The sequence below is a fragment of the Pipistrellus hanaki genome (assembly GCF_964339955.1).
Source record: "Pipistrellus hanaki genome assembly, chromosome: 3".
In the NCBI taxonomy this organism is placed as follows: Eukaryota; Metazoa; Chordata; class Mammalia; order Chiroptera; family Vespertilionidae; genus Pipistrellus; species Pipistrellus hanaki.
The window spans coordinates 161989923-162062011 of NC_140505.1; the positions used below are offsets into that span (position 1 = coordinate 161989923).

At 38.4% G+C, this 72089-nt stretch overlaps 1 protein-coding gene across 2 annotated transcripts; it reads right to left on the bottom strand.

Annotated features, from left to right (window-relative positions):
• Nucleotides 1-9817: 9817 nt before the first annotated feature.
• Nucleotides 9818-59924, bottom strand: AEBP2 (AE binding protein 2). 2 transcript variants are annotated; one of them, XM_084879177.1, is made up of 10 exons: nt 59086-59924; nt 39261-39468; nt 31692-31799; nt 26207-26393; nt 25211-25312; nt 23037-23161; nt 18605-18672; nt 15596-15709; nt 11892-11918; nt 9818-11368 (listed from the first exon to the last, which is right to left on the bottom strand). In XM_084879177.1, exons 1-10 carry the CDS (start codon nt 59808-59810, stop codon nt 11323-11325), a joined length of 1710 nt encoding a protein of 569 aa, XP_084735303.1. In that variant the 5' UTR covers nt 59811-59924; the 3' UTR covers nt 9818-11322. The 2 variants fall into 2 exon arrangements, with proteins under 2 accessions (XP_084735303.1, XP_084735304.1); XM_084879178.1 differs by lacking the exon at nt 25211-25312 and having other exon boundaries at nt 59086-59922.
• Nucleotides 59925-72089: the final 12165 nt, after the last annotated feature.

Sequence of the window (72089 nt, forward strand, 5' to 3'; positions counted from 1 at the left end):
TTTAAAAAGTGAAATTCTTATCTTTTAGAGACACAATCCCAAGTATCAACAGCTTAAATGACCCTCAGATGTCGGAAATTTACTTCAAAATATCACGAGGGGGCAGATATAGATGAAACAAGATTGGCCATGAATTGTTAAAGCAGGTTCTCTAAGCTCCTCTCTGTATTCTTAAATAAGCTTGAAATTTTACATAATTGTTTCATTTTGTTTTTCGCAAATAAAACCACCTAATAACCCGAAGAAAATAACTTACTTGGACATTGAATAGGAAAAGGAATTTCTCCACATTAATCAAGAAAAGATTCATAATGAGCCGGGACCGGTTTGGCTCAATGGATAGAGCGTCGGCTTGGGGACTGAAGGGTCCCGGGTTCGATTCCGGTCAAGGGCATGTACCTTGGTTGCGGGCATATCCCCAGTAGGGGGTGTGCAAGAGGCAGCTGATCGATGACTCTCTCTCATCGATGTTTCTAACTCTCTATCTCTCTCCCTTCCTCTCTGTATAAAATCAATAAAATATATATTTAAAAAAAAAAAAAAAAAAAGATTCATAATGAAAAAGATTGCGAGAGTTAATTTAAAAATGTATATTAAGAATAACAAAAGTTGGACATTGTTTGCAACATGTAAAACGATTAATATTTTTACACTAGAGGCCCGGTGCATGGATTCATGCACCAGTGGGGTCCCTCAACCTGGACTGCACCCTCTCACAATCCAGGACCCCTTGGGGGATGTCGGATTGCCAGTTTCAGCTTGATCCCCGGGGACGAGGCTGAAACTGGCAGTCTGATATCCCCCGTGGGGGGAATATAGTAGTGCACGAGGCAGCAGGGGGCCTGGGAGGAGCCTGAGCCCCTGCTGGACACCACGCTACTCCCGCTCATCCCCAAGGCACCTGCCTCCGCCACTGCTCAGTAGCACTGACGCAGAAGTGGGAGAGGCTCACACCACCACAGCTCTGGCGCCCCTCCATCAGCTAGGCGGTGCTCCCACTGGGGGAGCGCACTGACCACCAGGAGCCAGCTCCTGCATTGAGTGTCTTGCCCCTTGCAGGTCAGTGTGCGTCACAGTGACCAAGTCAAATCATCGACTAACTATAAGCATAAGAATACATCCAGGCTTTATTGTCACAAATATAAATTAAAACAGTAAGCTGTCCTTTATACTTTTTAATTTTCATGATAGTATTCAGGAATGGAAGGGCACAAGGCCACATACCATTTGTAGAATACAAATAACAAAACACGCTCCAAGTATTCAGTTCGAGCATTATTTACACTGGTGAGGCAGTGGAAACTAAAATACTCAACAATAAGGGACCAGCTAACAAAATTATGTATGACACACACATACAATGGGATGTTACATTGTACTAGGAGTCCAGCGATGTAGAGATGCTCAGCATATACATGACACATTATTAACCAATCTGGAAAGGAATCTTTTCTGTGTGGATAGAAGAAAAAATCCTCATACATTGACACCTAATATATTAATAGTGATATTTAAAATATGATTGGATTTTAGTTTAAGTATTTTTATATGAACTTTCTAAATCTTTATATTAAATATATATCACATATTTGGAAAATTTTCAAGGAAATTATTTGATACTTTTAGAAAATATACTATATTGACCAAGAATTACTCATAGTACTATTTTTCTTTTACCAAAGGGTTCAAGAGCAATACAAAATGCTGATGCTAAAAATGAAGTCACCATTTTTCCTTGTATGTTAGCCATCTATTAAATAACAATTTAACTATTAGAGAGTACTACAGTTTCTTCTGAAATTTGTATGTCTTCTAAAAAAAAAAATGGGGTGGGGTTGCTATACAAATTAAATTCAGATTTTATAAATTAGGTACTCCTATAGACCAGAAGGAACACTTCCTTCAGACATTCGATATAGACTCCTCTAGGATTGACCAGTCTGGCTGGGTCTCGTGACTGAAACAATTGCTTTAGGACTGAAATAATCTTCTATCAATACTCTGTGCAGGTAAGACTGGGAACAACTTAAGAGGTTTCTTCACCAACTTTCTAAATATTGTTCTAAGTTTTCTCCTTACTTCTATCTGGCCAGACCTGGGGAAAGACAAAAGCTATCCCCAAATTGCTCCTCCTAATCACGGCCAAAGGAACATTTCTCAGCCAGCTGTATGGCACCTAGTAAATATTGATTCAGCAATTTCTCAGGAGACAGAGTGAAAATGTATGACCATAAAACCAAAGCAGTTTGCACAGACGATGGCTGTGTGTAAAAACTGTTGTTTAAAGCAAGTAGGCAAATCAGATTTGTCAGAAACTTTAGCCTACTCCACTTGTTTCCACAGGTAATTATCTCCTTTCTTGATCACGAACGCTCATAATGGTTTTAGGATATTTGTAAATTTTAAAAGAATTCTCCAGAGACAAAGTCTAACATTACAAGCCTGATAACAGCATCACCTTTCATTCACTTAAATACTTCTTCAGCCCAGCCAGCGTGGCTGAGTTATTGGGCGTCCACCTATGAACCAGGTCGGGGTTCCTTCCATTCTCAGTCAGGGCAGATGCCAGGGTTGCTGGCTCCAGCCCCGTGTGGGGTATGCAGGAGGCAGCCGATCGATGATTCATTCTCATCATCGGTGTTTCTATCTCTCCCTCTCCTTCCTTTCAGAAATAAATAAAAATATTTTTTAATTTAAAAAAAATTGGAACACTCAGACACAGAGCAGACTGGTAATAGCCAGAGGGGTTGGGGGACTGGGTGAAAGAGGTACCTACAAATTGGTATTTATAAAGTAGTCACAGGCTGTAAAGTACAGCATAGGGAACAGTCAATAATATTGTGAAAGTATGTATGGTGCCAGGTGGGTACTGGGAATATCAGGGGAAGCACTTTCTGAAAACGTATGATTGTCTAGCTACTGTGCTGCATACCTGAGACCAAAACAAAGCAATGTTGAAAGTGAGCTATAATTGAAAACTAAAAAAATATTTCAACTATTTATTATTTTTACAGAACAAAGTGTGCCAGTCTGTTCTTGATGTGCCTCTAACCAAACCCCCTCTCCCCCTGTACCCCATGTTCCAGCCACACTGGTGGCTTTCTATTCATACAGAAAGCCAAACCTACCCTCAGACCCTCTTATCACATCTGCCCCAAACATACTCCTCACACACACACACACACACACACACACCTGCCAGGTCTCTGCTCAACCATTACCTCAGAGAACTTCCAACTGTGCTGACTGAACAGCACCCTACCTTCTTTCTCTAGTTCCTCTGCTTTTCTTCATGGCCTTTTTCACTGACTTCATCTTTTAGTTCATTGTCTTATCCCTCCCCCTCCCACTAGAATGAAGTTCCATGAGAACAGGGCCTTTTGCTTTATCCATTCCTGTGTCCCCCTGAAAACACTGAACATAATATAGAATTAAGTACTGAATTAATAAATTTCCTTGATCCTTTCTTTATTACTCCTTTGATTCCTTTTTTTTTTTTTTTTTTTGAGTTCCTGTTTTGAATCGAGTGAAGTTGAGGAAAAACAGAAATATTGTACTTTAATTTTTTTTTTCGTCCTTTAATTTTGCCTGAAAATGCTTTATGTAAAATATAAATTACACTGCAGGCTCTAGCTGATCCGTTTAGGATTAGAGCAGTAGCCCACTGAAGGGCTTCAGTTTCAATCCCAAAGGTACGTACATCAGTTGCAAGCTTGATCCCAGCCTTGGTTCAGCACATGCGGGAGGCAACCAATTGAGGTTTCTTTTACATTGATGTTTCTCTCTCTCCTCCTCCTCCTCATCCCTTCCACAGTAAAAAAAAAAAAAAAAAAAAAACTTAATGGAAAAAATATTCTCAGGTGAGGATTAACAAAAAAAAATAAAAATAAATTACAATGCAATCTGAAGACACATCCCTGATCCTTGTATAGTCTTAACCCTCACTTACAGTAATGGAGCCAGGAAATTGAGTGATTCAATAGATTACTGTTCATAATGGTTTGAAAGACTGGTTTCTAATCTGGTATGTAAGGCGCTCGTAAATTATTTGCCCTAACAGGTAGAAGTTGAATTGTCTATCAACAACTCTTCTTAGATCCATCAGAATACAGAGGTCACAAGGCAAATCACTGCCCCCAAATCAGAGACCGAGACAGGAGGAGACGGAGAACCACCACCTACCAGAGCAGATCCTCCATGGGAACCAGTAGAGGGGTAGGAAAACCTAAACTGTAGTTGGCGATTGCTGAAAGCTCGGTGTAGGTATGGTCAAGTTAAAAACTCCAAAGGGACCCAGTCATACACACACACACACACACACACACACACACACACACACCCGGCCCCACACACAATTTGTGTTTTACCCCCAGGAGTCCTACCATTCTCACAGCAAAGACAAGGAAAAGTCCCCTCCTGCTTTTAGCCGGAGGAGGGGAAAGTAGCCATTTTCAAAAAGACTCAAAACACTCAGCAGTTTTTGTTTAATTGATTTCAGAGAGAGGAAGGGGAGGATAGAAACATCAATGATGAGAATCATTGACTGGCTGCTTCCTGCATGCCCCCTACTGGGGACCAGGTCCACACCCCAGGCATGTGCCCTGAATCCAACCATGACCGCCTGGTTCAAGGGTCTTGCTCAACCTCTGAGACATGCCTGTGGGACATTATGCATTTCTTAAAGAGGCCTGTCCTCTAGGGAAACTATATATTTCACCAGAACCTAACCCTACTGAAGTTATGTTGGGGCCTAACTGACCTGGGAGAAGTCTTCCAGGTGGGAGAAGGGCAAATACCCAACTACAGCCGCCTCCAGCCCTGCTCCACCTAAGGAAGAAAAAACTGAGAGGCCTGGCCACCCTTTTTGGGACTCCTCAGCAGAGAGCTTTGTTACTTTCACCTTAATAAACCTCCCCTTTGGTTAAAAACAACCACAAAAACCTGAGAGGCCCTTGTGAAGGTCATGGCCCAGGGCCAAAGGCTCACCCCCCTCACACACCCCCCACACACACACCTCCCCACATCACTAAAAGCCTATTGTCAGTGGTTCTTTACCAGGCATATCATGTCTGTCTTTCAACAAACAATTACTACACATGGATGCCAATATGCAAAAAACACATTTCAAAGACAAAAAGCAAGTTCAGAAACCACAGGCAGGTAGGAATTATCAGGCAAGGAATTTAAAATAGATAAATATGCTAAGATAACACATATTAACATACTAATGGAAAAGTAGACAACTTTCAGGAACCAATGGCCAATGTAAGCAGAAAGAGAAATTAATACTCAAGAAGAAATCCTAGAAATAAAAACAATAGAAATAATGAAAAAATGACTTTGATGGGCTCATTAGACTGGATACAGTTAAGGAAAGTGTCTGTGAGCCTAGAAATATATCAAAATAAATTTCCAAAACAGAAAAGCAAAAAATTTTCTTAAAAACTAAGAAAAAGGGAAACAGAATAGACACAAACTCGGGACAACTACAAAGGTTTAGCATATGTGTGAGGAGAATACCAGAAGAGAGAAAGGAACAGAGGCAATATTGGAAGCAGTAATGACAGAATTTCCACAAATTAACATCAGACAACTAAACACAGAATAAGGATAAATGTCCCTCGCCCCCAAGAAATAACTAGGCCTATGATATTCAAATTGCAGAAAAATAAAAGAAAAAAATCTTGAAAGAAGGTGGCAAAAACACCGTACCTACAGAGGAGCAAAGATAGAATAGCATCAGGCATTTCCTCATAAATCATGCAATTAAAGAAAGTGAAATATGTGTTTGAAGCAAAAACAAAAACACCTATTAATTCTTTATTCTGTGAAACCATCCTTCAAAAGTGGAGAACAGGGACCGGTTTGGCTCAGTGGATAGAGCATCAGCCTGCAGACTGAAAGGTCCCGGGTTCGATTCCAGTCAAGGGCATGTACCTTGGTTGCCGGCATATCCCCAGTAGGGGGTGTGGAAGAGGCAGCTGATCGGTGATTCTCTCTCATCGATGTTTCTAACTCTATCCCTCTCTCTTCCTCTCTGTAAAAAATCAATAAAATATATATTTTTTTAAAGTGAAGGAGAAAGAGACTTTTTCAGACAAATAAAAACTGGTAGAATTTGTTGCCAGATCTGCCTTGCAAAAATATAATTTCAGAAAGAAGGAAAAGATACATAGGTCAGTGTTGATGTAAGAAACATCCAAATCCGTAGAGCTTTGATTTCATTTCAATCAAGATAACAATTGCTGGAAAGCAAAATTTCAACCGATTGAGAAAATGCTCCAAAGAATAGAAGTTTTACAACTTTATACTTCAGAATCAAAAGAGGAGACGTCAGGGGGTTACATGAAATCTATTGTGGGTAGATTAGGGAAGCAGAAGAAAATAAAACAGCAAAATCTCTGGAATTAGATATAAAGTAAAACAGACACTTCTTTTAGATTTGTGAGTGTAGGATAATTAACATTTATAGAACTCAGAGATGGTACATGGGGAACAAGCTAACAATGAGGGGTTCTATGGTCTCCTGTCCTGGTGGGGGGAGTGGTCCCGAAAAAGGGGTTTACTCTGACATTGCAAAGGGATGTTATTTTATTTATTTATTTATTTATTTTTTTATTTTTTTATAAAATATATTTTATTGATTTTGTACAGAGAGGAAGGGAGAGAGATAGAAACATCGATGAGAGTCATCGATCAGCTGCCTCTTGCACACCCCCCACTGGGGATACGCCCGCAACCAAGGTACATGCCCCTGACCGGAATCGAATCAGGGTCCCTTCAGTCCCCAAGCCAACGCTCTATCCATTGAGCCAAACCGGTTTTGGCAGCAAAGGGATGTTATTTTAGATGATAAAGGACAATAGACAGGATCCCTTAAGGTAAATGACCTTTTTGTCAAGGAAACTAGAGCCCTGGGATGACTCCGGATGACTCGTTTTCATTAGGAAGTTTTGCGTTCAGACTATCCTATGTGGCTATTTTTGGTTTCTGAGTATGTAGGACCTAAGCTTGTTAAGTTTAGGATGTGGCCCCTTTCTCATTACAGAGCATTAGAGAAGAAATAAATGAGTATAAGACACTTCAAATGGTTTTGTATATTTACCTTGTTGTTCGTCATAAATTAGAAGGCTATAAAAATTGTATTAAGTGGAAATTGTTTGGAATCAAACAAGGAAAAAGATGAGCAAAATGTGGTTAAGATTTCCTTGGCCCTAATTAAGATTCTTTCAGCCCAACCAGTGTGACTCAGTAGTTTAGCACTGAACCAGGAGGTCTCGGTTAGATTCCCTCGCCGCCCAGGTGATCTATGAGCTTCTCTTCATTATGGATGTTTCTACCTCTCTCTCCTTCTTCCTTCCTCTCTGAAGTCAATAAAAAAAATAACAATTTATAAACAAGGATTCAAAAATGTTACATAATTTTTTTTACAAAAATTGGTCCTTTTAAGAAATTATTTTCTGCACATTTAGAAAATAAAAATATTTTTCATTGAAATCCCTCAAAATGTTCTTGTCTTCAAAACCCTAGGCTTTGTTATAAGCATATCAGTTTCACAATATACTAAGAATTTGTTTGCCTTTTAGAGAACTGTTTAGACTTTTGACCGTATTTTCCCATTTTTATATTTTATTCAAGTATCTAGCTTTTGTTAACTATATTAAAATTTCAAATAGCAAACAATAAAAGATGACTTAATTGTTGCAAATTATATCCTTTTAAAAGTATTTAAAGTATTCAAGTGTAAATGAAAAAAATAATACACATTTAGAGTTCATTACTCCCCATCTTAATTTCCTTTCATTTGAAACTCAGAAGCAATGTGTGTCCACTTTAGGTAAGATTTATATATGAAAAGTTTATTTTAAAAAAATAAACAATTTTAAATTTTACAATATTTTCCACTTCCAAGATTCTTTCAGATAGAGCAGTATGTGCCTTGTGGTTTAAACAAGACCTAAAATTTCCTTTAGTCCTACTTAGTAAAACAAAACACACAAAAACAAAGGTGAAATATTAATAACTATTAAGAAATCCAATGTGAAAGTATAAACAAAATACCAAAAAAAGCAAAATATACCATTTGTTGCAATTACCTAAAATGGCCACTTTTAAAGTATACTAAGCAGCTTTCACTGAAATGTAATGTACTGGTTCGTTTTACCAAGATTAAAACTATTATATTAAAATATAGGCTCTGTGGACTAGGTTTTTTTTCCAAAAATTTTATCATCTGAACCAGGAACTGGCAGTTTTTCCTTAAAAGGTCAGAGAGTAAATATTTTAGGTCTGCAGGCCAGATGGTCTCATTGCTTAACTCTGCCACTACAGGAGGAAAGCAAGTGGCAGACACCTCATTAATGAATGGGTGTGCCTGTGACTGCAGTTTGACCACTCTGGGCTAAACAATGAATTTTGAATAAGACTAATTATATTTCAGGTACCAAATTATAAATACTAAATGCCGGTGCACAAAATTCGTGCGGGGGGGTGGGGGGGGTGTTGTCCCTCAGCCCAGCATGCACCCTCTCCAATCTGGGACCCCTCAAAGGATGTCTGACTGCCCGTTTAGGCTCGATCCAACGGGCAATTGGACATCACTCTCCAGGACTGCTCGCCTGCCTGCCCTTCTGATTGTCCCTAACCACGTCTGCCTGCCAGCCTGATCACCCCCTAGCCACTCCCTGCCAGCCTGATTGATGCCTAACTGCTCCCTGCCAGCTTGTTTGCCCCTAAATGCCTTCCCCTGCAGGCTTGTTCATCCCTAACTGCTGCCCCTCTACAGGCTTGGTCATCCCCAACTGCCACACCCCTGCAGGTCTGGTCACCCCTAACTGCCCTCCCCTGCAGGCCTAGGTCCCCCCACAACTGTCCTTCCCTGCAGGCCCAATCGCCCCCAATTTCCCTTCTCTGCCTGCCTGGTCACCCCTAACTGCCTTCCCTTGCAGGCTTGATCGCCCCCAACTGCCCTAATTTGCAGGCCTGTCCCTCTCAACTGCCCTCCCCTGCTGGCCATCTTGTGGCAGCCATCTTCTGTCCACATCTTGTGGCAGTCATCTTGTGTTGGAGTGATGGTCAATTTGCATATTACTCTTTTATTAGATAGTATCATATATGGAAGTTAAGAAGAACAATATAGATAGATGTCATTAACAAAAATTAAAATGTTCAGAAGTAGGCCCTAGTCAAGTGGCTCAGTTGGTTGGAGTGTCATCCCTTGCACCAAAAAGGTTGTGGGCTTGATTCATGGATGTTTCTCTCTCCCTCGCTCCCTTCCCCCTTCCTCACTCTCTAAACATCAATAAAAGCATATCCTCAAGGGCAAAGATCAACCAAAGGACTTGTATAAGCCTAACCAGTGGTCATGGACAACAGGAGAGTGGGGGCATACATGGGGAAGGGTTTTCGATGGGAATAGGGTGATGAGGACAATTATGTGATAGCATAACTAATAAATTTTAAAAAATAAAAAAATGAAAAATAAATAAAAGCATATCCTCGGGTGAGGATTAAAAAAAAAACGTTCACATTTACTTGCCAATCACAATTGATGGTAATAATGTTTACATACAAATTAAATACACTTTAATTCATTTTCATTCCATATTTTTTGGTGTGTTAATAGAATCAGACCAAACTTAGATAAACAACAAAGTACCATGAGTGAGTACTTGGAGGCTAATCAATAACCATGAAATATGGTTTTGAATTTCCATAAAATGAAAAACTTTGATTTACTGGATCCCTAAAGAAAATATTAGATGTATATTGTAGATGTTTTAAAATTTAATTGAATTATTACAATTTTGAAGCTAAATGTGATTTGCTTTTGTTTTATTAGAAAAAATACTCAGCAAGGTCTACAATCATTGGTCAATTAAGAATGACTTACAAGAACATGAGGCAATAAAATAAAACATACAGGTACAAACTATATATCTGAAACACTTCTATTTGGCAATTTTTTAACAAACCAAAATTTAAAAGAACAAAGAAGATTGCAGATTTCTTCCAGATACAGAATAAAGCAATTAATGAAGTGCTTAAGCAAAGAAACAAAAAACGGTAAGAAAACACACTGCTCTTTTCTTTTTAAAAATAAAATCACATTTGCTACAGATCATATGGATAATACCCTTATTAAACAACCATTCCAGAATGTCTTATAGTACCAGTGCTTTTATTTGCACTTCATTTCATTTTATATGACTCATTTCATGTATATAGCTCTTTACCCCATTGTTTACGAATAAAGTCCCCATAACTTTTATTTTAAAATATTTTAAAGTAAAGGAGATATGACTTATGTATCATGAAACTTTCCCATTTTGGAACCAAAGGCTTAGTTCTATATTTTTGTCTATTCTTTAAAAATTTAGTGTAAAAACTGCTGGTTTTTATATCACTGTAGTAAAGTGAAAACTCCTCAATCAGAAGTATTTTCTGCAGTTTGACTGCATATAACCACATACTTTACAATATGTCCTTCCAACAGTAAGGAAATGATTGATTTCACAGTCACTGTCAGAAATGAGTGCCATAATTCTATTATGGGTATAGGTCCTCCCTCAAAGACTTTCTGGAAGGATGTTCAATGTGTTTTGTTCTTAAAGATATTAACAGTAGTACATAGTCCCTTTAAGTCTGCAAAAGACATTTATTGTTAAAGAAGGTGCTTTATTAACAATTCCTCTGGCAGCACTAGTGAATTACAATATCCTTCAATATTATTTCTACCCATAATATATACATTTAACTTTCATGCCTCTAGAAAAACATCTACAGTACATTTCATAATATAAAAATATATTACAAATCTGCTGAATTATTTACAAGCAATGTTCTATTATCTCTATGCAACATTTGTTTGATACAATACTAACAAGTTACACATATTTCCATTTCTGTAAGTTAAAAAAAAATCCATATGGCTTCTTGCCTAACAAAGCAAGAAAGTGATTTTATTCTCTTTTTCAAAACCAACTTTGGTGCATAAAGGATTCAGTTTGACAACACTTAAAAAAAATACAATTTTTCTTATGTTAAGAAAAAACTAATTAACCAGATGCTTTCCTCAGGAAAAAAAAAAAATTAGAGGTTTATGTAGGTTAAAATGAAAATAAAGGATTATTAAAATATTTGAAATAAAGGTTTTTCAAAAACCGTTAACAGATTAGTTATATAGGTAAATATTAACATACTGTACTCCATGAGAAAACCCTAGTCCTGAAAGGGGAGCCACCAGACATACGGCAACACTCTTTAACAGAAATGTGCAGCCCTAATTCGAAAGACGAATATTTAGTTGATTGCAAATGTCGTTCACTGTTTGCTTAAATACAAATTGAACACTTTTCTTATCAGAGTTCTGCAAAAGAACACAAATGGCAACCAATCACATCTATTTATAATTGATAATTTGCATTGCCTATTATGTCCTAATGTGACTTCAAATCAATAGACACTGTCAAGATAAATATCCTTACAGTGCTTTTGGTATTTGTATAAGCACACACTGGAACTGTTTTTCTTTCCAATATAAACTACTGCAATCACTAAAGGGGGGGCGGGGGGAAAGCAGCTTAAAGCAGCAAGCATGCAAAGCCTTTAAGAAGCTGTTCCACTAAGTTGCCAAAAGAGTGTTTGCTCAGTCTCCCACAGTACCATTCCATGAAAATGTGGACATACAGTAATATATTAATATATTCCACAGAAGAGCCTACTTCATTCACAGAATGTTTACACTAAGCATAAATATTATTCTAAATATTGGATTAAAAAAGAGGAAGGGGGTTGAGTCTAATGTGCAACTTTTACTAAACCCATTGTCAGTGACTAAGACTGCAGGTGTCCCCGCTTGTTTGCTTTTTATGTATTTATTTATTTTTTACCTCTTCAACCTCTTCTGCGGCATTGTTCTAGAAAGAGAAAAAAGGAATATTCTTTTATTCAACATATCAAAAACACATTAAGTAATTCAAGAGACATTAAAAATATTTATAAAATATAAGCAATGTGATGATCATCGATCATCATTAAAATTTACTTCCAAAGCATTCACACATAATGAATGCAAATTTAGTTACAAAGTCTATAGCCTTTTAATTAATCCTTTTTATGTAGCCTGCTAGTGTTATTTCTAAAAAAAAAAAAGATCTCATGTCTAACACATACATTTTAACCAACTAGTACTATGGAAACTAATGTTTAAAATCTCAAACAGGTTCCTTTTAGTCTTTAAGATATTTTTAGAAGATTTGCTATGCTTTCATTTTGAAATGTGCATAAACAAATTATTTCTCATAAATCTAGTTAGAATAACTGCTTTTTCACAAGTTTTCCATACCAAAATCCAAAACACTTAATGCTACACCGCAATAAATTTATTACTCTGAACCACTTCAGGGTAAACAATTCTAACTTTCAAAATAGCAGGAGTATGACAGTTCAGACTCAAATTAAATGTTAAGATTAAGGTAGTTTAAAAATGAAATCAGTAAGTACTATAGAATTACAACGAGAATATGCAATTCCTATGCACTTGTAACATCACTGGTTCTGAGTGTGAATGATTTTTTTAAGTCATTTTCACTATAATATCTAAATTGCTTCCTATAGTGCACAAGAATGGGGTGGGAAAAGCTGGTTCTGAGAGAAAGGAGACCCTTAGAGAGGGGGAAGTAGAAGGCGGGACAGAAACACTGAAGTTAGTCTTTATCATATAATTAAGAATGATTCATGCCCTTTTGTCAACACTCTGCCTGAGAGAGTTTACAACCAGTTGTAATAGCAGGGTGGCTCTCCAAAAATATCTCTCTTTTAGAATGCTAATTTTAATTACTCCCTTCAAAAAGTAAGCAGAAATAACTTAAATTGGGTAACAGTAAATAAACAATACTGAATTATTTCTTAAACTAGAGGCCCAGTACATGAAATTCGTGCTGGGAGTGGGGGTGGGGCAAGGGGGAATGGGAGTCCCCTCAGCCCAGCCTGCACCCTCTCCAATCTGGGACCCCTCGGAAGATGTCCGACTCCTGGTTTAGGATCGGGCCTAAACCAGCAGTCAGTCAAACATCCCTTTCACAGCCCAGGATAGCTGGCTCCTAACCACTCACCTGCTTGCCTGCCTGCCCCTAACTGCCACTCGGTGTGTGTCCCCCCCCCCCGCGGCCAACCCGGCTGATCACCTCTCTCTGCCTGCTGGGATGATTGCCCTTAAGTGCCACCCCGGCCACCTGCAAAAGCCCCTGCCTGCCCATGTTGTCACTCCCAACTCCCCGCCTCCACACCAGCATGGCTGCCCCAACTGGCCCCCCACCAACTGGCCTGGTCACCCCTAACTGCTCCCTTCTGCTGACCTGGTCTCCCCTCACTGCCCCCATCTGCCAGCCTGGTCTCCCCAAATTGTCCCCCCTGCCTAGTCGCCCCTCACTGATCTCCCTGCTGGCCTGACCCACCCCCCCTACAACTGTTCCCCTCCCTTAGTAGCCTGGTCACCCCTAACTGACCTCCCCTGCAGGCCTGATTGCCCACAACTACCTTCCCCTGCTGGCCATCTTGTGGCGGCCATCTTTGACTACATGGGGGAAGCCATCTTGTGCAAGTGTGTGAGGGTCAATTTGCATATTACCTCTTTATTATATAGGATTATTAGTATAGATAGTGACTTTTCCGTATTTTCAGTGGTGGATTTACCTCAATCTTCTTCCTTGAGATATTTCATTTTTCTTTATACCACTTAATTTCTTTACAACCCAGATTGATCCACAAAAACAAGGTTTTACTGAACTTAGCACCAAAAGATATTTTAAAATTTATGTTTGGAGTAGGAAAAACTGAGTCTCAGTGTTTCCACATGGCAAGGCCCATTATGTTGGAATTTGATTCTCAGAAGATGTCTCAAATTAAAGAAATCCTATTGCATTGACTAACATTCCAAAAAGCATTGTCATGGAATGAACCAAACCTTCAAAGTGTTAATTACTTCAAAATCTGGCACAGACTCCTTCTGATAGCTAAAAATTTGGGATCATTCCAAATTTTTATATGTCCTCTTATTTTTTTTTTTTTAAATATCTTTTTATTGATTTTGTACAGAGAGGGAGAGAGATAGTTAGAAACATCGATGAGAGAGAGTCATCGATCAGCTGCCTCTTGCACACCCCCTACTGGGGATATGCCCACAACCAAGGTACATGCCCTTGACCAGAATCGAACCCGGGACCCTTCAGTCCCCAAGCCGACGCTCTATCCGTTGAGCCAAACAGGTCTCGGCTGTCCTCTTATTCTTATCCAATATATTCCTGTTGTAAAATACTTGTTAAATTAAAATTTATTTTAAAAAATAGAAATTTTATTCATTAAAAGTGCCTTTAGCCAAGTCAGTGTGGCTCAGTGATTGAGCATCAACCTATGCCAGGACATCATGGTTCGATTCCCATACTGGAGTTACAGGCACAATCTCCAGTGTGTGTGTGTGTGTGTGTGTGTGTGTGTGTACACATTCAGGAGGCAGCTGATTAATCATTCTCTCTCATTACTGGTTTCTATCTTTCTCCTTCTACCTCTCTGAAATCAATTAAAAATATATTTTTAAAAGAGTGACTATAAAGCATTTTCATCACTTTTTTAAAAATATATTTTGATTTCTAAGAGAAAGGGAGAGGGAAGGAGAGATAGAAACATCAATGAGCCGAAACCATTTTGGCTCAATGGATAGAGCGTTGGCTTGGGGACTGAAGGGTCCCAGGTTCGATTCCGGTCAAGGGCATGTACCTTGGTTTTGGGGTGTGCAAGAGGTAGCTGATCGATGACTCTATCTCATCGATGTTTCTATCTCTCTTCCTTCCTCTCTGTAAAAAATCAATAAAATATATATTTAAAAAAGAAAAGAAAAGAAACATCAATGATGAAAATCATTGAATGGCTGTCTCCTGCATGCCCCATTGGGGATTGAGCCCACAACCTCAGCATATGCCCTTGACCGGAATCAAACCTAGGAACTTTCAGTCCACAGGCCAATGCTCTATCCACTGAGTCAAACCCGGCTAGGGCTCACCACTTTTGAAATTACCCAAGTGTATGTCATTTGGGTAGAGGCAGTTTTGAATTCAGTCACATAATATCTGTGTAACTTTGGGCAAGGTATTTAACCTCGCGCTTCAGTTTTCTAATCTGTAAAACAGAGACAGTGACACCTATTTCAAAGGGCTGCTTTGTGAATAAAGTATATGTAAAACACTTAGCAAAATGACTCAGCACATAGCCAGAAATGTTGGGTCTCTTTTCCCCACCTCTAATCTACCCCATATTTCATAAGCACAGCACACTAAAACAAAGGTCAAATTAGAAAATTATTAGAAATGTAAACACTGGGAGCTATCTCTTAAAAACAAACAGTACTATATTATCTTTCTCACTACTGTAATTTATAAATCTTTGTGATGTAACTGCCATATAGAAAACTGGGGAAAACAAGATTATGCTTGGTACTGAATTCAGTACTTAAAAAATAAATCCTAACCTTACACCCAATAATTAGGAAGATTTAAAAATTATAATTCAGAAAGTAACATTAAATCAACAATTAAATTACCTGTATATGTTTGGGTCCAAAAGCAAGGCAGTATCTTTGGGTAGCTTTGATAAATGAACTACTTTAGTTTTCAATTGATGTCGCTCACTTTCATTCACCCACACGTCAGGCAGACTATAAATTAAAAAACAAGCCATATATAAAATAACATTAATTTTAAATTTACCCCTCATTTACCTTCATATATACCCAGCCACTTCTGCTAGTTTGACAGGGCTACCTAGGTTAACAAGCTTCTCATAAGCCAAGTGAACTCAACAATCTAGGTAGTGAGATGAAGAGAAATAGCAAGGTGAAATTTTAGGCACAAATTTGGGACGCATTAGAAATTTTTGATGGCCAAGTCATATCAAACTTAGAATACACTGCTTGTCCTTTAGCTTGCTGAGTGAAATTCACATTTGAGCTTGACATGATGGAAATTTGACAGAGTTTCTTCATGAAGAAATAAGTAAAAAAAAAAAACACACCAAATTCCACTTTTTAAAAATTTCCAAAATCAAAGAAATGTAATCCTATAAGGAAATTCAAATGAAAGCATTTTGATATTTGGATTGATCAATTTCCAGAACTGAGAATACAGACATTTAAACATGTATTTTAAAAGAAACTATAGGGTTGGCAAAAGCAGGTTTATAATTGTTCATGTGAAAAATAATATAATATAAACCAACTTTTGCCCTACCTTGTATATTTATGACCTTAATATATAAAAATAGCTCTTACAAATTAGTATGAAGGAGGTGAACATTCATTAGGGATCGAGGGACAGGGTAGACAAAGCACACTAACCATCAATTTACTACAGAGATACAAACAGTTTAAAAATGTTCTTACTGCCCTAGCTGAAGGGTCCCGGGTTTGATTCCAGTCAAGAACCTCAGTTGCAGGCTGGAGCCCCAGCCCTGGTGCAGGAGGCAACCAACTGATGTGTCTCTCTCCATCGATGTTTCTCTGTCTCTCCTCCTTCCTTCCACTCTTTCTAAAAATCAGTGGGAAAATATTCTCAGGTGAGAATTAACAAACAACAAATAAAAATTATTTTGCTTATAATCAAAGAAATGCAAAATGTAGGAATGTAATAGTGTTAATAAAGAGAAAAACATTTTCTAATGTAGATGGGATTAGAAATTGCTAAAAACTCAGGAGAGCAATAGTTAGCAAAAACTAACATTTTGCATAGTTTGTATATTAGTAGACTTTAGAATATCTTTTATTTAACAGTAAAGAAAAATGGGTAACTACAATGTTCAGCAAAAAAACAGCTCATTAAATACATTTTACAGGGCCATGGATTTATTTTTTTAATAATTTTTATTTTTAATTTTTAGATAGAGATAAAGGAAGTGGGAGAGAAACAACAATCGACTGGCTGCTTCCTACATGTACACTAGTGATCAAGCCTGAGCCCCAGACATATGCCCCAACCAGGAATTGAACTGGTGACCTCTTGGTGCACAGGACACCACTCAATCCACTGAGCCACACCAGCTGGGCTTCAAGACCATTTAACAATGTCTTACACCAGTCAGAGAAAGGCAAGTATCATATGATTTCACTCATGTGGAATCTAATTAACAAAATAAATTAACAAACAAAACAGAAACAGACTCATTAGGGAGCAGACTGACAGCTGTCAGGAGGTGGGTTGCCAGACTGGGTGAAAAAGGTGAAGAGATTAAGCAAAAACTAAAACATACACACAACACTCATAGATATAGACAACAGCATGGAAATTCCTAGGGGTGAGTGGGGGAGGGTATAGAGGGGATAAATGGTGATGTAAGGGGACTTGACTTGGGGTGGTGAATACGAACTTATATGCATATATACATAACCCATATATGCATATTCCATGGACACAGACAATCGTGCAGTGAAGGCCTGGGGAAGGGGAGAACTGGATGGAGAGGGTCCGTAAGGAAAGAAAGAGGACATCTATAATAGTTTCAACAATAAAGATATATTTTTAAAATTATTACTTTTTAAATGCCCAACAGTTTAATTTCCATAAAACCTAAAAGGGAAAGAAGCTTAATAGTCACAAGATTTATATATATATATATATATATATATATATATATATATATATATATATATATATATATATATATATATATTATTGATTTTTTTACAGAGAGGAAGAGAGAGGGATAGAGAGTAGAAACATGGATGAGAGAGCAACATCGATCAGCTGCCTCCTGCACACCCCCTACTGGGGATGTGCCCACAACCAAGGTACATGCCCTTGACCGGAATCAAACCTGGGACCCTTCAGTCCACAGGCAGATGCTCTATCCACTGAGCCAAACCGATTTCGGGAAGAATTTTTTTTTTAAATAAATTATTCAAACAAAGGGCCAACTAAGGCTGCTTGCATACTTGAGAGTCACTGAAAATTCTAAAAATGACCACATCCAATTAAAAATATTTCACAGATTATCTCTTTAATCCTGACCTCAAAATATTTCATAGTTTATTGTCTATAATTCTGTTACATTTGAATTCAATATTAAGTAATTTTTGAGTATAAGATTTTTTAAAATATATTTTTATGAGTTCAAAGAGGAAGGGAGAGGGAGAGGGGGAGAGAGATAGAAACATGAATGATGAGAGAGCATCATCAATGGGCTGCCTCTTGCACGCCCACAGTGGGGATTGAGCCCACACTCTGGGCATGTATCTGGACCAGGAATCGAACCATGACCTCCTAGTTCATAGGTTAATGCTCAACCATTGAGCTACACCAACCAAGCGAGTATAAGATTTTTCCCCTTTTTTCCTCCATTGCTCCACACCACCAGGTTCCCACCTCACCCTCTGCCCTTTCCCCACCCCCCATTGTCCTCATCCATAGGTGCACAGTTTTTGTTCAGTCTCTTCCCGCACCCCCACGCTCCCTTTCCCGTAGAATCGTTAGTCCACTCCCCTTCCATACCTCTGATTCTATTATAAGATTTAATAAAAGACATTAGTCTATAAATTACACATAATATTCCAAATACTTACATATCTTCAGGCATCCAATGAAGCAAAAGTTTTATCTTTCCAGAATCCTCTTTTCTCTTAGCTATTACCTAATAATGATAAGAAATCATAAAAGTGATTTGTAACACATTTTTCTAATATCATTAAAAGGTACTTTTAATGTTGAACTAATTAATTAAGTTCTAATTAAGAACTTTTAAGTGTTGTATCCTGAACTATATATCACCACCACCACATCTTGTTCTGCCTTGTTTTTTCCCACAATTTTACCTCTGATTATGTACTTTTTCAAAAGAAAGAGAAAAAAGGATCTGAAGATAAGGTTTGTATAGCCAAATAGAAAAACCAGCCCAGCCAGTGTGGCTCAGTGGTTGAGCATCAACCTATGAACCAGGAGATTAGTTTGATTCCTGGTCAGGGCACAGGAATCTCGAGCAGGGAACAGCAGGAGGCAGCCGATCAATGATTCTCTCTCATCATTGATGCTTCTATCTCGCTCCCTCTCCCTTCCTTTCTGAAATCAATAAAAGTAGATTTAAAAAGAAAAACATACTATCTTTATTAAGAGTCTGAAAATGCTATTTACTCTCCTAAGTCTGTGGCTTAGCTAGAATGCTACCAAGGTTCTACATTGGTTAGAATATTTTTTTTAAATATATTTTATTGATTTTTTTACAGAGAGGAAGGGAGAGAGAGAGAGAGCTAGAAACGTCGATGAGAGAGAAAAATCGACCAGCTGCCTCCTGCACACCCCCCACCGGGGATGTGCCCGCAACCAAAGTACATGCCCTTGACCGGAATCGAACCTGGGACCTCTCAGTGCACAGACCGACGCTCTACTGCTGAGCCAAACCGGTTTCGGCTGGTTAGAAAATTTTTAAAGAACAAACAGTAAAGAAAAAATACTTCTAGGAAGGGAAAAGTCTATCATTTACAACAGAGATATTTTTTGTTTGCCTGGTTGGTTGGTTTTATTTTAAATGAACATCAGCCACAGTATTTAGGTTCAATCTTAAGGAATCCATATAAAAAGTGAATCAACCTGAACAAAAAGTCCTATAGAAGGGTAAGAAAAACAACATACTTGCCATTCATTACCAGATTCTGAAAATGAAGGTAATACTTAAATAAAAATGGATCAAGATGGTATTTTGTAACTTACAATTTCCATATTAACAAAACTAGCACATTAGTGTTTTAATAATCTAAATCTCAATATTTTTACCAAGTTTAAAATCTAAACAGCCAAACAAAATTATGTCATCCTCAAAACATATTAGAACTAAGTTAAGAATAGCACTCTGTGCAAAAATGAAATGCATTCTAATCTCCATTCTGAGAAACCTATAGTCAATACCCCAATTCTAGACTTGACAATGAGATTAATTAAAAAGCACAAAAGACAGAGCTGAAATATCTCAGGGAAAAAAAAAAAAAAAAAAAAAAAAAAAGATATGAAAACAATGCAAACCAAGAAAGCACAGCAAGCTGACTGTAGAAATCTGCTGACCTCTTCTGGAGAAGGCTCGAAAGAAAATGTTTCAATTAAAGAAGACAAATTAGGTAAACTGCACAGCAGAGCTTCATAGATACATTTTCCTACAAATGGTTTCATTATCAGTATGATTTTTCCTATAAAAGTTAATTTAAAACTAGGAAACTTAAAATACCTCCACAGTGTCACTTGAGGGTAGTAAGTCACTCTTATTACTATTTCTTAAATTTATAACAAACATGTTTCATGTTCTTAAAACCTCTCAGGTGTTTTCTACAGCTAGAAAACTTATTTTCAAGGTCACAGACTATTTTGACTGTCAGTGTATTTTTAAATTTCTTCCAAACTCCTTATATTATCACCACTATTTTTAGCTCCTTTATTTTTTTCTTTTTTGATCATCTCAATTTCTCCACAGTAAACGTAAGGATTTTATCGCAGGAGCTGCTCTAATGAAAGCAAGTAAAAGTTGGGAGCTTCACTTATTAAAATACAACCTTCTATACCACTCCCTATTCCCTAATATGCAGAAACACTTGCTCATTATTAGATCATTATTTCATCGGCTTTACTGTTTATTAAATGTTAAGCCCCAAACCTTGGTCCTTAAATTTCTTTCTTTTTTTTTTTTTTTAATATATTTTATTGATTTTACAGAGAGGAAGAGAGAGGGATAGAGAGTTAGAAACATCAATGAGAGAGAATCATCGATCAGCTGCCTCTTGCACACTCCCTACCAGGGATGTGCCCACAACCAAGGTACATGCCCTTGACCGGAATTGAACCGGGGACCTTTGAGTCCGCAGGCCGATGCTCTATCCACTGAGCCAAACCGGTTTCGGCTAAATTTCTTCTCTTTTCTATTTATACTTAAAGAGTTCCTAATGATCTCATCCAGTTTGATAACTTTAAATATCACTAATTATGCTGAAGACTTCCTTATTTTAATTTGTAGCCATTTCTATCCTCTAGGTTTAAATATGTGTCAATCTCCCTACGTAGTGGCACAGGCCATTACATGACTTTACAGAAAGTGCTGAAATTAGAGCTCTTAATATTCCCCTCTCTCTCCCTGATCCACTCACCACTACAGCCTCTGTTTTAAATGGCAATTCCATCCTTTGGCCAGCTGTCCAGGCAAAAAAAAAAAAAAAAAATCTGAAGTCAACCTTTCCTTTCTTTATCACATCTGGCATGTGATACAACCATAATTCTTATCAGTACTACTTCCAAAAGATATCCAGAATCTAACTAAATAGCCCATACCATCACTTTCTTTAAAGTTTTACATTTTTACTAACTTATTAGTTTATGCTGTCTCTTCCACTAGAGTATTGGCATGCATGGTTTACTGTTCTGTTTTAACCTGTTTTGTTCATTGCTACATCAATAATATGTGGCACACAGTAGGTGCTCAATATTTAAGCAAATAAATTATCCCAGTTGCTACACTATGTGCCTGGGAACCACATCTTATTGAACAATTTATAGACCTGCCAAATAATAAACCTACATTATGAAACTTCAAAGAATAGCCAACAATCCCTGCTGAGCAAGCTCCTAATCTTGCTGAATTACAATAAAATTCCCAGTGCAAGCACTTTAACTTAGTCTTCAAACCTAATTTTCCTTCCAACCCTTCCATCTTTATTTATATAACTACATTTCTAATGTTCTTTTAAAAGAGTATAAGAATACTATACCTTTCCTTCAACCCAAACTCACATCTCTCATGTGTTTCAATTTCTTTTGTCTAATCTTTTAATTTCCTGCCTTTAATTTTAGAAATAAAAATCAAATTGGAAATTTATTATAAGAGATGGAAAAATACCGCCAAAACCGGTTTGGCTCAATTGATAGAGCGTCGGCTTGGGGACTGAAAGTTCCCGGGTTCGATTCCGGGAAGGGCATGTGCCTTGGTTGCCGGCATATCCCCAGTGGGGGATGTGCGAGGCAGCTGATCGATGACTCTCTCTCTCATCGATGTTTCTAACTATCTCTCTCCCTTCCTCTCTGTACAAAATCAATAAAATATTAAAAAAAAAAAAAAAAAAAAAAAGATGGAAAAATACAGATGCAAACCAGTGGAATCACTAATATCAATACTGACATTTTGTATTTAAATTCTCATGCATTTTAATTAAACTATGAAAATACAACCTTAATTTAGTGTATTTTATATTTCAACAGCCAAAATTAAATAAACTCTTTTTCCAGGGATTCAAATGACTAAGACTCAGGTCTAAAAATTTTACTTCTACTAACTTACTGTCACCATACTACAGTAATTTAAATATCACCGGTCAATAAAATGGAAAATAGCATGGGAAGAGAGAACACTTGATTAACTCTTAGTCAACCAAAAATATGTTGAGTACTGCTTTTTCAAATTTTATAGTTTTCTTTTTCTATGTTGAGCAACATAATAATTCCGCTACTATAGTGAGTACCTAGTATCAAGAAAGTTGGAATTCATCAGTGGAACAAAACAGAACAAAAATCCCTTCCCTTCACAAAGCTTTGATTTGATAGCCATTATCCATTTTCTGTTCAACACAAACTTTAGAGGTGTGTTTGGATGTGAGGGAGGAACATGCAGTATTCAGGGATGTGAGCTTAAAAGGTAAGTCTAATGTTCTAATTTTACAAATGAAAAAAAAATAAATAAATAAAAATAAAAAAAGACACCAACTCTGCCTAGTGGCCCAAATAGCTCAAATTAAAGGCTAAAATCGTCAATCTAATAATAAGATGTCAATTTGTGGACAATGAAGTTTTATAACCAATAATAGGAAAAGAAATTTTTAATGTTTGTAAAGCAAAAAGTTTTGATTTTTCTTGTTAAAATGTATTTTTGTAAAATTTGAGCAATTTAGACATATTATGAAAGTCAAAATACACATTTTCACAAACCTATGCAAATAATTTAAAAAACAAAAAGCAGAAACAAATACTTACAGTACTATGAAAAACAACACTGTGTCCCTTCCCTAAACTTTCTATATGAGCTGAGAGGTTAAAGCATATGGCTCGATGTCTTATCGCATCCAGTGTTTGTGCATCGAAGAAATCATGTGGTCGTGCTAAAAATCAATACAAAAGAGATAAAGAATATGTTCATAAATACAACAGCCATCTAATCCATTTTCCACATAAATATGTAATAATTAAGACGGAAACAACTAAGAAGTATAAATTAAATATTTAAATCCAAAATTTTCTTTGCTTTCAAAACACAGAGTCTAGCTGACAAGATAAGGATGTCACAAAAGCAAAATCCCAACTAATTAGTGCACATGAGTTAATTCAGCCTCTTGGTGTGTGAAGATCTAACTTCAGAACTTACGATTCCACATTTCAGCTACTATATTTTTCATGTAATTTTGTATTTTATTCCAGTCTGTCTTCCAGCACCACTCTGCATTTTCAACAATCTGATGACTACCTCCATTTATGTAACACACTTCGATTTCATTCACCACAATCAAATACATATAGAATGCATTTCAAGAACATTTTACATTAATCTGTAATCAAAATTTTTCCAATTTTAACAATGGTAATATTGTTTAGGGGTTTGCGGTAAATACTTCTTGTTTATAAATAACATAAAGTAACCTTTTAGTGTGTTCACAACAAACTTATACATTGAATATTTAATTTGGTAAGAACGTTTTAAAAAAGTTTTATTTTCATCCCACCAATACTACAAATTAATATATGTAATTTTATAAGATCATCTGTAATTAAAAATTAAAATTTACCAACAACAGAAGAAATGGCTTGATTTCCAAGTACAGCATATTCTGAATTACATGTAGCTGATTTACTACACTATTCTGATTTACTACTGTGTGTAGTGGATTTACTTCCACCATTCATGGAGCTGTCAGAACACTAATCCACCAGAGCTTTTGGGGGGAGCAGGGGTTTTTTACAAGTTGGCATTCACAAAGCAACCTAGATATCTCTGTCGTCGTTGGATTTTTCTCAGAAAGAAATAAACAAAAACCAACTAGTTACAAACTAGCAGAACCCATAAGACTAAGAATGAAGTGATGAGAAATCAAAAAGAAAAAAATATTTAACATTTAGAAGAGGAAAGGTTATGATTTTACTTAATGCTGAGAAACAAACCCGCTTCCCATTAGATCTTTGACTACTGGGAAAAAAAAGCATACTTTCTCCATGCTTTTTCCTGGGAAGGATAAGCACTTAGAGAAAATAAAAGTAGGTGAAGGTGGGTGGAGGGATGGGGACATCTGCAATAGTGTCAACAATAAAGTTTAAAAAAAGAAAACTTCCCCTAAATCATTCAAATCTACCACTCCTCATTCAAGATTCAAACATAGATATCACTAGAATTAAATTTATAAGGCGCCCTCAAACTTAAGATTCTATTTTATTCAGACCTTAACCAAGTTATGTCCACTATTATTAACGTATCAAAGTACTAAACTTGACCTGGCCAGTGTTCTAACTGGTTAGTGTTGGTCACAGGTTTGATTCCCAGTTGAGAGCATGTACCTGGGTTCCAGGTTTGATCCCTGGCCTGTCAGGGCACATGTGGAAGGCAACCAATCCATATGTCTCTCTCACATCTATGTTTCTCTACCTCCACCCCACCCCACCTCTCTCTACTCCACTCTCACTTTTTCAATGGAAAAAATATCCTCAGGTGAGCACTAACAACAACAAAAAACAACAACAGCCTCCAAAGTAGGTGAGTGTCATGATCCATTAGAGTAAGGGAAGAAAATAACATTTTCAACTCACTACCTTTCAATAGTCCTTCTTGGTAACTGTTTTATGATGTGAATTACCAGTATTACCCGTATATGCTATATACATATGTTAGAATTATGTTAATCAGCTTAACAATAACCCACAACCTTCGGACCAACTCAAATTTTAGAATTATGTACACAAGCATTTTTTTTTTAAACTGATGACTCATAATCAAAAGGTAACTGGATCCATAACCTAATAAATTCAGTAGAACTTTGAAAAATAAATGTTTGATTTCAACAATAAGAAAGTTAAGAGTTGCCGAAACTGGTTTGGCTCAGTGGATAGAGCGTTGGCCTGTGGACTGAAAGGTCCCAGGTTCGATTCTGGTCAGGGGCATGTACCTTTGTTGTAGGAGCATCCCCGGTGGGGGGTATGCGAGAGGCAATTGGTCGAAGATTCTCTCTCATTGATGTTTCTAATTCTCTGTCCCTCTCTCTTCCTCTCTGTAAAAAATCAATAAAACTTTTTTGTAAAAAGAAAAAGAAAAAGAAAGTTAAGAGTTTAAAGAGGTTTATTTTTCACTTGTGGTTTGTTCATCTGTCCACTACAGCTTTGTAGTAACAAAAAAAAGTTCAGTGTTTTAGAGATAATTGTCTGCTTTAGAGTCTGGATTAGTGTCGGGAGTTTATCCTACCCTCTACTCAAAAATCCCAAGAGAAAAAATAAGATGCAATCATTTTTTCTTTCTAGCTCACCCTGCAGTAAGTGGCCTCCCGTTTCAATGACAGCTTCACTCATATTTCTTCATTCAAAATGCATTTAGTTAGCTAGCTGACACTGAGAACCACGCAGGGCTCCGGGGTCTCAATTCCTGCTCCCAACACTGACAAGTCTGGTCATCTAATTGTGTTCTACCCTAAATATCCAGGACATATCTCATAATCTAGAAATTAAGCACATAACAGTTGTATGTGTGTGTTACAATAGACTGTGAATTGCTGAAACACAAAAATAGTTTTGCTATTCACGCACATCACTTTGGAGCAGGTATAACCTATCTTAACTTTTACTTGTACTTTACCTTTAACATGTTCAATTTTTTAGAAAAACTCTTAGAAACATCAATACTGCCACCACGTTTTAAATTTTCTTAACTTAGAACAAAAAGTAGCCCTCAAAATATAATTCTATATAGTTTGTATGCTAAAGCCATATAGACTTGCACTCTTAGCTACTACAGATAAAACTGTCATTGAATTCTCACATTGTCCCACAGTTATCCTATGTGTTTATTGCTGTTAATAAAAGTAGATGAAAGAGTAAAACCTGTTTTTCATGAGAGAACAAGATATAAATAAAAGCAATGTAACAACACAGATTTTCAGTGAAACACTTACGTAACGAGCGTCGTCTTTTGTTCTTTAATTTCCTTCTTTTGTTCATTCCAGCTTTAGAAGGAGATTCTTCTTTGGCCTTTGGCTGGCTAGAAACTTTTGAAGAGTTCTGCTGACTGAAGTGTGTGGGTACGTGGCGAGCTAGCCCTCCCTGAGAAGCAAAGCTGGCATTGCAGCCACCAACAACACACTAAATAAAAATAAAAAAGCATATCAGGGATGCTGTATTGGAAACAAGTACATTTTCAGAAGTAAATCAGCAAGTTATAGAACTCATTCCAGGAAATAAAATCCTTTCATTTTATTTTATAAGTTGCCCAAAGTCAGATACATTAGGTAGTGGCAGAGCTGGAAAATAAAACTCCTTTTAACAGTGTCATTAATAATTACTTTTTTATTTTAAATACAGGAGACATATGGGCTCTGAAGGTACTCGGCATTACAAATAAAAATATTTGATGAAACCGGTTTGGCTCAGTGGATAGAGCGTCGGCCCGCGGACTGAAGTCCCAAGTTCGATTCCGGTCAAGGGCATGTACCTTGGTTGCGGGCACATCCCCAGTGGGGGGTGTGCAGGAGGCAGCTGATGGATGTTTGTAACACTCTATTCCTCTCTCTTCCTCTCTATAAAAAAATCAATAAAAAAAAACATTAAAAAAAAATATTTACCCATTCTAGGGTGCTCACTAAGAGGTAGAGGAATGATTCAAGGTTTACGTCAAATCATTGTCTATTTTATGTCCAGTACTATGCAAGATTCTGTCAGTGTGAGGATGATTGAGAAATAGATTAACCCTGAAAGTGCTTATATGTGGTCACCAATACATACATATAAAGTAACTTCAAATGACTATAATCAGGAGTAAGGCACAGAGTGCTATGGGAATCCTGAAAAGAAGCAGTCAACCATATCCCATACTTTAAAATATTGGATTTATATCTTACAAGGACTCTATGAATAGTGTGGTCCTCAGTCTGCATAAAGAATGCTCATCTATAGACTCCGACCATGGGAAGTTCAGTATCCAATTGTTACTGAATTTTTAGAATGTAAAAATTTACTACACATTCTTTGAGTACTAAGAAAGAACAATGCCTTTCAAAGTTTCCATCTTCTGCAGATTACCATATTGTCGACTACAGGAGCCAAATAAGGCTACTATCACTAAGAAACCAAATTTTTAATTGTATTTAAATTAATTTTTATTATTGATTGAGGTGAAATTCACATATCATACTATGTTAAAGAATACAATTTAGTGTTGTGTATTAACAATGCTGTATAACCATCAACTCTATATCCTTAACAAATTTTTTCTTTTCTTTTATTAAAACCATCTAGTAAGAAGTAGTGCCTTTATGGTTTGTTTTTTTATTATTATTGATTTTAGAGATGAAGGGAAAGGGAAATACAGGTAGAAACGTTAATGATGGGAGAGAATCACTGACTGGCTGCCTCCTGCACACCCCACACTGGGGATGGAGCCCGCAACCCAGACATGTGCCCTTGACCGGAATTGAACCTGGGACCCTTTAATCCGCAGACTGATGCTCTGTCCACTGAACCAAACCGGCTCTTGCCCTTTATGGATTTTATTTGTATTTTTTTAATAACCATTTTGATTTTTAATTTAAAACACAATACTTAACTACTGAAAACTTTTAAGTATGTTAGAACAATTTGGGTATGTGTCTCCCTCTGCAATTGTAAATTTTATATCTAAACATAGACCAACTGTTTAGCATCTAAATTGAGAGTGCTTTTTAAGTGAAATTACACTTACTAGTATAGGTTAATTTTGCATTATCCAATAAATTTCAGCCATCCTATATAATAAAAGCACAGCGACCGAATGGTGAATTAACCAGAATGACCATTTTACCAGTCGCTATGACATGCATTGACCACCAGGGGCAGACACTCAATGCAGGATCTGCCGCTGGTGGTCACTGAGCTCCCACAGAGTGAGCAACTGCTTAGAGGGCAGGTCCACAGCCATTTGGCTGACTGGGATGAGTGGTGCTCCCAGTGGGCTGATCCCCACAGGCCACGCCCCCCCACACCAGTGTATGAATCTGGTGCACAGGGCCCTCTAATTCTATAAATATAGCTAACTAAGCATTTGAAATGTGGCTATAAAATACACACCAAATTTGGGAGATTTTGTATCATAAAGAGTAAAACTTTTCATTAATTTTGTACACTTATACGATATTGAAATAATGCAATGGGTTATTTCAAAGATATTTAAGTTATTCCAACCTGTTTCAATTATTTTAATGTGGCACTGGACATTTTTAATGACCTATCCGGTTTAAACATATTTCTATTACATAGTACTGCCACAAAATAAGCCATACTTATGTTTCTTACTTTCCAAGGAGATACCATCTCTATATTCCCTAACATATAATCTAAAAACAAACATTAAAGTAAGTATTTTTTGTAGCCAATGTGTTAAGATACTTCAAAGAATCCTATATAATAAAAGCCTAATATGCTAAGTGTCTGGTATTCCAGTGAATGGTCGACTATTCAACCAATCAAAGTGCAACATGCTAATGATATGCTAAGGCCACTAAACTGCTCACTATGACATGCACTGACCACCAGGATGCAGACGTAGGTAGGTTAGCTTGCTGCGGAGGTCCAGCCGAGACTGAGATGGGCCAGACATGCCCTGGAGCCCTCCTATAGTCCCTCCCTGGCCCGATCGTGCATTAGTGGTGACCCTCGGCCTGGCCTGTGTCCTCTCACAATCAGGACCCCTCAGGGAATGTTAGAGAGCTGGTTTCAGCCCAACCCACAGGCCACTCCCCTCAGGAAGACGCCGGACACAGGGCTCAAGGCTAGTGAGCGCTGTTACAGCAGCAGTGTGAGCCTCTCCTGACAAGGATAGATTGGGTGGGAGCCCATGATAGGTGCAGTGGGGCTGGGATGAGTGGAAGTGGCAGGCAGCGTGGGACTGTGGGTTGCATTGGACTCTGGGATTCGGCCCAATCCCCACAGGCCATCCACAGGGGCCCCACCCATGTAAGAATTTGTGCACCAGGCCTCTAGTATAACATAAATAAGTCTTTGCCCCTGGGTTCTCAGTTTAATATTGGTTAGTCAAACAAATTTGATTAAAAAGCTCTGCATTTTCAAATTTTAGAACAGCTAACTTGACTATAATTAAAAGGCAGAGATGATAGTAACAGTTCAGATCCAACCCCTCAGGTTTAAAATCAGGATTTTATAGTATGATTCCACTGTTATTATCCTTAATTATAAGGTACCCAGTAGGTTTGGCAGATTCATTTTCTCCTGGGATCCTTCAAGATTGCAAAGAATAGGCCCTGGTACATCTAGAACTAAGAGTACATATCACAAGTTTATTTTACTCAACAATTAAACCAAAGATTCAATGCTCTGAAAATAAAGTCAATAATGAGAATTCTAAGAGAAAATAGTTTTCTTTGATTTTGATCATTCAGCAATTAAGGACCATAAACAAATCCATAAAAATTTAGAGTGACCTCTGGCTGGTTTGGTTTAGTGGAGAGGAAGGAAGAGAGACAGTAAGAAACACTGATGAGAGAGAAACATGGATTAGCCGTCTCCTGCACACCTCCCACTGGGGATGTGCCCGCAACCAAGGCACACGCCCCTGACCGGAATCGAATCCGGGACCCTTCAGTCCGCAGGCTGACTCTGAGCCAAACCGGCTAGGGCTAGAACAGCATTTCTTATGTGTGGGTACACATCAGAATTACCTGAAGGATCTTTTTTAATAAAGCAATGCCTGGCAACATACCCCAGAGAACCACATTTAATTGGCCATGAGTGCAACTCAGACACCAGGATCTGGATACCTAGTGACACAGTTCACATAATAAAAGAAGAACCTCTCTATTCTTATGGCTTTCCAAATAATGAGATTCCTACCATTCTCCAACAGTGACCAATTCTTTTTTAGGGGGCAGGAGAGGTTTTTTATTGTTTAGTATCATTGATAATCATTGCAGCTATATTATCCTTATTTATACTCAACTAGAGACCCAATGCACAAAATTCATGCAAGGGGGCTTAACCTTTGCAGCCAGAAGGAAGTCCAGACGGTTCAGCTGTCCAGTCTAATTAGCATATTACGCTTTTATTATTATAGACACCATCTTTGTCTGAGTGGGAGCCTCCTACAACTTGGCTGCCAAGGCTACATAATATGGGAGCTTCAAATGCAGATACACACAGACATACTAAATGGCAAAAATTAAAGAAAGATAGCAAATTAGGGTTTTCAAAGCTTTGCATTATTATAGAGAAAGTCTTGAAAAGCAAAAGATCTCTCTGCAATGTGTGTGTTGTAAGGTGATGGATGCATTAAGTAAATGAAGGGAATCCTTTCACAATTATATACATGTATCAAGTCACAATGTACTTGTAACTATCTTACAATTTTGTCAATTCTACCTCACTAAAGCTGAAAAGAAGTAAAATCAAATGTTAACATGAGTAATATCACTACCACTATAGAGCAAACCATAAAGGAACTGAAGAAATTATTTTATCACTCATCACAGTGAATGATGTAATATTAGTATTACCCACTGAGTCCGGCAACAAATTACCAGAATGTGCTTGAATGCACCAATTATAAGCCACTTTATAATAGATAATGAGTATATAATAGATTAAGTCTGGTTTGATAAAATTTCTTTACTTTTCATCAACCTTTTAGGTTAGGTTCTTAGTTCCAAAATACCTAAAAAGATTGGCCAATTCAGACTTGAAAGAAAGGATTTTTTTTAATAATAACTCGATCACAATGAGAAGTTACTCATCAGTGTTATGAAAGGAAAGCCATCATGTTGAGCTATAGAAGACTAGTTGCTAAATAAAATAATACTAGTTGCTAAGTAAATAAATGAACCCAAGACAACTAAATAACTATAAATACTGTGTTCAAAGTAAACAGAAATATCAGAATATGGGGAAAAAGTGAGCTCATCTGAAACAGTTTCAAACATATACATACAAATTTATCCAAACAAACCACAGCCACATTGAAATAAAGAAAAAGATAATCAAAATAATCACTAAACATGCTACATACAACTTTTTTTTTTCAGTTAAGTAAATATTTGTAAGCAAGATTGGGTTGAAACAACTTAGCCATGATGAAGCTTAATATTAGATGACTAACAAGAATCAAAATCACAATTACAAAAAGAAAAGATCAAGAGGATAGTTTCAAGAATCCCAAAATCCGAGAATGGGAAGCAACCAATAGATGTGTCTCTCTTACATTGATAGATGTTTCTCTCGCTCCCCAAACTCTTTCCTCCTTCCCTTCCACTCTCTCTAAAAAGCATTGGAAAAATAACTATGTTAAAACAAATGGTTCTTTTAAAAAATTTTTAAGGGAAAAAGTATGCCCATTAAGAATCTTCTCCATTAATGTTGAAATTTAAAAAATAAAACTCACATACATTTACATTTACTTACCTTGAAAGGCTTGTCTCCACTGTGTGTCAGCATATGCCTCTGTAACCAACTCTGACTGGTTGAAGGAGTGTTATATACTTTGCAACCTTTCCATAAGCAAACAAATACCTGTTTAAAAAAAAAAGAGCAATAATAATTTTCAGTACTTATTTCAACAGTTTTATTCCTTCTAAGCTCAAATGAGCATGTTGTAAGCCTTCAATTGACAAAAAGAGCCAATCAAATGCTTAAGGTTAAACTGACCTTCCAGTATAAGAAATTGTAACCCTTCCTTCCCCCTTAAAGCTGTTGTCCATTCCCTCAATAAGGAACTAATACACAATGCCAAAGTACCATTCAGAAGGAAATATACAAATTAAAAAAAAACATCCTAGGTCTATGAACTAGGCCTATGAACCATTTTGTATTTGCTGTATGAGGAAATAGGTTTGTATTAACTGTAATTATCAAGAAAACACAACCCTGGCCCATGTTTCTCAGTGTTTAGTGTCAGCCCACACACCAAAGGGTAGAGTGTTTGATTCCTAGTCAAGGGGAAGTACTTGGGTGTGGTAGGCAACCAATCAATGTCTGTCTGTCTGTCTGTCTGTCTCCCTCCCTCTCTCTCTCTCATGAATGTTTTTCTCTCTGTGTCTCTCACCATCTTCCTTTGACCCCATTCTAAAAATGAATGAAGAAAAAAAAAAATCCTTAGGTAAGCATTAACCAAAATAAGAAACAGATATAAACAATGAAAAAAATCAAGAATAATAGGGAGATATGGGGGAGATAAGAGATAAACCGAAGGACTTATATGCATGCATATAAGCAAAACCAATGGACGAAAAACTCTGGGTGGGGGAGGGCATGTATGGGAATGTGGGGGGGAGAGCAATGGAAAGATATGTACACATATAATACCTTAATAAAAATAAAAAATAAAAAAAGAAACAAAAATAAATAAAAACAAAAAAAATCAAGAATAAAGTGTTCATTAGTGGATACTGATAGTTGCATCTTCAAAGAATGAGTAATACAATTTAACTATCAAATTACAAATTCCCTGCTCCTAAATTTCTATTATCACATGCACACTACTTATTCTTACATTGTTCTATTCATTAAAAATATTTTCAGCCGAAACTGGTTTGGCTCAGTGGATAGAGCGTCGGCCTGCAGACTGAAGAGTCCCAGGTTCGATTCCAGTCAAGGGCATGTACCTTGGTTGGGGGCACATCCCCAGTAGAAGGTGTGCACCAGGCAGCTAATGTTTCTTTCATTGTAAAAAGATCAATAAAATATGTTTGGGTTAAAAAATAAATAAATAAATAAATAATAAAAAAAAGACACACAGAACTGAGGAAGCAGTCATTAAAATAACAGATCAATTTTTACTCAAAACCAAAACCATTTTACATCAGATAGGTCTAACTAGGCAACACTGTTTGATGTGACTGTTCAGAAAGTTATCTTATATCTTTATTCCACAAAAGATTTGTCTTTTTAAGAAGATATGTCATTAACATTTCCTCCTTCATACTTAAAATTCCTAACCTACTACACATTTATAAAATGAATGCTAAATTAGATCCCAAAATTAAAAGCTAACTTTTAAATGAATTCAGAAAAAAAGAGAAAAAATGTGAAGCTACACCTGTATGTTATGGAAACTAATTCAATAACATCTGATAATCACATAAGATAATAATGCTATTTTATCAATTTCCTGATTAAAGATTTACTAGACTCTTAATGTCTTAAATTTTTAATCCAGGTAATAAACAGGAATCAAAGCTTGGCTTAAAATTTTCACAAATCATACCCGAAAATCAGGAATGCCTTAAAACAAGTGTTTGGATATAAAATTATAAAATATTCAAACACTGCCCTAATCTAATATTAACCAACCACTACGTTTGAGAGAAACCACAAATCTCTAACTTCTAATTTTCCCCTCCTATGAATAAACCTAAGTATGGGGGCAATGGCAGTTCTTGTAATTCCATCATATAATAGCCTTAATTGTGAGTAGGTATGGTCTAGACATGAGATGGAATAAATTCTAGTAACAAACACTATTAGGGCAACACCTTCAAATTCAAAGAAAAACCATAACATTTAACATAGTGAGTATTGTAGGAAATGAAATTAAGTGTAAAGAGACCAAAGCTAACTATGTTTATCCATATTTGGATGAAATACTTGAAAAATAATTAGGGGGCAAGAAGGAAGAAGCAATAAACTTGCACAAGGACAGTCTTGATACACAAAATGGCACTAAAAATCCACATCAAGAATCCACAAAATTTTTAAAACCTAATTTCCTTTCCTAATTTATATTAGAAAATCCTTTGGATAAAACAGGTAGTCCAAAATCTGACATAAGGATCTTTATTCAAACCTGTTTTTTTCTGATGCCAGTTTGTTAAAAATATTTTTTACCCTATTTTTAGAAATGTTCTCATTGTAAAAATTCTAAAAACCAAACACCATAGGAATTAAACCCAAATATGAAAGTTCAAAAATAAAACCTCTTAAGGTTCTTCTATCCTATCTTAAATTGAATTAAGATTTAGCCATATTAATTAGAACACTGAGGCACAGAGGTTCATAGTCCACCCTCTGATGACAGATATATGTTATATTAGGTTGAATTACATGTAACAGAAATAGAACAAAAGTCAATGACTAAATTCTAGTAAGCTTTCATACTTCACAACTATGTAATTTGGGAAGAAATCACTTATCTAAATCTTTTATTTGCTTTTTCATCAAAAACACTATGAACACACATTTGGTAACTCCAAAACATGGTAAAAATGTATGATGATATATATTCTATTATAAGACCAGTTAACAGAAAAACTGTTTAGACATTGGAGATACCTTCTCAAAATAACTGCCACCACATTTTTCTGTAATAGTGCAGGTAAAAGAAGCTTTTTTCATGCAATACACACACAGCACCAGCTGCAGATTTTTCTGCAATTGTGCATGAAAAAGCAGCTTCTTTTTTCATGCAATACACACACACCACCAGTGCTTCTCAATGGTTAGTGTCTACCTATGAATCAGGAAGTCACGGTTTGATTTCTGGTCAGGGCAATTGCCTGGGTTGCAGGCTCAATTTCCGTATGAGGCACGTGTAGGAAGCAGCTGATCAATGATTCTTTCATCATTGATGTTTCTCTCATCTCTCTTCCTCTCTGAAATCAATAAAAATATTTTTTAGCCCTAGCTGGTTTGGCTCAATGGATAGAGCATCGGCAAACGGCCTGAAGGGTCCCAGGTTCGATTCCAGCCCAGGGCACATGCCCGGATTGTGGGCTCGACCCCCCGTGGGGGAGGGTGTGTGTGCAGAAGGCAGCTGATCAGTGATTCTTTCATCATTGATGTTTCTATCTCCCTCTTCCTTCCTCTCTAAAATCAATAAAAACATATTTTACATATATATATATATATATATATATATATATATATATTAATAAAATAGTAAAAAACGAAAACAGGAAGGGGTTAGACAGATGACTTTAGGGTTCCTTTAAGTTCTAATATTTCTCAGGGAAAAATACTTTCATTTACAAAATGTGAACATACAAAAGCAAAACATATTTTTTATACCTATTTTGTCTCAAACCGGTTAGCTCTTACAAGATCTGTCTAAAATGATAGCTATAATTTTTTTTTTAAGGAGAGAGACAGAAAGCCAGAAACGTCGATGAGAGAGAAACATCGACCAGCCGCCTCCCGCATACCCCCCACCGGGGATGTGCCCGCAACCAACGCACATGCCCCTGACCGGAATCGAACCCGGGACCCCTCAGTCCGCAGACCGACGCTCCACCACTGAGCCAAATTGGCTTCGGCTGATAGCTATAATTTTGTATCATTACTTTTAGCCATAGTAAATGTATTAACATTTTCAATTTTCTGTTAAAGTAATAAAAACAGAGGACAAAAATGTTTAGTTAAAAACCTAAAATATTTTTCATGTATTGCAAAAGAATGACAAATCTAATGTTGTAATTCAGGAGATATCAGAATGACAATCAAAACACAAAGTGATCTCTGGCTGGGTGGCTCAGCTGGTTGGAGTGTTGTCCCATATACCAAAAGGTTTTGGATTTGATTCCTGGTCAGGGCACATATGTGGACTGCAGGTTTGATCCCCAATTGGGGGATGTTTCCCTTTCATATGGATGTTTCTCTCCTTCTCCCTTTCTTTCCCTCTCGAGAACAAAAAAATCAATAAAAACATATCCTCAGGTGAGGATTAAAAAACAAACAAAATGCAAAATGACCTCCTAACATTGATTTCACCTCCTAGCAAAATCTGATGTAATCCTGAGTCTACAAATGACATTTTATGTAACATAAAGGGAACTGGCCTCATTCAAGTCTTTGAATAATATCCTACTGCCACCTGACTCCCAATCGCCCTCTGGTTCTCTCCCCTTAAACACACCAAAGGATGAATACAATTGCAAACTTAATAAGAGGTATACATATTTCTTCCTAGCAACTGTATTTAAAGTAAGAAATAGTTAAAACAGAAAGAACAGAAGATGAATGGATCTTAATGGACCACTGAAATCCTACAAGATGAAGTTGCATACCTATCAAAACACTGGGGTTTGAAATTTAATTAGTAAAACAGCTCAGTCTAGTTTTGGAAATGAAAGTATGGACACAAGAACCTAATTCTATTACATTTAACAAAAAAGACTAATTTTTTGCACCTATTTTTATTTTTTAAACAACAGAAAGCCATCTCATGACTCTTTTTTAAAAGGGTATATTTGTAATTTGCTATTTAAATGGTTAGTATAACTTTTAATATAGAGTTAAGTATCCAACCACATTAAAAGGACAGGAAAACTTAACTCCATCTGGCTTCAGACTATAAGTATAAAGTGACACAGCAACGTAAATAGTTTAAAGGGGGAAAAGGAAGTTTTTAAGCTGTTACATGATAATTTTGCTTTTTTCCAAAGTAAAGGTCAAAGTAGGATGAGAAAAAAAAGGATTTAATATAATATTTAAATCTTACTAACCTACTGCTTCAGTAAAATTATCTTTCAATAATTAAAAGCACAAAGTCCTCTAGAGTTACCAATTTTTTCCTCATTTGCTTCTATTCCATTATAATAGTTTAACACATATGTAGAAAAAAGAAATTTAAAAAAATTATGTCATCAAAATCTGCCCTTTTCCACTTACTATATACAGAAAGTAGAACAGCAATTACTGGGAACTAGGGGAAGGGAAGTTAAGGAAGTTATTATTGAATGGGTATAAATTTCAGTTTTGGATAATGAAAGGTTCTGGAGATGGACAGTGATTATGGTTGTTCAACAATGTAAATGTACTAATGCCACTGAAGTGTACACTTAAATTTTTTTTTCAAGTTCCAAATTTCAAAGAGGCCATTTAAATACACACACACATACAGACACACACACACTCCAACCATCAGCTACTCTATTTTTTAAAAATATACTTTTATTGATTTCAGAGAGAAAGGGAGAGGGAGAGAGAGATATAAACATCAATGATGGGGGAATCATTGATCAGCTAGCTGCCTTCTGCACGGGCGCCCCCACTAGGGATCAAGCCCGCAATCCAGGCATGTGGCTTTGACAAGAATCGAAACAGAGACCCTTTGAGTCCATAGACTGGTGCTCTATTCACTGAGAAAAACCAGCTAGGTCAACAGCTACTCTATTTTTAAGCATAAAACCAAATAAAGATTCACATGTTTTCAACTTCTCATTCATACTTTCATTCTAAAAGCATAGTCTGTATATACACACCAATGATTGCTTTGTAGAAATAGATCAATGATCAGATTTATTTTCTACATTTTTCCAATACATTTGTAGTTCAGCAATTAACGTCCTTCAAGAATGAGGATTCCGCCGAAACCGGTTTGGCTCAGTGGTAGAGCGTCGGTCTGCAGACTGAAAGGTCCCAGGTTCGATTCCGGTCAAGGGCATGTACCTTGGTTGCAGGCACATCCCCGGTAGGGGGTGTACAAGAGGCAGCTGGTCGATGTTTCTCTCTCATCGACGTTTCTAGCTCTCTATCTCTCTCCCTTCCTCTCTGTAAAAAATCAATAAAATATATATATTTTTTTTAATTAAAAAAAAAAAATGAGGATTCCTGCCAGACCAGCATCACTCAGTGATTGAGTGTCGACCTATAAATCAGGAAGTAATGGTTCGATTCCCAGTCAAGGTACACAATTCCTGGTGAGGGGTGTGCAGGTGGCAGCCAATCAATGTTTCTCTCTCATCATTAATGTTTCTACCTCTCTCTTCCTCACTGAAATCTCCTAAAAAATGAGATCTCCTTTCTGTGGTCAAAAACTTGCCCTGGCCAGTTTTCTCAGTGGATAGAGCATCCACATGCTGGATTTTTTTGTTGTTGTTTGTTAAAGAGAATTCTCACCAAAAACCTGATTGGGAAGGGGCTGGTGTGGAGAAACCTGTTACCAAAGTTGCCTAACCACTGAGATGGTTAAAGAGTGAAAAACCATAGGATGAACACAGTTCATTAATATACCATCTGGTATTTACCCAGATGCCATATATATTAAATCTAATAATAAGACAAATGTTTACTTATCAAGTTGAATATTCAAAAGACTGCTAACACATTACAACATATTGTGACAACAGCAAATACTTCTTAAAAGAAGTTTGAAATGTAATACCACGGGTAAATATGTTAGGGGTGCTTATACGATATGTTTTTTGGTAAAAGATCAATAATAGAACCTCATTATCAATACAACCCTGGAAACAGCTGCATACTCACTTAACCCTAATGATTTTAATCATTTTAGTATATCTCAACAGTGATGGCAGGGTGATGAAGAATGTGTGGCCTAATAAACTATCTGTATTTACAATGTAACATTAATTTTAGAAAATGTACTAAATATGGCAATTATTTAAGACAAACCTAGGTAAACCTGAAAATAGTATAAATAGTAGAAAAAATATTCTAAATATTTTGCTCCATTCCACTTTGACTCACCTAATTAGTTCAGCCCTTTATTTACTATCCAATAAAACTATCAGAACTGCCCTAGCCAGTTTGGTTCAGTGGGTAGAGCTTAGGCCTGGAAAGGATTCCAGTCAAGAGCTGACTAATCAGAACTTTTTATCTAACTCAGCTATGATAAGACCCACAAATAGTAAATGCAGATTTTCATTTAATAGGACTTATACACTAATCCTGATACCAATGGTCTTTCCAGTTAATTTCAGCCTCAGAGATAATTTAGAACCACCCTAACAGTAAAAATTCTAAATGTCTTCAACTGAAAACATCAGAATTTTGGGATGTACTATATTCATTTGTAATATTCCAACTATACTTTATAGAAGAGCAAATTAAAGAGCACATCATATGTTCTATTTAACTTGATTGAATCAAGTGGAAATTTGCAAATAAAAGGTGGGGGGAAAAAACATTTGATAAAAATAAAGCCTTTACGTTGGAGGGGAAAAAAGCCTAACTATCCATTATAAATTAATAAAACTAATGAATACGGTGAGGAAAAAAAGAAATGACAAAACAAACCCCTCCTCGCTGACCATCTACATGTATGGAACGGATGTGATCTGCCAGATCTGGACTAGAGTTGAAGCAAGCCTGGCACTGGTCCCAACAACAATTATAGGCAATATTTTTGCTTGAAGAAGTAGTGCTTCCTTGTCCATTCATCATTGCTGGAGTTGAACGCCCACTGGAAATTGTGCTGTCTACATCCATTATAGTACTGCTTATGCTACAAAAGAAGAAAAAAGGCTGTGTTATTCCTAAAAATTCACTAACATGAATATGATCTTATAAATATTTAATTAAGGTTAACATTTGATATTCTGCCCCAAACAAGGCATACTACTTGTATTTTCCATTAGAAAGTAACAAATAATTTCCTTTAAATTATGTAGTTGGAATAAAGTACAAATAAATAAATAAAAATAAAAAAAACATGCTAGTACCGCAAAACCAGATATGCGATGTTAAGCAACTTTTGGCAGCCATGAACTCCCCAATACTATACCCTACAAAAAACAAACCAAACACACACACACATATATATGCATACAGGTCACCACTTTGTATCCATTCCATAGTTCTAAGCAAAATGGAGGAATAGTTTCCAGAATCAAAAGGTTATTTTTACAATTTTGCAAATCACTTGATGACCTATTAATCTAAGAATATAACTGCCATCACATCCTACCTCTTTCCATCTCAAATAGGTTGGGAAATTTGTCTGTATTTTCCCTTCTAAATAAAAAGCAGAAGAGAGCCGAGACCGGTTTGGCTCAATGGATAGAGCGTCGGCTTGGGGACTGAAGGGTCCCGGGTTCGATTCCGGTCAAGGGCATGTGCCTTGGTTGCGGGCATATCCCCAGAGGGGGGTGTGCAAGAGGCAGCTGATCGATGACTCTCTCTCATCGATGTTTCTAACTCTCTATCTCTCTCCCTTCCTCTCTGTACAAAATCAATAAAATATATTTAAAAAAAAAAAAAAAAAAAAAAAGCAGAAGAAAAAAAACTGGGTGTAATAAATTTCTCTAATTTTATCCGAAGTCCAAATAAAATGTCTTTTAATCTAATCTAAAAAATTGACAATGTCAATCAATCCCCTTTATTTTTTATTTACTAAACAAAGTAAGACATGTCAGTAACCTTTTTATTTACCAAAAATTTTATTTGAGTAATTTTATTTTTTTTAAATATATTTTATTGATTTTTTACAGGAGGAAGAAAGAGGGATAGAGAGCTAGAAACATTGATGGGAGAGAATCATGGATCAGCTGCCTCCTGCACACCCCCCACCAGGGATGTGCCCACCACCAAGGTACATGCCCTTGACCGGAATCGAACCTGGGACCTTTCAGTCCGCAGGCCTATGCTCTATCCACTAAGCCAAACCAGTTTCGGCTTATTTGAGTAATTTTAAATACTCAAAATTTTACATCTTAAGAAATATAAAACAATTTCTCCTTCATTTTAAAAGCAAGTCACTTTTTACAAAAATATCTTCCCAACAGTAAAACTGCGTGCAAGTAGCTTCAAATTTCAGAACAGTCAACGGGGAGAATGTTTTCCAGATTAAACCCATCAAAAGCTATCTATAGCAACTTGCAATTTAGTACCAGTAAATTATAAAAATTGTATTATATTAATGGGTATGCTTCCCTACCCGAAGCTTTTATTACAGAAAATTTCAGACACAAAAAATGTATCTCAATCTGATAGTGGTTATATGTAATTTGTTTTTCTCAATCATTTGCAAACATACTTCAACCATAATTATTCCAGCACACGTTTTTCTAATAGTAAAAACATTTACTAATCCCATTTCAACCTTATTTGCTCACACCTAATAATTAAACTAAATTTGAACCTATTTATTAAGTTTAATGATTTGTGTCTAACAATAAATGCACCCCAAGAACTAGCAAAAATATTCTTGTGCCATGCTTCAGTTACAAAAAATTTCTTGTCCTGGCCTGTGTGGCTCAGTGATCTATGATCCAGGAGGTCAAGGTTCAAATACCAGGCAGGGTACATTCCTGGGTTGGGGCTCAATCCCCAGTAGGAGCGTGCAGGAGGCAGCCAATCAATAATTCTCTCTCATCATTGATGTTTCGATCTCTCTCTCCCTTCCTTTCTGAAATAAATAAAATGTATTTTTTTTTTTAAATAGCCATTCCTTTCCCACTGAGTATCTGTATGAGACTAGATTTTCATCACATAGTTCAACCAAACTAATTTATTGCAAGAGGCACGGATAAGACCTAGCTGTTAAGCCAGACATTAAAGACATTAAAAATAAAACAATGTCACTTCTATTTCTTTAACTGGGAAAGTTATTTTACATTTTAAAAAATACTCTTTAGGCTCTGTCTGGTGTGGTTCAGTGGATGGAGCCTGCATACCAAAGGGTGGAGGGTCCTATTACGAGTCAAGATCATGTATCTGTGTTGCAGGTTTGATCCCTGGTCCAATTGGGGCACATGGAGGAGGCCATCAATCAGTGTCTCTCTCTCACATCAATGTTCCTATCTCCCCAACCCTTTCTTTCCATTCTCTCTTAAAAAAAAAAAAAAAAAATATCCCCAGGTGAGGATTAACAAAAAATAAAAGCTTTGGATTCTTCAGTAAACTTTTAACAGTTTTATTGATATATATAATTTATATTCCTAATATTTAAGAAACTAAAAGAGTCCTTAAGAGCAAATGTTTGGGTAACACTGATCTAGAGTATATATCAGGAGTAGGGAACGTCTGGCCATATAAGGCCCGCATAATCAATTTATCTGGCCCTACCAAGGCATTAGGGGTGAGTTAATTAAATATTTGACCAAATATAGCAGACTAATTTTTAAGTTGATAATTTTGTATGGTCCTCGAATGGTGTTATAAATATCCCTTGGCAGAAATAAGGTTCCCTACTCCTGGTATATAGGGAGGAAAGCTTAACTGTCTCTGGAATGGAAAGAGTATGCTTGTGACCTGGAATATTTTTGTTTTATTCTGAGGTTAATTGTTGAATTTAAAATTCATTCTGAGGTCACATGAAGAGGGACATCTTTACTTGTAGTCTTCTTTTCAGCTGTGAGGAAATTCATTTGTGCTGTCGATTTTTCTGGGCAACTTTGGGTCCTTCTTTTCCCCCCTGCTCTGAAATGATTTCTAGGCTTCTAAAATGTCTAACTTTAAAGAAGAGTTGAGAACAGGGAAGAGGATATGGGCGCATAATTTGAAATCAAATATAATTTATTCTTGTCACACACAAAAATTAAAATATAAGAACGTCCAATTCCTATGAAGACACTGATTAGTAAAGTTGCAACTCTGCACTCCCGTTTCCCAACCCTAATTTAGGTCTATACATATCTATTCATAAAATTAGTCTGCAGTCACATACCTTATGCTTTTCCCAATTAAACACCTTCCAAGAAGATTCACAAATTAACTAGCTGCATGCTCTCCTCTCCTAGGGGAATAGCCAAGTGGCTAGTTCCAAATTAAAGAGCTAACATGAAACAATATTACGTTTTGTTGCTTAAGTTTGAAGGGCTGGTCACTTTTGCATTTGTGATATGAAGTAAAGATAATTAAGATATAATTAAGTAATGGTATCTTTCAAACAAAATGTCTATACTAGAAATACTTTTATAGCTCTGGATCAGTACAACTAAAGTATATACAGAGTCTGAAAGAGGAGCTGTCCGTATCTGCAAGGCAAAATTTCATGACTAAGCAGCCAAAACAGAATTAAGAAAACAGAATAAAACAAACCCTACTTCAAATTTAAATTCTTCTAAAAGCTCCCGTTTTCGGTTGATTTTATGAAGGATTTTCGGCTTATGAAAACAGACACTGCCCTGGCAGTGTGGCTCCATTGGCTGGGCATCCTCCCCTGCACCAAAGGTCACTGTTGGATTCCCCTACAGGGCACATACCGGGTTTGGGCTCGATGCCCAGCAGGGAGTGCAGGAGGCAGCCAATTGGTGTCTCCCACATCTTGTTTCTCCCTTTCTCCCCCCACTCTTCCTTCCTCTCCCCCTGAAATCAATAAAAACTTTTAAATAAATCCTAATAAAATACTATATTATGTCTTTTGTATTGGGCTCCATATTCATTTGGAAAAAAGTTTCATCCACTACTCAAAGTCTGTAAATTGTTTTTAGTTTACTTTCTCAACCATAGACCTTGAAATTGTCAAATTACTAATTATGAAATGGGTAAGTACTTTCAAACTAGTTAGAAACCACTGAGCTATCTTATATACAGAATGACAGAAAGGATAAAATGTACCATAAACAAGGAAAACAGAATGAGCAAGGCATCGAACCACTTTTCTTCAGGATCTGGAAGCTAAAGAACGAGGTTCCACAAAAGTACCTCCCTAATCTCTAATGGACCAAGCTGTTTTATTTTAGTTCTATCAGTAAAAAAGATAATCAGTAAAAATCTTCAGTCCTGCCGAAACCAGTTTGGCTCAGTGGATAGAGTGTCAGCCTGTGGACTGAAGGGTCTCGGGTTCGATTATGGTCAAGGGCATGTACCTTGGTTGTGGGCACATCCCCAGTAGGGGGTGTGCAGAGGGCAGCTGATCGATGTTTCTCTCTCATCGATGTTTCTAACTTTCTCTCCCTCCCGTTCCTCTCTGTAAAAAATTAGTAAAATATATATGTTTTTTTTTAAAAAGTCTTCAGTCTTAATTTATATCTTAATTATTCTAAAATAAATATTCTATATTAAGACTGGAACATGATCTTCCACACAGAATGAATAAAAGTGGCATGAAAAAAGGAACAGTAATTCCACTGGTCTGAGGAATATTTAACAGAGTCAGAGCAAGTATTATAAACTTAGTTTATCTTTGTAATTGTAACATGCTTTGGATAGAAACATACTATGTATAGTTTTCCAAAGTATTTATCAAATTGTAGGTAAACAAAACCACACACAGGAGTGCTAATCTAGTCATATAGAGGCCTGATGCACGATGATTTGTGCAAGAATGGGCCTTCCTTCCCCTGGCTGCCAGCACCGTCTTTACTCCCGCCTGGAGCGGCCATTCTGCTTTCCCATGCTGCCCAGAGGCCCGGAGCGGCTGGGGCGTGATGACACAGGCATCCTGTCCCCAGCTGCTCCGGTCCTTGTATGCAAATTAGCATATCCGCTTTATTGGGTTAATTTGCATAGGCACTCCTGACTGGCTGGTAGACACTTCGAATGTACAGTCAATTTGCATATTTCTTTTATTAGTGTAGATAGCAGAGTAAGCTAATAGGCAATGTTTCATCTATCAAAAAAAAAAAAATTTTTTTTTTTTTTTTGCCGCTATCTACTCAGAAGATTACTGTCTCTCTCGCACTTAAAATCAAAATTATTAAAGGTTAAAATTCAAAATAGTTCAAAGCATTTAAGAGGATTTTATGTTTTTGAAAAGTCTGAGGTTGTATACTGATATTATACAACTTTACGAGTGAAAACACTGAGTTATCCATACCATTCCTCACCCCCATTTGTTACAATTATTTTGTGCCCTGCTCCTTATTCTAGGAATTGACAAAGGGATTAAAAGCTAAACTGAAACAGAAAAGGAACAGGCACTTCATGAAAACTAAAAACTGCCTGGCCTGTTACATTTTAGGACTTTTTCTTAAGTAAAGAAGGATTATGTAATTCACTACCTCAAAATGTACATCACAAATAATGACACTATTTAAACCTGACTTCCCATTCTTTATCCTAACAGCTGACTATTTCCTGTATATCCTGCTTTTGTTCTATGTGCCGTGTTGTCAGACTGAAATATGGTTACACCGATATTCATCCTCCCACATGCTCTTATTACAACATGGCATCAAGAGATGGGGGGTGGGGGGGGACAGCTGGCGTGGCTCAGTGGTTAAGCCTTAACCTATGAACCAGGAGGTCACAGTTTGATTCCAGTCAAGAGCACATGCCTCGGTAGCAGGCTTGATCCCCAGTGTGGGGCATGCAGGAGGCAGCCCAATCAATGATTCTCTCTCATCATTGATGTTTCTGTCTCTCTCTGTTTCTCTCTGAAATCAATAAAAAATACATTAAAAAAAAAGAGGTGGAGGGGTTCTATTTTTTTTTTTGGGGGGGGGGGGGTCATCTATTGATATATTATCTCCCCTTGAATTAAAGTAGGTCAAAGACTACTGCAGAAGTTATGATACTACCAGACATCTTATGGCTGTCATAAAGGCAGTACAGCTTCAGCTTAGCGCTCTCTCTCTCTCAGAACCCACAACTTGGGAGCCCTGAACTACCCTGTAAAGAAATCTGACTGCTCTGAAGACACCACACAGAAGAGATCCTGCGAAGAAAGTTCACAGACAAAAGAATTTATATGCATATGTGCATAACCCATAGATATAAATCAGAGGTCACCAACCTTTCGGACCTCACAGACCACCGGTTGGTGAACGCTAATATAGACAATAAAACAGTAAATGCCTTATGGGCCTAGCCAGTGGCCATGGACAACAGGAGGTGGGGGCATATGTGGGGAGGGGTTTGGGATGGGAATGGGGGGATAAGGACAATTATGTGATATCATAATCAATAAAATTTTTGAAAAATTTAATTAAAAAAAAAAAACAACAGTAAAGGCCTGACAAGGGGGCAGGCGTGAGGAGGAGGAGGGAGTCAATGAGGAAAAAGGAGGGTCTAATACTTTCAACTATAAAGATAAATTTCAAAGAGAGATGCAGGGGAGCCCCAGCTGTTTTAGCACCCAGCTGTTTGAGTATTTTGAGCTCAGGCACCACATATATGACAGATACATGAATGAGTTTTCTGTAAACTGCGGTCTCCAGCCTTTATGATTCTCCAAGTTGACACCAAGTGGAATGACCTAACCAGGTGAAACCTTGCTCAGATCGAAGATTCGTAAGCAAAATATTTGTTTTAAACCATTCAATGTTTGAGTTGACTGTCATGTAGCTACAGTAACTGAAACATGTATTAACTAATTTAATGCTTACAATAACCAAATGAGGTAAGCACTATTAGTATCCTCATTTTACAGATTAGAAAGGCTGAGACACAAAAGTATGTGACTTGCCCAAAGTCACATAAGAACATTCATTAATGCCAAAAGAAATTTAATTGTCACATTTACTAATTTGGGTGAATTACTTAATAAAGAAATAATTAAATAGAGCCAATATTATACATCAAAATAACTCACTCGAGTTTCATCTGGTATGCACACACCAAAAGTTGTTTCTTTGCTTTGGTACATCTATGGCACACACAAACAAGATATTATTTACATACAATTTGACTTATATGGGCAGATAGTTTTAATAACAAGATAAACTATGAAATACTAGAATCCATGGCCCGGTGCACGATTTGTGCACATTGAAAGGAAATTAATTAGAAGGTGGCCAGTGGGGCAGGACTGGGCGAGAAGGATGGACACGCCCTGGAGACAACCTCCCAAGGTCCTCCCTGGCTGGCCACATCTGGGGTGGCATCGCAGCTCAAAGGGTGTCAGTCTACGGAGTGGGGTCCTTCCGGCTGGTGGGGTCCCTCGGCCTGGCCCGCAGGGATTAGGCTGAAACTGGCTCTCTCCAACGTCCCCCAAGGGGTCCCACAGTGTGAGGAGAGGGCACTCTGCAAAGTTGCTGTCATACAGGATGTGAAATGCAAATGCAAGTGTGCAGTAACCAGACTCGGGGCAGACAGTGCCCCAGCAACAACATAACCCACAGCGAAGATGAAATCACATGGCCCCTCAAGGAATTAGGCTCCCTCCTCTCTGGTTCTGAGGTGCATCACCCAAAAGAACTGCCACTGTCAAGTCACTGCAGCTCGGCAGCTCCTGTGTAAAGCATCCGCCCACTGGTGGTCAGTGCGCGTCATAGCTACCAGGCCATCTCTTAGCCTTTTATATATATAGACTAGAGGCCTGGTGCACAAAATTTGTGCTCAAGTAGGGTCCCTAGGCCTGGGCGGCGATTAGGGCCTATCAGGGCCTTCTTTCCCCTGGCTGCTGGCTGCCAACAAGGGCCTTCCTTCATTCCATGCTGCCTCCTGGTGATCAGTGCATGTTATAGTGAGCAGTCAAACTCCTGGTCTGTCGAACTCCTGAGGGGACAATTTGCATATCAGCCTTTTATTACATAAGAGGATGACTCCTACAAGTCAATTAGCTTCATACGTCAGCCTGTTGACTGAAGGGTCCCAGGTTCAATTCTGGTCAAGGGCACATGAAGGCTTGATCCCCAGTTGGGGACTGTGCAGGAGGCAGCCAATCACTGATTCTCTCTCATCATTGATATTTCTATCTCTTTTCCTTCTCCCTTCCTCTCTGAAATCAATAAAGATATGTTGTTGTTTTTTAATTAATTCAACCCAAAGCTCGCCGCTCCACTGACAGCCTCTGCATCTCGCTCCAGTACAACAGAGGTACGCTGTAAAGGACAGTAACAGCTTCACACTCTCTAAGACAGAGTTCCCAACTGTCATGAATATAGAACTGGCTGCCTTCACAAAGAACCCAAAGGACCCCGGTGTCCTTGACCACATGATGAAGAAACTAGACCTCAACTCTGATGGGCAGCTAGATTTCCAAGAATTTCTTAATCTTGTCGGTGGCTTGACATTAGCTTACCTTTAATCGTCTGAAGAACCCTTGGAGCTGGCCTCCAGCCCCAGTCCCTTTCCTTCAAGCTTCCCAGTCATCATCATTTTCTCACAGACCACACACCCTGAGCCCAGTGTACCTGCCACCCCATGCAGGCCGCTCCTGCTGGTGGTAGTAAAACATTTTTTAAAACATACACACACACACACACACACACACACACACACACACACACAAATTTAAGGTCAGTCATAGAAAAAAACACTATTTGAACATACAATATACAGATGATGTATTATAGAATTGTGCATCTGAAACCTACATAATTTTATTAACCAATGTCACCCCAATAAATTCAATTAAAAAATTAAATAAATAAATAAATAAATAAATAAATAAAGCAACAGGGTTACCCTGAGGTAGAACTTCTCGCACATTTAGAGCTAAAACAGATCTGAGCCTAACAATCTCCAAAAATTCATCCCAGAGACAAAAGGACAATCATTTTAGTTTTTATTCACCAAGAACAAAAGAAACATGAAATTGATCTTAAATGGATTAAGGAATTTAGACCATGTTAGATTTCTATATGGTCAACTCATTTTGCCTCCCAAATTGCTATGGTGCTGTAGGATCTCAGGTCTTTAAAGTGGCAAACTTTTTTTTTTTTTTTTTTTTTTAAGTAAAGAGAAGAGCCTATTTTATTACATGTGTTACATATACACAAGTCAATTTTCCCCAACCCTTCCTACTCAACTAAGATGGAAGGAATTCTGCTTTCTCATGATCTGATCTGTACTAAGAATCACATATAAATATCTCATTTGTAGTTAACTCCTAAACTTAAAGATGTTCAAATAGTTTTTAGTAACAAATTTAAGTGTGACTTTTTTTTAAAGTATGATTTTTAAGGCAAGTAAAATATGTGGATGTCACATGAGATGATAATCAAAATTAATTGAAGGCACACTACAAATCATTAGCTAAAACCAAGGTATTATTACTATTATTACTATAATTACAATCTATTATTACTGTAATTTAAAAAGATAAAATGGATTTTTCTAATCAAGAAAAAGACTATTCTCTGTCCCCACAATTATTTCTGTGAATAAAGACAAAAGATTTTCCCCCCCAAGACCCAGCAGCACTCACTAAATTGGCCAAAAGGGACTTTATGTAACAATGATGAAATCCAGCCTATGGAAAGCAAGTAGGTTACATTCTTCAACCACCACTATGCACTGTGCACATTTTAAATTTGTTTCTCATCTCTAGTCTATTACCCTTTAAGATACTCCACCCACATCTTTCATCATCCAGCTTAAGAGATCAGCAAGCAACCATCTTCACAAAGAATACTAGAGCCAAAACCGGTTTGGCTCAGTGGATAGAGCGTCGGCCTGCGGACTGAAAGATCCTGGGTTCGATTCCGGTCAAGGGCATGTGCCTTGGTTGCGGACACGTCCCCAGTGGGGTATGTGTAAGAGGCAGCTGATCGATGATTCTTTCTCATCGATGTTTCTAACTCTGTAAACCTCTTCTCTTCCTCTCTGTAAAAAATCAATAAAATGTGTTTTTTTTTTAAAAGAATACTAGAAACATTTTACTTCAACACAACTACAATATAAGGAGTTATCTTTTACCTTGTTTACAGAAAAATGACTATATTTGCCAAGAAGTTATGTTAAAAATTATGCTATGAGGACCACCACCCATTTTATATAGAAGCAACCACACATATTTAGTGTTTGAAGCTAGTGTTAAATCATAAGAATATTTCTGATGAAAATGACTATACTGCCGGGACCGGTTTGGCTCAGTGGATAGAGAGTCGGCCTGCGGAATGAAAGGTCCCAGGTTTGATTCCAGTCAAGGGCATGTACCTTGGTTGCGGGCACATCCCCAGTGGGGAGTGTGCAGGAGGCAGCTGGTCGATATTTCTCTCATCGACATTTCTAACTCTCTGTCCCTCTCAATTCCTCTGTGTAAAATCAATAAAATATATTATAAAAAAAAAAAGACTATACTAGTGCTCAACACCTCAAAAAACATGTTCAAATGGCTGCCAACATAAACTGAAAGCACTAAAAAGTCTACTGCTGATTCAGTCACTCTCAGTACTTTAACAAATATTTATAAAAAGTCATGGCACATTTTGTAATTTAGAAATGCATTAGCAAATGTATTTACTGAGAAATACTAATATCCTTCTAAAACGTGTTTTCTCAAATTGGTAACACTTCATCTTTCTAGAAACTCAAATATAAATGAAAACCAAAAAGCAAATCAGGAACTTAAAAAAGTATTAACAGAAATAAAATGTCAATAAAGAGCTTCCATTCCCCATAAGACTGAATAACCACAACACAAAAATTAACTTGTATGTTTCATAGTCTTAAAATAAACCTGGGCTAAATAATCTATATACATATATAAATATTACAAATGAAGGTTCAGAAATGTATATGAATTCTTTGTAAAAGAAAAAGGTTGAAAATTTAAATAGTCATTTATTTATACGATTTTAATTATTAAATTTCTAGTCAAGGTTGTTTAAACACACATATAGACAGTACAGCAGCTAAGACCAAACGTCTATAGGACTATGCCTTCTCAAGAAGCTTGTGACTCTTCCTCACCTCATTGGTTGTTGGTGAGGATACAATGATCTGCACTTCTTTTATTTTTTTTTATATTTTTATTGATTTCAGAGAAGAAGGGAGAGGGCGAGCAGATAGAAACATCAACGATAAAAGAGAATTGACCGGCTGCCTCCTGCACGCCCCACACTGGGGATTGAGCTCACAACACGGGCATATGCCCTGACTGGAAATCGAACTATGACCTCCTGGTTCATAGGTTAATGCTCAACCACTGAGCCACGCTGGTCGGGCTGAACTGCACTTCTTAAAATCCTTTCTATAAGCTCAAGAGTCTTGGATTCTTAAGCAAACTAGATAGTAGTTTTCTCTTAAAATAGTATGCAAATTTATTTTTTTGTTGGGAAAGTCTGCTCTTTAAAATCATTCAAATATTCACACCTCCCCCCCCCCCCCCCAAATAATCTTTCCACATATGCCATTAAGAAGAATTGGGCCCTGGTAAGGTGGCTCAGTAGGTTGAAGAGTCGTACTATACAACAAAAAGATTGCTGACTCAGTTCTCAGTCAGGTCACATCCCTGTGACCAGTAGGGGCGCCTTTGGATGCAACTGATAGATATTCTCTCTCTCTCTCTCTCTCTGTCCCCTCCCTCCCTCCTTCCTTTCCTCCCTCCCTCCCTTCCCACCTTCCTCTCTCTTTATAAACATAACATCAGGTAAGGATTTAAAAAGGGGGTGGGGGAGAGTATAAGGCATAGAATGGTTCTCCTTGTTTCATGCAGCCACACCTAATGGCAGTGTGAAAGAATATCTATTAGGTGTATCCATATTTAGTCAAATTCAACCAACTACTGAGTTACTGAATATAGGCAGTGCAATAGATGAGTCTAAGTAGGTATATGCTGGAAGTAAAAAGATAAATCGGACCTAATTTTAATCTTACAAATGTTATAGCCTAGAGAAGACGAACAAAAATGATATTTCAATATAACACCATAAAAATAAATTAAGAATTCTGGTGATATTTGAATTCAGAAGAACCTACCTAAAGTATCTTTGAGATCCTGAATATAGCAAAGCCACACCTGTAATATTCTGTTTGTCTGAAGAGGTGGGAACCTTTTTTCTGCCAAAGGCCATTTGGATATTTATAACATCATTTGTGAGCCATACAAAATTATCAATTTAAAAATTAAGCCTGCTATATTTGGTCAAACACTTAACTAACTCACCTGTAATGCCTTGGCAGGGTCAGACCAAATGATTGTGAAGGCAGTGGCAGATGTTCTCCACCCCTGGTCTAAAAGATAGCTCCAAATTATATTATGGTCAAAAACCCTCACTTTAAAGAAAAAGAATCTTAAGTTCAGAGAAATGAAATGATTTGCCAAATTTTCTGTAGGCAGGATTTAGTAAAACCAATACTACAATATTGATTACTTATTCCCACTAGAGTATTTTTTCCACATCTCTGTGCATGAGAAATGGGAGAGTAAATGACTCTATAAATTAAATACGAGCCCTTTTCTGTTTCACATATTCTATTTCACTTATTCATAACACTAAGACGTTTCTCCTATTTTACAAGTAAACAACTTCTGAGATGGTTAAATTAAAATAACCAAAGTCTTTCTGACAGAAGGTTCATGTTTTTTTACTACACAATGTTCCTTTACTTATTTCAGCAATAGATATGTCTAGAGAGAGGGGGAGGGTAAGCTATTGTTGTAATTAAATCCAAGAAAAAATTCCTTCTCAGAAATAGTAATTTATTTGTCTTAGAGACAACTATCAATAAGAAAATTTGATTTTCTTTCCTTTGATTCAGTTTCCCAAGCATGATTTTTTCCCCAAATGTCTATCCAAGCTCAAGCCTCGTCATTTCACACCTGTAGTATTCCTCTAACCTCCTAATTGGTCTCTCTGCTCCAAACTCTCCTCTTCTTTCACCACATATAGTTAATTTTCCTGTTTCAGGAGTTTCATCATTCATCCAAAATATATTTAAGAATACTTACTAATAAAGTAAGTGTCAAGGACTGTATGAGGTGCTGCGGATACAGCATGGTCAAAACAGACATGGTTCCTATTCTCAGGAACACACAGGAATTATTCAAACTGTGGTAAGGACAGATGAAGAACTTGGGAGTGCTAGCAATTTAACAAAGAAACAGGGATAGCCCTGGCTGGGGTGGCTCAGTGACTGGGGCGTTGTCCTAAGCAACCCAAAGTGGCGGCTCAGGGATGGGTTCCCCATCAGGGCACGTACCTCGGTTGCAAATTCAATCCCCGGTTGGTGCACATATGGGCAGCAACCAATTGATGTTTCTCTCTCACACTGAGGTCTGTCTCTCATCCCTTCTCTCTTAAAAAAAAAAAGTTTCAGGGATAAGTTTGCCTGAGAAAACGTTCAAGGTGAGACCTGAACATGACTACAAGTTACAAAGACAGAAGCAGCAAGGGCAAAGACTCTGATCCACAAACCTACACTGAGAAAGATGTGCTGTGTTGGTATGAAAGGTGCAACTTCAGCCATTAAAATTCATTTTCCAGTTCCAATGTGCATTCTCTGATCTAGGCAGAAAGTCTAGAAATATGATATGGTTTTTCCTTTGTGAGTTTCATCTAGGCTTTCTAGAAATTTCTATTCTTCACTCACCTAATCATAAAATCCAATCCCATACTAGCACCAAAACTTCAGTCATTAACTGCAGTACTCTCCAATTTTAATTTCAATGTACTGTGTCATAAACAACTGGCAGATAAACTAAAAAATAATGGAATTATCTTTTTTAGTCTTCTTAAAACTTACTATCTGGAGAGGTACCATTGCATTTCTTATCACTGAACGGGGTACAATGGTAACCATGATTTATAATTACTTTTTTTAAAAAATATTTTTATTAATTTTTCACAGAGAGGAAGGGAGAGGGATAGAGAACTAGAAACATCGATGAGAGAGATACATCGACCAGCTGCCTCCTGCACACCCCCCACCAGGGATGTGCCCGCAACCAATGTACATGACCTTGACCAGAATCGAACCTGGGACCTTTCAGTGCGCAGACCGATGCTCTATCCACTGAGCCAAACCGGTTTCGGCAATAATTACTTTCAAACATTCAAATATCAATCCCAAAATTGTCCTTTAGTTCTAAGGTCAATAAGTTTTATTTTCCCATGCAAACTATTAGTCATAAAAATGAACTCAACATGTGGTTAGATCACTGCAAATCCATTACCATTACAAGAAAATATTACAAGCTTTTTAAATTGATCAGTAGATTCACTTACATTATTAAAAACTATTAAAAATAAAAGGTATTATGGGGCCTTTAGGTCAACTACAGAATAGATATACAGAGTGAGACAAATGTAGGTTTAAAAATATTCATGGAAAATAATATAATGCAAGAATAAACTATTTCCCATACTCACAGCTGTAAGCCTACTTTTGCCTCACCCTGTATTTGTTAAATACCTATCACATAGTAAACGCTTAATAAATTGTGCTATATATTCTATATGTAATCCCCACAACAATTTATTATTATTCCCCTTTTGCAGATAAGAGACCTGAAATATCTAGTAGTAATTCAATAAATAACTTAAATAAATGTCCCATGGTCACCACCTTAAGTGAATTCCAACTCCAAACATTCTGACTCATAACTCACTTCTCTCCCAATACTTCCCCTTAATTTCAAGTTTTTCATTAACTTTGATAAAATGTTAAAGCATTTTTATACAGTAAATGCTTTTAAACAGTGGCGTTTAAAAAAAGAAGAAGCCCTCTGGTAACTATCCATTTCAGATTTCCATACTCACACTCATTTTTATAGAAATTTTCCATTTCAGAGTTGTCAAATCTTTTAACATTTACTATGCACCTCTGGTCTCCTCTAAATAGGTAATTCTTAGACCAACTCATTTGAAAAGTTGCTGGTTTCACCAAAACCGGTTTGGCTCAGTGGATAGAGTGTCAGCCTGAGGACAGAAAGGTCCCAGGTTCAATTCGGTCAAGGGCATGTACCTTGGTTGTGGGCACATCCCCAGTAGGGGGTGTGCAACAGGCAGCTGATCGATGATTCTCTCTCATTGATGTTTCTCTCATCCCTCTCTCTTCCTCTCTGTAAAAAAAGTCAATAAAATATATTTTTTTAAAAAAAGAAAAAAGAAAAAGAAAAGTTGCTGGTTCCTGCTCAGAGAAAAGTATCTACAAATTTTGCATATAATGTCACAGGCAAAGCTGTCCTTAAACTCATCAATACCAAATATAATGATCCAACCAAGGACACCTAATCTTGGCCCTCAGTTTATAGTCTCGTTTATTTATATAAATTTTATTGGTTTTTCAATTTAATTCTAATCAATGAGTACTCACCATATCCAAGGCATTGTGTTAAATTCAAAGTTCTAAACCAGCTAAACTATCCCTGCTCTCAAAAATATACCATTCAACAACAAAAAGGATAAAACAAGCATCAAAATAACATGGATTCTTCTAAACAGTTCACAGGAGTCATTAACAAAAATCACTTAGACCTTAGAACACCTTCATGGTAAAAGCTAACCCTGTTTTGCAGCTGAGGAACTAAGGCTCAAAGATATTACTTAAAATCATAATACAGGCAAGACTAAAATGTGAACTGTTCCCTTTGACTCCAGATTATAGGCTCTTTTTATTATAATATACCACATCCCTCTACCTAGAGAACCATAAAAGGAGAAGAAGAAAAAAATAGAAAAAGGAATTAAAGCAAAGTTTTAAAAGACCAGGAAAGGGGTTTGTTGTGTATTTTGATGGGTTTTGAAAGGTGGTCTCAAGTCATCAAAAATTTGATGATGGCTCTGTGGTTGAGCATCCACCTATAGGGACCAGGGAGGTCACAGTTCGATTCCTGGTCAGGGCATATGTCCAAGTTGCGGGCTCCATCCCCAGTGCAGGGTGTGCAGGAGGCAACCAATTAATTATTCTCTCTCTTCATTAATGCTTCTATCTCTCTCTTAATCAAAATAAAAGGGTGGTGAAAAAGAGGTATTCTAGAAACTCTGAAGAGCTGACTGCTTCGGAGATGAAAGGGGTAGTGAAAAGGAGTTTAATTATGCATTATGAGCAAAATATTACTCTACATAAAGGTATTTTATTGCCTCAAACAGATCCTTAATAAATCTTGACAATAACCTTATCAACCTTCTAGTATTAATCTGATTTTAAAATTTAGCCTCTATATTAGAAAAAGATTTCCTGAACCATACTATAGGGAAATTGAGCAACATAAGTTTGTTTTCCCAATTTCAAAGCAATCTTAATTATACCTGTTTACAACCCCCAAAATTGACAAATTTTGATCCACAAGATGGTAAGGGCCTGTGACCTTTGCTGAACATTTAAAATAAGTTTCATTCTACATGCCCTTCCTTTTTACCCCATCCTCATGCAGGTACTTTCATTTGATACCTAGATTTACCCATAAAGACTAATAAAAGTGGCTGAAAGAGGCCTTGGCTTTTTCAAAAATAAGTCATGGTTTATACTCTAGTTGGGGGTTGGAGGGAAGGGAGAGATAACTTAAAAGAAACAACCACAGAATGAAAGAGATTATTATTAATCCACTTATATAGGATAAGTAGCTCAGAGTACTTTCAATGTAAGTAAAATCTGATTCAATAGCTAAAACGAATTTGTAAACTAAAAGAAATTTGAGGCATTTTAAATTCTAAAATTGTATTTAAGATAGTCTCTGAAATTAACTTAGAAGGTGGTAACTTTTTAAAAAATACTTAAGCTTAGATTCAAAGTAAAAGAAAAACTAGTTTTTAGTATTCTTGCACAGCTAAATATCCCCTCCCCAAAAGAAAATTTCATTATCTCTATAACCAAAGTAAATTACCATCAACTTTAAGTTTGCTAACTTGACTAAAATAAACACACTAATACGCTTACATGGTTTTGAATAACTCTCTCCTGGGGAAAAGAATCAATGTTTTTTGTACCAAATGTCATTTAATCATTTTATAAATTAGTCAGTTTTCATCACACGATACATGATTATAAAGAGACACCTTGAATCACAAGCTTCAAAAAATCTATGTGTTTATATTAATTCTTTCTTAAGAAGCTCTTACAGTTAAAAATATTTAAGGTATTTCAACAAATTCTAAAATATGTTAAATTCAAAGACACTACCTAATTTCAAAGTGTTAGAAAAAAATATCCTGAGACAGTAAATTCTAATGACAAAATCATTGTGATAGAATTGCCTCAAGTTTTTTTTAAAGCACTTTAAAACCACAATATCCCTTCATCAGTTACAAAAATAAAGACTTCCTACCATGAAATCAATCTACAAAATCCACATAGATTAGTGTAATCTGCAGGACAATTTATAAGAATTATGAATCCTTTCCAAACTTAAAATAGTTCTTTAACTCAATGACAACAGGACAACAGAATTAAGATTATCAAGACCACAGCCAGTTTCACTAGTAAGTAATGTAAGGCTTTTTCAATAGAAGTGATCAATCTATTGTACTACCTTGAAATGGTAAAATTACAGTATTTTGTAGTCTCCAATGCTTAAGCATTAAGAAAAGCAAGTATGCTTAGTTATCAAGTTTTAACCTTATTTGGACTTGTGGCACCAATTATCTTACTCCTTACTCTGAAGTATGAAATAAAAAGTAGATACTTAAGTAAATATGCAATAAATATAAAATGAGGCCAAAACTCCACTTCCTGAAATATTACTTGACCAATAATTCATTGTCTCCTAATAAAAGGATTGCAGTGGACAAGATATTAACTGAAACAAACAAAAACTGACACATACAGCTTCTTATTTAAGGTGCAATATTCTTACTCCTGTGAAATGGAAACAGCAAGGACTTAAGAATCTTTGTTCAGCTTCACCACTACCATTCTATACTTACTGTTTTTAGGAAGACACTCAACTTGCTTCTTCATCTGGTAAATAGAAGCCAAAATAATACCTAATTTGCAACAAACTGTGAATGAAATGACTGCAACAATTAAATTGTTCAGTGCTAAACAAGTGTGTGTGTGTGTGTGTGTGTGTGTGTGTGTGTGTGTCTCCATAACCAAATAGAAGAACTGTGGAAACTACTAACTTTCAAATATCTTCAGGTACCAACGAAGGATCCACAAGTAATAAAACGATAAATAATGCATTCTTCATTGTGCAGTTCACGTCAACTTCTAATTCCCTTGAAGACATTCTCCTTCCTGGCATGCCTACACAGTTGGGTACAATTTTTCTAAGGTTTGTACAGTCTGTTTTACCCCAGCCAAGATGTCTTAACTCGATATTAAAGTGTCAAACAGATCCTAACACAGTATTTCCAAAATATTTAGGGCCTTACATTCCTTATCACATTCATTTTTATCAGTTACCAATCGTTACTCCTAGAACTTTAGAACACTTAAAACTTCTAAATCCAAGTGAATACAGATTATTTAAAAACAGACTGCTCATCTAAACATTAGCAGACGGTCAAAAATAAATGCTAATACACTTCAGAAGCAGTACAACACGAATGAGGCCGTGCTGTTGTTAAAAAGTATACACTAAGAACCAATCACTTAAAATGTGAAGTTTCCCAAAGAGACCAAAAACAACAGTAACAATCGAAACCTACTGCTGCAATGGTTTTAATGTCCCGGGGGGGAAAAGCAAGCGCATTTCTGGTCAGTCCCCACGTTCCTCCCAACGAACTCTCGTTAGAAGAACGCTAATTCCTGCAGAGCTCTCCAACCCGGGACTCCAACAACCACCACCACCTAAACTCAGAGAGACATCAAACCGCCTACCATGCTGCGGGCGCCTTCGAGAGCCTATTCCGTCCGTCCCCCAAAAACTCCCTCGGGTTCCGCCAAGTTATCTGAAAAGCCGTTTACATTCACCTTTTCTTTTTCGACAACAGATTGATTCGCTCTCAACTTTCTCCCAGATTTGTTCGCGGAACCAACCCATACAAGTTATTTACATCCCTTTGGAGACCGCGCTAACGGCTGCCCGGGAGGCATTTGGGGAGCAGCGATTACGCAGAAAAGAACTGCTTTTTTTTTTTTTTTTTTTTCGTTTTTCTTTTTCTAAGAAGAGGGGTCTCCTCCCCCGAACAAGGAAGTTCTGCGAAAATCCAGGCGAGACCAGCCATGTTGGAAAAACACTTGTCAGTTGCAGTTGTGACAAGTGTGGGCGCTCCGGGCGGACGCTAACCTCGTGGGCCGGGGGTGCGCTCCCGGGGCCTCGCTCCGGCTCCCGCGGGGGGGATCGGGGGCCCGCGCGGGGGGCGCGCTCCGGGCAGGGCCGGGCCGGGCGGGCTGTCCTCGGGTCCGAGCCGGGGGCGCGCGCGGAGGGGGGCAGAGGGGTCTGAGAGTTGGGAGCCGCTATCCGCAGCCAGAGGGGCGGGGCGGGGCGGCCGGGAGGTTTCCGAGCGGAGCGCCTGGGGGAGGGGCCCTGAGTGCGGGGAAACGGGGGGCATCTCAGCCCCCAAGAGTCCTCCCGTCCCCGTCCGTCCCTCCGAACCTCCCCCCCCCCCGGCCCGGGAGCGGAGGAGGAGGGGAGGGAGAGGGGGGACAGGGAGCCAGGGGGACGCTGCCGGCGCGCACTCACCTGTCCTCCGAGTCCATGCGGCTCAGGGGTTCCCCGTCCGACGACATCTCCAAACTGCCGCGCCGGCCCCCGGAGGTCGCGCTGCTTCCGCCGCCCCCGGTGCCGTAGCCCTCGTCGCCGCCGCTGGAGACGACGCTGCTGCTGCTGCTGCCACCCCCGCCGCCGCCGCCGCCGCCGCCCTGGCCGCCCCGCGGTCCCTTGGGCTCCTCCAGGCCCTCCTTGCCGTCCCCATCGCCGCTGCTGCTGCTCGCCGCGCCCGGGCTCAGCGAGCGCGTCTCGTCGCCGCTGCTGCCGCCGCTGCTGCTGCCCACCAGGCTCTCGGCGCTGCTCTCCTCCTCGCCGCCGCCGCTGCTGCTGCCCTCGTCCTCCTCCTCCTCCTCGTCCTCCTCTTCCTCCTCGTCCTCGTCCTCGCCGGCCTGGCTGGCGCTCTCGGGGCTCGGCTCCGACATGGTCTCCGCCTCGCCGCCCCCCACGCCGGCGCCCCCGCCGCCGCCCCCGGCGCCCCCGGCGCTGCCGCCGCCGCCGTTCAGCAGCAGCGCCGCCACCGCCTGGGCCTCCGCCTCCGCCTCCGCTTCCTCCTCGTCCTCGTCCTCGTCCTCCTCGAGGGGCTCCGCCCGGCTCCGCGCCGCCGCCGCCGCCGCCGCCGAGCCGGGGCTGCCGGGGGGCAGAGGGCTCAGGCGGGAGAGCTCCTCCAGGTCGGCCATGTCGGTGAGCGCGGCGGCCATGGCGGCGCCTGCTCCTCCCTCCTCCCCGCCGCCGCCGCCGCCGCCGCCTCCCTCTCGCGACTCGGCTCCCTCCCGCGCCCCCTCCTCCCTAACGCCCCAAACTCCGCCGACGCCGCCGCCGCCGAGCGAGAGGAGGGCCCTCGGGCTGCGTCAGCCGGCACACGCGCTACGGCGCCCGCGCGGGGACAGCGCGCACGCGGGGACGGCGGCGCGCCTGCGCGGCGGCTCCTCCCCCGCCCCCCGCGCCCCGCGCCCCCACCGGCCCCGCCCCGCCCTCCCGGCCGCCGAGCGCGCAGAGTTCCCCTCGGGCCTTCCCACGCCTTCCCGGGCCGGGCCTCGCAGCGGGCGGGCGGGACGCGCTGAACAGAAACTGTGGAGTGCCCGCGGGGATTTTAACAGCCCAGCGCGTTCTCACGGCAGTCATTCATTCATTCGTTCGTTCATTCATTCATTCATTCATTCATTCATTCATTCATCCCAGGGGCGTCTGGGGAGTGTTCCCAAGAGCACGGGCACTGAGCCCAGAAATCAGTGCCCCAGAAATCGAACAGAGAGTCCTGGGCTTCGGAGAGCTTACAATCTGAGGAGGAGAGGATGATTTAAAAGAATAACCATACATGAACACAGTGCAAGGTGCCGCATCCTTAAGCGCCGGCCTAGAGCCACAGGTTTTACTCCAGCCTGCGTTTGAATCCCTCGAGGAAGAGGTTCAGTTCGTCTCAGAACAAGGACAGCCTGACTGTTGAGGAATCTTTCAACTTTTTGGTTCCTGAGCCCTTTGAAACAATTTTTTTTGTTCAAAGGGGCGTCTGCCTTTCTCCCAGCTTGTTACAAATACTTTATAACTGTCACGCTTCCTAACATATAGCGAATGAACTTCGAAATACCATCGAGATTTATTAACCACTAACTAATCCCTACTTTTTTTTTTTTAATGCAGTCTCATACTTGGGACAGTTTTCATCCTTTATCTTCTGGAATTGATCTTGGCATTCCACATCCTCTCCAGAGTTTTTATCATAATATATTTTGTGTTTGAACTCTTTTATTGATCATCTTACATTTCCTTTTGATAAAAATGTGTATATAAATTGAAATGTAAGGGTAGTTTATAAATTCCCTGATCATAAAAAACTCTTAAGTCTTATAATTTCAACTGATAAAACAAGTTGAAAGTATTTATAAATAAACATAAAAGTAAAATTTTGTTGGGAATGCATCTTACAGAAATGGAATTGGATGAATTTTTTTTTTTCAACCAGCCTATTTTATCTGTGGATGAGTATTACTAGAATGAGAATGAACTCAGCATTAATTCTATTCCAAGTTTTCGATTCCATGAACATAAGCATTGAAAAAACTAGTCCATAGACATTAAGTAGATGAGAGTGGACTTTTGTAATACTAATGCCATTCATTGAAACTCATTCCAAATTATATGCCCAGAAACCGCGTAAAGATCTAACAAAGAGAAAATATGTTTAATGATCTATCAGCTGACAACTCTGATTAGGTTCTCTTTCAACTTGGTTGAAATAAGCAACGGAAAACCACCTGATTTACAAAAGGAAGTGTTTGCACATTCTGTTTCTCCAGTCCATTGTTTCTTTTTTATTGTCTGGAAGGTTTTGCATCCCCCTCCTGGGTATTACACTTTATAAGATTTGGGCTGGGAAAGAATTATGCCATTCTTTTGTAAAGTAGGGGAGGGGCAATTGGGATAAGGGAGACAGGAAAGGAGGGTGCTGTCACTCTGACCCCCGGGCACATTTTCAGGCAGATCAGTTTTGGGGATGGCTATGGATGGGAAGTAAGGATCAGAGAACTGAATACTTGAAAACAAATTCTCCTTGCTCCTGCACATCTTGGAAAATGGTCAAATAGCTTTGAGTACGCCAGTATTATGTCCACTGCCTTAGGCCTTGGTCAGCTTTTATATTCCATAAGTTGCCTCAAGGAAAAGCAAAAATAGAAAGAATAAGTAGTAAGAGGCATTATGATTGACAGATACTTTCAGAGGGGTACGATGGAAAATACTAACCTCAAACATTTTAACCGCCATGCCATTCTTTGAGATAGACAAGTAATGTATTCTCGTCCTGTGGTGTAATTTGAGAGCTAGTCTACCGCAGCTGGTATGGGTCAGTTGGTTGAGCATTGTCCCATGAACCAGGAGATGGGGGCACAAGCCCAGTAGGGGGCGTGGTCCTCAATATGGGGAGTGCAGGAGGCAGCTGATTCATCTCCCTCTTTAACCTTCCTCTCTCAGAAATTAGTTGTAAAAATCTTTAACAAGCCCTAACCAGTTTGGCTCAGTGGACAGAGCGTTGGTCTGCGGAATGAAAGGTCCTGGGTTCAATTCCGGTCAAAGGGCATGTGCCTTGGTTGCGGACACATCTCCAGTGGGGGGGTGTGCAAGAGGCAGCTGATCAATGATTCTCTCTCATTGATGTTTCTTACTCTCTATCTCTCTCCCTTCCTCACTGTAAAAAATCAATAAAATATGTTTTAAAAAAATCTTTAACAGAAATAACTATTAGAAAAGTTAAAAGTATATACTGTGCTAAGTGTATATGCCAGACTGGATTAAGCCCTGGATACTGGGGTTATTGTTTGGCTGAGTTAATCAAGGAAAATGATGTAGGATTTGAACAATGTGTATAGTAAGATATATAACTACATTTAAGTTTAATTATTTTGAGCTGATCTTTTTTTTAAAAAATATATTTTATTGATTTTTTACAGAGAGGAAGGGAGAGAGAGAGAAAGAGAGAGAGAGAGAGCTAGAAACGTCGATGAGAGAGAAACATCGACCAGCTGCCTCTTGCACACCCCCCACCGGGGATGTGCCCGCAACCAACGTACATGCCCCTGACCGGAATCGAACCTGGGACCTTTCAGTCCGCAGACCAACGCTCTACCACTGAGCCAAGCCGGTTTTGGCTGAGCTGATCTTGAAGAGTGTATAGAATGGAATTCTTTGTAGGGGGAAATTTTGAGAACTGTGAAGCAATAACATGGAAAAGCATAAAAATTTTTCATGATGGTGTTAACATGAGAAAGCAAAGCTAGAAGGCTAAAATAAGAGCTAAAATTTAGATTGCAGAAAATCTTGAATAAGACATTCTACTTTGAAGGACAACAGGTACATAGTGAGATTTTTTTAAAGGTGTGATATGATTAAAGTTATGTCGTAGGGGTACCTAACATATAGGAGATATTCTGAAAAGAGTGAAAAGCGAAAGGAGATTAGACATGTAGCCATGGCAGGTATCAAAGCCACAAATGAATGATCGAGCTGCAATATATACTATACCGAAGAGTAAAATGAGCTATCTCGGAACTGGGCTTTTGAAGAAAAGGGTGTTTCCTATAACTGGAAAGTTGTTTTCTTTGTTTTGTTTTAATATACTTTATTGATTTTAGAAAGGAAGGGAGAGGGCGAGAGGGATGGAAACATAAATGATGAGAATTATTGATTGGCTGCCTCTTGCACACCCCCTACTGGGGATCAGGCCTGAAACCCAGGCATGTGCTTTTGGCTGAAATCAAACCTGGGACCTTTCAGTGGCAGGCTGACCTCTATCCATTGAGCCAAACCAGCTAGCGCTCACTGGAAAGTTTTGTTGTTGTTGTTGTTTTAATATATCTTTACTGAGAGGCAGGGAGAGGCATAGTAACATCAATGATGGGAGAGAATCATTGATCTGCTGCCTCCTATATGCCTGAATTCAAACTGGGACCCTTCAGTCCACAGGCCGATGCTCTATCCACTGAGCAAACCGGCTAGAGCTGTGTTTTTTAAGAAAGTGTTGTGTTTTGTGTTGTTGGGTTTTTTTGTTTTTGTTTTTGTTTTGTTTTTTTTTAACTGCAAGTCTTATCATGAATTGAAAGAACTGGATAATAAACACCTGAACACCTGCTTAACATCAATTACTAATATTTTGCCTAATATGTGCAGGCTGTGTCCTGAGACTTCCCTCTCCATCTCTCTGGTCTCTTTCCTCCCTCTCACCCTACCCCTCTCCCCTGACTCACCTTCCTTTACCCCCTCTCCCGCATCTCCTCTCCCTCTGTGTTCTCCATCATTACTCCGCACACATCTATTTGGAACAAGGGCACTCTCCTACATGGCCAGTGTCACAGCGCCATTATCCCATTCACCCATGTGTGTGACTAGAGGCAGGAGCTCCAGGTGATGGAGCCCCTTCAGGTGGCATCAGGTGAAAACGTCGTAAAACCGGGAAACGAGTTCTACTGACCAGTGCCCGTCCACGAACTGTCACCACCTGTCTGCAGTTAGAAAAGTATTGAAAACCTTTACACACTTGATAGAGTAATTTTATGACTGTTGAACCTAATAATAATAATAAAAATAAATAAATAAATAAATAAAAAAAACAGGGCTTGCCAAAACCGGTTTGGCTCAGTGGTAGAGCGTCGGTCTGCGGACTGAAGGGTCCCAGGTTCAATTCCGGTCAAGGGCATGTAACTTGGTTGTGGACACATCCCCGGTAGGGGGTGTGCAGGAAGCAGCTGGTCGATGTTTCTCTCTCATCGATGTTTCTAGCTCTCTGTCCCTCTTTCCTCCTCTCTGTAAAAAATCAATAAAATATATTTTTTTAAAAACAGGGCTTGCCCAAACCAGTTTGGCTCAGTGGACAGAGCATCAGCCTGTGGACTGAAAGGTCCCAGGTTCGATTCCGGTCAAGGGCATGTAACTTGGTTATGGGCACATCCCCAGTAGGGGGTGTGCAAGAGGCAGCTGATCAATGATTCTCTCTCATCGATGTTTCTAACTCTATCCCTCTCTTCCTCTCTGTAAAAAATCAATAAAATATATATATATATTTAAAACCAGGGCTTCTATTTTTTTTTTATCTGTTTATTTGATTATTCTGATAACTCACTTTTACGTATTTTGCAAAAATATCAGTCCAGCCCTAACCAGTTTGGCTCATTGGAATGGGTCCCAGGTTCGATTCCTGTCAGGGGCATATGTACCTTGGTTGTGGCACTTCCTGCAGGAGGCAGCGGATCCACGTTTCCCTCTCATCGATGTTTCTTATTCTCTATCCCTTTCCCTTCCTCTCTGTAAAAATCAATAAAATATATTTCAAGAAAAAAGAAATCAGTCCACTGGAAATTTAAAAAAAACCCAACGGGTCTTTCATAGATTGAGAACCAGTATCTATAGTCCCCTCCTTCTTGCTTGGTAATTAGTAATTATAAATTCTCCAAGAACACACCATTGCATAAGAGCTATTTGATTAGGAACAGCATTCAGACTCATTGACTACAGCTCTAATGGGTCAGATGTAGCAATTTCTTTGTCAGTGGTTCTCCATACCAAGCTCCTAACCTAGTGAGGACACCTCCAGCTTTCTGGGAGCCCCTAGGGTGGGGTCTTTCATATGCTCACACCCTCCTCCCTCCCAGTGGCCCTTCTGCTCTACTCAGCTACCCTGTCTCCCCGAAAATAAGTCAGTGTCTTATATTAATTTTTGCTCCCAAAGATGCGCTAGGTCTTATTTTCAGGGGATGTCTTATTTTTCCATGAAGAAGAATACGGTACACATTTATTGTTAAATGAAAATAAATGAAATGTATTACCTGTATACAGTACGGTAGTATGGTAGTTGTCAACACAAACCAGACAAACTGAGTCCTACAGTATCAAGAATTTACTCATTTATTCAATGACAATCATGTCATCATCTTCTGGAACATCATCCTAACAATCCAACTCCTGAATTTCCTGGTGAATTTCTTGTGACTCCATTTCTTTCAGAATCAGTGGGCCAAATCTCTCATGTTTAGCCTGGGGGGCGGGGGGGCGCCTTATTTTCGGGGGGTGCCTTATATTTCACTCAGAAGGAAACCTGTAAGTAGGTCTTATTTTCGGAGGATGTCTTATTTTCGGGGAAACACGGTAGGTGCTGCAGGCTCCTGTCAGGATCTGTGCTACAAGCCAAACAGCCAAAGCCATGGTCTAAGCTAAAGAAATGAAGACCACCGTGTTTGACCTTTTTTGGGGGGAACCCCAAAGCAGGCGGCTGGCACCTAGTATCATATAGTTTCCAGTGAAATGGCTCTTTATGCTTTTACTCAGAGCTCTGTTTCTCTTAGGGACCCAGACATGCATTCATGGGCCTCGGTTGGCGACAGATTTGAGTAACAGCTACCCCACGCTGCATTTATTACTCCCCATCCAATGACTGAGTCTCTCTTACAGGGCTTCTCTGTCGAAATCTCTCTTCCATTAAAATGAGTTCTGTTGTAGGAAGTAGTCTCAGCCCCCATGTCAGCAAGTTTACTTCTGTCCTGACTCACCACTTTGCCAGACGTGCCCAGACGTGCTTGCATCCCAGCAACAGACCCAATGTAGACGCAAGCTGAGATTACTGCCACAGGTGAGACACCGCACTACACGTGAGATTCTTCTGAAAAAGTCTCTAAAATATGCAGCGAAAGCACGTTTTGCACCTAGATTTTAGGTTCCTCACTCTGCGTTTTGATACTGCCATATTGAGCAGGATCAATAGCAACATAATAACCTCATTCTGTGATTGACTGGGAGTCTAAAGAAAATATGCATGATCCAAAACCAGTTCGGCTCAGTGGATAGAGCATCGGCCTGTGGACTCAAGGGTCCCAGGTTCAATTCCAGTCAAAGGCATGTACCTTGGTTACGGGCACATCCCCAGTGGGGGGGGGGGGGGGGGGGGGGCGGGTGCTGGAGGCAGCTAATTGTGTTTCTCTCTCATTGATATTTCTAACTCTCTATCCCTCTCCCTTCCTCTCTGTAAAAAATAAAATATATATATATTTTAAAAAAATATGCATGAAGCCAAAACTGGTTTGGCTCAGTAGATAGAGCGTCGGCCTGCGGACTGAAAGGTCCCGGGTTCGATTCCGGTCAGGGGCATGTACCTTGGTTGCGGGCATATCCCCGGTAGGGGTGTGCAGGAGGCAGCTGATCGATGTTTCTCTCTCATTGATGTTTCTAACTCTCTATCCCTCTCTCTTCTTCTCTGTGAAAAATCAATAAAATATATTAAAAATAAATAAATAAATAAATAAAATCAATAAAAACATTAAATAAAAAAATATATTTAAAAAAAATATGCATGAAAAGACAGAGCATCTTACAGGAAAAGTGGAAAGCTGGAAAGAACTAGATATCCAATAAAAGCTTTCCCAGTTGGTAGATTGCAATTCAACCAAAACACAACTGAATAACGATTCTACTATTTTATTTTACTTTTATTTTAAAATATATTTTATTGATTTTTTGCAGAGAGGAAGGGAGTGGGAGAGAGAGTTAGAAACATTGATGAGAGAGAAACATTGATCAACCTTCGGGGAAGTGCCCGCAACCAAGGTACATGCCCTAGACTGGAATCAAACCCAAGACCCTTCAGTCCGCAGGTTCTATCCACTAAGCAAAACCAGCTAGGGCTATATTCTTGTTTTGAATTTAATAAATTATTTTCCTATAAGCTGTCAATAAAAGGGTAAGCAAAATGTGAAAGGTGACTAACACACACACACCACATTTTTTATCTTTTCTTGTATTTTATATCTGACTTGCTAACCAAGAAACTTTTCAATGTTTAAAATTCTCAATTATAAAAATTGAATTTGATGGATTAGTTATTATAGCACACAAATTATAATACCAGTTAATATTTTATCCATCAGCCCTAACTGGTTTGGTGTTTCTATCTCTCTCTTCCTCTCAAAAATCAATAAAAATATATATACATTTAAAATATATTTTATTGATTTTTTTACAGAGAGGAAGAGAGGAGAGAGAGTTAGAAACATCAAAGAGAGAGAAACATCAATCAGCTGTCTCCTGCACACCCCCTACTGGGGATGTGCCCACAACCAAGGTACATGCTCTTGACCGGAATCAAACCTGGGACCCTTGAGTCTGCAGGCCAACGCTTTATCCACTGAGTCAAACAGGTTAGGGCAAAAATATATATATATATAGATATATATAGATATATATTCATCAAATCTCTAAAAAGTCAGGGAAGAATCTAAACATAATATTTATGGGTGAAATATTTTAAAATGATTATCAGCAGTTTGGATCAATTACCTTCACTTTAATCCAAAAATGGGAAATGGGAACCCACCTTTCTTTTAACTACTAACCATACCTATACACTTTTTGCCCTCCTCTTACCTTCCTCCCTTATTTCATTACTTGCTTTTATAAACTTTGTAGTCCTTCATATGTGTTGGTAAATTACCTCAAATTATTTTTTAAAGTGAGAGAGTTCACCCCGCAGGTGTGGTTCAGTGAACGGGGAGATCAAGGTTCAATTCCTAATACCTGGATTGTGCACTGAATCCCCTGTAGGGGGCATGCAGGAGGCAGCCATTTAATAATTCTCTCATCATTGTTGTATCTATCTCTCTCCCTCTCCCTTCTTCTCTGAAATCAATAAAAATATTTTTTTAAAAATAAAGTGAGAGTTTTATTAGTTTAGTTTGGGGTTTTTTTTTGTTTTGGTTTGGTTTGGTTTGGTTTTTTTTGCAGAACCTGTCAATCTTCCACCCTTCTCACTCCCGTATATCTGCTGAGCATATGCCCTCCCAACATCACTTATAGCTAGGTCTGGCCATGTGACTAAGTTCTGAACAACGACCTGTAAGCAGAAGGGATCGCATCCTCCTAAGGAAATGTTTTGCCTTCATTTCTCTCATTCTTCCTGTGCCCTGTCCATCGGCTGCAGTACAAGCATGGTGACCAGGGTAAGCCTGCATATCAGCATCACATCATAGGATGGCAGAGCCACAAGAGAGAAGGAGCCTAGCTCTCCAGATGACCTCATTTTGCAATGCCTCCTGCACACCCCACAACCCAGGCATGTGCCCTGAATAGAAATGGAACTGAACTGTGACCTCCCTGTTCCTAGGCTTACACTCACTCGAGCCATGCCGGAAGTTTCCAGTACATTATAATTACAAGAGTTTTATTAAAAGTTGATGAAACTTGGGGGCTCAACAAGGGCTGAGTCACATATGTAATTACCTGTTGGAACGGCTAAAAATCCTCTCCCCCAAACCTAAATAGGATGGTTTACTGCCAGACAGCTCAGGGCACCTTACTCTACATGTTATTGCCTCCTGTTGGCCAAACACCTGAACAGCTGTAGGCCATTCCCCATTCTGACAATGCCTCTGTACCCTACACTTTGAAGTATATTATCTCCACCTTGCCTTACGACAAATTGTGTTAATAAAAAGCAGGGGTCCTGAGACAAGGGGAACTAAGGACTAAGAATTAAGAATGGAACTTTAGCTCCTTTAGCTGAAGCTCCTCTGACCCCCAATGTCTTTCAAAATTACCTTTTGTCTTTGGACTCCTACTTAATCTACACACAGCCTTTCTCCAGATTGCTGAACCCTTTTTTTTTTTTTTTTTTTTTTTCCTTCTTTTTCTCCCCCACCCTCCTGAACCCTTCTTAATGCCGGGATAAGAAGCCTGGCTTTGCAAGGCCTCTTCTGTGTCTTTATCCCACCCTGTATAATGGCCCCTTTTCAGTTCGTGAACATAATCAATTCTTTCCATCCTTATAAAATAAAAATGTATTCCATATTCCTCCAACCTGCTAAATATATGAACTATACTTGCTTTTTCTACTTTTTCACTTCCCATACACTGTCTCTTCACAACAAAAGTACAGCCAGCCCTCCTGGATATAATTTTTTCAGTTACTTTCAATAAAATCATTAATTGTCAAATGTAGAAGACGCTCAGTTTTAATTTTACAAACTTACTATCACATTACAATAAAAGCAAGTCTCAGACCAAATTCTGCATTGCAAGCTTGGCTGTGTTTGTCCTCTCTTATTTCTGTGATGCCACACTCATCTAGACTGTTCATGTTTTCTTCCTGATCTCCCTGTTTTTTAAATGTTATTTTTCAAGTCTATATTCTTAGCCAACTGCCTTCTTGCTCTTTAAGGTCTTCCTGGTAAATAGCATCCATTCAGATTCTGATCGCTCTCCGATTCATCTACCACATTGCCAGAGAAAACTGAGCCTCCTTGATGTACAGGATCCTTAGTTTATACTGGTATCAACGTGGAAAACCTGCTTCCCTCTCACAGTTTTCCCATGTATTGCAAATTGACTTCAGTCTATTTGGCCCTTCACCAGCTGGTAGGTTCTGTTAGCAAATATCAGAAACATCCATGGATTAGACTAGATAGAAGCATACCTTCCTCCAACATTAATATCAGATGGTAGATTACAAGGAAAACAAGACTGAGTCCAAACTCTTTCAAATATGAACTTTTTTTAGCAAGTGAGCAGAAAGTCGTATAACCTACTCGTGTTTCAGAAAATTCTCACTCTCCTCCTCCTCAAGCATGCCTACGGGTATCTTGTATGAGAGGTTTACTCTGAGAGCATAATCAGCCCAACTGTCCGGTCTGTCAGTAGATGGAACAGAAGGTAATGGGGAGAGGTGGACAACACAGAATCAAATAAAACAGGCCTAGGAAATAGGAGGTTACTGAGCTTTCCAGCAACTTATCCGTCATGTAGAGGATATATTACTGTCTATGATGTGTCAGGCCCTGTTCTTCGCCCTGGGTCTATAGTTATGAGTAAAGCCAATAAAAATCCCTGCTCTCACGGGATTTACACTCTGGTCAGGTGTTCTTGGACCTCTTTTCACAAGAGTGATAGTGCTGTGAAATCCTTTTAGCTAGCCATGTATCTGGAACACCATTTATTTCACTAATGAAAATGTATTTCTAATATCCCTTATGCTAATTAATGGATCTCCTGGTGTAAATTTCAATGAAGATCTTTGAAATGCTTAAGTAGCCACCCGGGGAGCATGGATTTCTGACTAGGGCACTTCAAATTATAACTACCACCCCTGGAGTGTGAATTCCTAATAGGTAACTGTAATGATAACTAACCTTCCTGATAGTATAGATTACAGTTAATTTATACACAAGCACATGACACGGTTTTTAAGGAAGTATTTTAAAGTAAATTATAACAGATGCAATACATATATGGCAGGGAGTATGGCTGACCAGAGCTCTCAAAGTTTCACATACAGATTTTAAAAAACTAAAAGTTACCAAATCCTTTGGTCCTGCTGGTTCTCCCCATGATCTAGAAACTACCAGAACAACAGAAGGCATATCAGACCGAACCAGAGAGGCTCAGTGGTTGAGTGTCAACCTATGAACCAAGAGGTCATGGTTTGATTCCTGGTCAGGGCACATGCCAAGGTTGTAGGTTCTATCCCCAGTGTAGGGTATGCAGGAGGCAGATAATCAATGATCTCTCTCATCATTGATGTTTGTGTCTCTCTCTCCATCTCTGAAATCAATAAATACATATATATATATATATTTTTTTTTTTTTTTTTAATTTTAAAGGCATATCAGGTGCCTCCAGGCCCCTTGTACTGTGACATGGTTTGCAATCATTCTGAATGGCCAGAGCCCATACCATTCCAGTCATTGAATATTTTGAATACAGCTCTTGCTCAAATCTTCAGCCTTAAAGAAGCTGACTAAACTCTCTGAATCTTACCCCAAATAACTTGGGGATAGAATTATAACTGTCCTAGCTTAGCCTGGAATTCATGCCAAAATTGATTGGCATTGTCCAGGCTGCATGACCTTTACCCTCTCGTTTGGTGGGATGATGGAGATGCTTGCAGACCTTCTGTAGAAGTCTGTGACAGGCATACTGAATTGCTCCACCATCAGGGTGTTTCCAGAAGGGTAAGTCAAAAGGGCAAAGAACCAAAAAAGTTAAAGATGGAAGCAGCAGAGTGGACAATGGAATGCAAAATGGGTAGAAAGGAAAGTAAAAGCAGGATTTTATTGAATAAATGATTTATTTATATCAAAAAGAACTCTAAATGTGCATTTGAAATGCTATAGGTTCTGGTCCATTTACATAAGCAATCATATACATATTAGGTCTAGTAATAATTAATGTCGTTTTCTAATACTTTTTTAAATCGAATTTATTTAAACAATACAACAAAATTTAATCAACAATATAGTTGCCATTGTTTTCTACTACTTGTGCCCAACGCTCAGGAAGCATTTTAATCCCTCTGTTGTAAAATTCTTGTGATTTGGATGCAAAAAATTCAGTCAATGCATTTTTGAGGCATTCTTCATTATTAAATTTTTTTCCAAGAAGAAAGTTTTGCAAAGAACGAAACAAATGGTAATCGGAAGGGGCAATATCAGGAGAATATGCAGGTTGAGGGA

Bases quoted from the DNA above. Each gene is read 5' to 3' on its own strand.
- AEBP2 (XM_084879177.1), bottom strand. From the start codon at position 59,810: ATGGCCGCCGCGCTCACCGACATGGCCGACCTGGAGGAGCTCTCCCGC. The intron at 39,469-59,085 runs GTGAGTGCGCGC...CTTCTTTTGTAG, and splicing joins CGCATGGACTCGGAGGACAG to CATAAGCAGTACTATAATGG. The intron at 18,673-23,036 runs GTAAGTATTTGT...TATCATTATTAG, and splicing joins GTGTTGTTTTTCATAGTACT to GTAATAGCTAAGAGAAAAGA.